The sequence below is a fragment of the Callorhinchus milii genome, unplaced genomic scaffold (genome assembly GCF_018977255.1).
Source record: "Callorhinchus milii isolate IMCB2004 unplaced genomic scaffold, IMCB_Cmil_1.0 Scaffold2, whole genome shotgun sequence".
Taxonomy (NCBI): domain Eukaryota; kingdom Metazoa; phylum Chordata; class Chondrichthyes; order Chimaeriformes; family Callorhinchidae; genus Callorhinchus; species Callorhinchus milii.
Window position 1 is genome coordinate 107,494,076 of NW_024704743.1, and position 67,425 is coordinate 107,561,500.

Below are 67,425 nucleotides of genomic sequence, written 5' to 3' on the forward strand. Positions count from 1 at the left end.
TGTGGGCGAAATGCGGGGGCCAATTACGCACAGCAGTGTCCCACAAACAGTCGTGGATTGAGTGACTAAATTATTATTGGTTTTTTTTCTGAATTTATCCCATCCATACATGGAAATTCCAGAGATGTTTATTGGAATGCAATGTGCACTCTCCCCCTGGATGGATGCATCCTGTTTACCTAATTCTGGAAAGTTTTAGGCACAGTTTGGCAAGAGACAAGGCTTGGGGACACTAGAGTGTTTGTTACAGTACTGCAGGAATCCAACCAGCCAAAACCGCATAGCTTGCCATTGAGAGAGTTACCTGGCAAGCTTTCCTGCTGCTTGTCCAGCTCGCACCACACTACCCATTAGGGCTTTCAGTGTTAACAGGAACTGAGTAGATGACTCCATGTCCCCATGACTGGTCTGCCCTTCCAAGTCCTGCTGATGAACCTCCCTGACTGTGCTGTCATCAGCTGTGTCCTGAAGTACTGTGGATCCACCTGGATCAGGACCTGGACTACTGAGACCACCACAAAGGGTGGGCTCAAATCTGACATTCCATTGCCAAACATGTCATGCTACTTCCCTCCCCCTCTCCACCCAAGGAGGATAATATTTCATGTTGTGATAGAAGAAGCACTGTGTTGATAGCTGTCACCAAAAGCCACTCAAGACAATCTGCCTCCCTAGGCAAAACTTCTGTGCTTCCCCCCACCCTCAGCCCACCCCCATAGACATTTGATAGCTTTAACTTAAAAGAAATTAATTTACAACAACAACAACTTGCATTGATATAGTGGCCTTCATGCGGGGTAGCATCCCTGAGCCCTTCACAGTGGTGGAGTCTGACAACGTCAGGTTGGATTTTATCCATAAAACACCTTACAAGCGCTTCGGGCCACTACCCCACATGATAGGAACTATATTGCGTGAAGGGTACATTCTTGTTGTACAAGCGTTTTATAAAATTCACTTAGGTGTTTGCTAAACAATCCAGTAAGTGCAGCTGTGACACTAACAGGCCGTCGCTGGCAATAGCACACTGCACTCGCTGCAGCCCCACCCAGCTTGCTTCTCTTGGCAGCAATTAATGACCTCAAGTGGGAGTTTACTATTTTGGTATTAGTGAGACTCTTTTACAATGGGTAATTGAATTGTAAAACTATCATTTTGTTCTCATCTCAATTTCGCCAGTCGGGCATTCACCATAAAAATAAAAATCACTTCTCCTAGAAATCTATCGCACTAGGCAGCTGCCTAGTTTGCCTATAGCTAGAATGGCCCCTGGCTGTCTCACAAAAGCTTTATGAGCTTAATCGCACATATTCAGCATGATGGCACTCACAGAGTTCAGTGTCATTTTTCAAAATATATGTTGGGAGTTAAATTGCGATGTGCTAATAATCGCTGATGATAATAATTACATCATTGATAAATGGGGGTCAAGCCATTTGATAACTAAAGATTGGCTATGAGTGATATAGCACCTTTCACGCCATGATGGTGCTTCTTGTTTTTAAGTGATTCCAGTATCTTGGGGTCAATCACCTTTCCTGTCAACCTGTTCCACTCATAGATTTCCTTCTTCCTTCTGCTATCCTGAAATTGTCCTTTACAACTCTAAATTTATGTCTTGTTCTAATCTCCTGATACATGCAAATGCATTGAGCTGGGTTTACATTTTTAATCCCATCTAAAATGTTATGGACCACTAAAAAGTCGCTCTGAAGCATCTTCTCTCAAGACTAAAGAGCCCTAGTTTGTCTAATCGTTGCTCAAAATTGTGCCAGCAAAGTTCTGCAGTGAATAATTAATAATACAGTGGACAGTTAATGCCAGGAGCAAACTCCCTTCCCTTTTCAAATAGTGTTGTGGGATTAAGCAGGTCACCTTGAAGCCAGGTCAGCCTCAGAGAGACCCTGTTTAACCTGTCCTCTGTCAACAAGACAAAGGTGTTCAAATGACTGGGATACTCAAGATGCTATGAGAGAAATGTGTGTTAAAACACATGATGGTCTGTTATTACAATCTAATCTGATTTTATATTAAGCATAGGATTTACATGAATTCGGAAATAATTTATAGCAATCTTATGTCTTACAATTGCTCCCAATGGACATTTCTGTAAAAGTTAAATGGTATTCCTTAAAAACAATACCAAGGGATGATTTTTTTTGTAATCTGAACAGTATTGTGTTGCGTAAATGTCATTGAATTGCACGCTGTGAAGAAACAATTGTTTTGTTCAGTAAAACTGACATTTTTATATGTGAAAAGTCAATGCTGGAGAAATTGCAATAAAGAAATGTTAGCTCATTACTTCAATGATCTCTGACAGAAAAATGGTAACATTCAATGTTCTTGCAGGCACTTTCTCTGCAAATGTCATTATAGAATTTCCCCACGCAAATTTCAAAAGAGCTTTACCACTGACTACTTAATCCTGTACTCCACCACTTCTAGTTCCATAAAGTTGATTGCCTTCAAAACATTAGTCAAAAGTTACAAAAGATGCTGTTGGTTTCTTCTCTTGCCTGTAACTGAACTAAATATAGTTGATCCAGCTCCCCATGCACCTCATTGAAGGAGGATTCAATGTTTAATCTGGAAGTGCCTGAAACAGAATTCTTCAAAGAAAAGCAGTGTGGACAATCTCTATTGATCAATATATGGATCTTACCTGGAATGAAAATGAAGACTATACAAATGTCTTCACACCCTTTGGAAACACTTAAATCATAAATTGAATAGGTGGACGAGTTCCTGAGATCACAATTCTAATCTTTGGGCTCCTTATTCTTTCTTGTGACGTCAGAGATGCATATAATAATAATAATCCTTGCATTTGATATAGCACCTTATCACACCATTGAGTTAAATCAAGGCACTTCACAGAATATATTGTAAAGTGGATCAATTGTGTATTTTGTGGAAAGCAAACCACCAATCAACTAACAACCAAGTTCCTACATACTGCCTCAGTAAATAGTGACGTGTGGAATAAGGAAGCTTACTTAAGGTTATAACCAGACTTTATCAGTTGTGAAAGCGTATGGAACACATTGACTCCTTCTGCTAGAGATAGAGATAGAGAAAATCACCATGGAGATAGGGTGTGGAGGAGGAAGCAAATGATTTTATTTCTGCTGTTTTTGTACCAGAGCCTCCAATTATTGGGTTTTACTCAATTTTGCTGGTGGAGCATTAACTTTCTGTTGCTACATGCTGAAGTGCTTTATTGCTAAATGTGACAGATTCAGGGACAAAGATCAAAAATAGGAAACAAAACAATTATGCCCCCATACATCTTCATGCCAGTTGAGCAATAAACTTTGTACCAGACGATTCTGGGTTTGATCCTAATGGGTCCACTCAGCCCTTCATCTTTGATAAAATGACTGGTATGTCCGAAAAGATCATTTGGGGAGAGGTAAGCAGAGCTCTCCTTCGGAATGAATTGGATCATTAAAACACAAACAAGACTCCATTTTTGGTACTCGACCAATTTCTCTACCACCCAAAGCCCTAACATGTAGGAATGTTCCAGGTAAGAAGGTATTATGAAACTTGCCACTTATGGTGCTAAATTCCACAGTTACTACTGTATTACCTAGTCTAAAACTTCCCTTCTCCTATTTTCAAAGGTGAAACTGATGCGGAGGACAAGAGTGCTTAACGCTCCAATACTTGTGAAGGACCCACTTGGTGCACCCACCAGCCTAACAAGCTTACGTATTTGGATGTAAAGGAGTTTAGGTGATAAAAGGAAAGCATAGAGGAGGCTGCAAAGGAACCTAGGAATACAGGTTGTAAACCTTTAGGGTTACTGCTCGCCGTAAGGGTTAAGCGGAGGCCAAACAGTCATCCTGCTTTGAAGACATGATACAGTGCATAAGCTGTGTGGCACAGCCATTTTCAATGTTCCGTGAAGTTATGGATGCTTGTCTGAAAGGTTGAAGGAGCCTGAAGCCCAATTTGGCATTCTAATAGGTCAATCAGTGAAATCTGTGGATACCTAGTTGACTGCATATGCAACATATTCAAGGACATTCCTACTCCTGTTGTGGACTCATCACTTGGAGACTCAGTAATAACAACAGTAACAACAAATTGCATTTATATAGCACCTTTCACATGGGGAGGATGTTCCAAGGCACTGTGAAGACCAACTTTGACTCCGTAGAGTAAGTGTTTGCAGTAATTCATTATGAAGGGTTTCAGACACTTTGGGCAGCGACAATATTCTGTACTTACACTGAAGACTAGACAGTTTGATGACATAATCTCCGCCAATACCATTAATGTAATGTTGGAGAGGCTTTGACTAGATGCCTTACTCTATAGGGCATCCGTAAGCTTCTGGATGAAGCATGATATCCCAAATTGGCTCCCTCCCTAGTGGGTGCCTCGAGTAAACCAGAGGCTAAGAAATTGATAGCTGCTGTCAGTTTCACAGCCAGCCACAGAACTGTATGAACATTGGCCTACAGCTGAGTCAGACTCCAAAGTTCAGTAACCGCCTCTCGCACCAGCCGAAGGCCATATTGCACATTGCTCCTGACTCAGGTCAGGTAAAGGATTCTGGAGCCGCCAGAAATAAGCCTCCCGTGGAGCTGTCTGTCCTCGTCTCTATGTCTGCCTGTCTCTCTGACTCTGCATCTGTGTCCTTCTCTGTATGTGTCTCTGTATATGCGTCTCTTTGTCCACCTGTCTTTCTGCCTCTGCATCTCTATCTGTGCCTTTGCATCTTTGCTTTGTGTTTGACTTTCTCTGTTTATCTCTGTCTCTACATCTGTCTCTGTCTCTACGTCTGTCTCTGTGTCTATCTTTCTGTCTCTGTGTATGTCTCTCTGTCTGTCTCTGTGTCTGTCTCTCTGTCTCTGGACAAAACACAAAATACTGCAGATGCTGGAAATCTGAAACCAAAACAGAGCGAGCTGGGAAAACTCAGCAGGTCAGGCAGCATCTATGGAGAAAGGAAAGTGAGTTAACGTTTCAGGTCCACAACCCTTGTTCTGACGAAGGATCATGGACCCGAAACGTTGACTCACTTTCCTTTCTCCACAGATGCTGCTTGACCTGCTGAGTTTTCCCAGCTCACTCTGTTTTTGTTTCTCTGTCTCTGTGTCTGTTTCTGTCTCTCTGTTTCTCTGTCTGTCTCTGTGTCTGTCTCTGTGTCTGTTTCTGTTCTCTATTTCTGTGTCTGTCTCTGTGGCTGTCTCTCTGTGTCTCTGTGTCTGTCTCCATCTGTCTCTGTCTGTGTCGCTGTCTGTCACTGTGACTCTGTCACCCCACCATGATTACAAACTCTGAAATTAACAGTATATCACCCCTACAATTTTTAGAGCTATGCATTTGATTTTATGACCAAAACCCTTCAAGACAATGTACCAAATGATTAGATTACTCATATCTGACATTAAGACAAAAACATGATGTCAAAAAATCATTAACAAATTACAGTCTCCCAAAGTGTTCATTTCTCCTGTCATACCACAGCATGTTCAACATTTATTAATAGCCGTAGCAAGAACCCAATAAAAGAATAGTTTGACAATGTAAAGCTAATGATAACTAAAATTGATTATACTTCAGCTGTTTCTCCAAAGTATCAAAAATTCATAATATTGCAATTCCAGTCATTGTATACTGGTAGGTGTTGCAATACAGCTAAGATTTTGTGCTTCAGTTGATTTTGATTCTGTGCTAAATACAGATCATACCAAACACTCAAACAAAATAACAATATTGATCAGCAGTGCTCTTTAGAAATACAGAATAATCTTACAACCAGTAGGATACAGGAACAACAAAAAATTACATTTGTATAGCACCTTTTATGTTGGGAGGATTTAATACAGTATTTAGTAAATATACTGATTTAAAAGATAGAAAGCTAAAATATTTCCAAGAACATTGAAATCTACAGGACATCTTAAAAGTACTTAACTTGCTTCTCCAGTGTATTATTGTACTCAAGTTCACTGTGCGTTAGTTCAGACATATATTTTGACATAGTTACATACATTCTAATGAAATATTTTATGCTTGCAAGCTTTTGCAGTTCTTTGACGGGAAAAATAGGCTTTGAAAGTATTGTGTCATCAAAGCAAGTATAACAGTACTTTGGAAAGAATTACAAGTAAAATAGTGTCAACAAAGCAAATAGCAAGTCAATTTCATTATTACTTAACAATTTCCAAGATTTTACACAGGTGTTAACTAACAATTTTGTGCCTTAATATACTTTGCCAGTGAGCAGAATAGGATTATTATTTCTTTTTTGGTAAATGTATTCCCTTTTGACAGTGAGCGCACATTATTCTACACTAAATTTACAGACAAGCTGAGAATAATGAGCATTTGCCGTCAAAGGTCAGCAAATTTATCAAAACAGGGAGAATAACTCCAAACATATCTGCAAAATGTGAAAGCGGAGAATAGCCTATAAGAGACCTCAAAACCATTTTAAATCTTTAAAACAAGTTCAGGTTTCAGTCAATGACCTTGCACTATAAAGCAAATGAATAGAACATTGTCCTCAGAGTGCAGAGTCTCAATAACTGGACATTTTCTGGATCTGTGAGTTTTTACAATGAAGTATCAAGACCAATCTGTGTGCATAATGCTCCAGTGAATGCCAGGAATGGATTTAAAATTGATGCCTTTCAATGTCGATCACATCATCAGTAGAATAACGTTCCATAAATGATAGTTAACAAGTTTTATAAAACAAATACTAATGTCAAATGACAAAGTGAATCACACAGGAACTTATTTATGTGCGTCATAAACACATTTCATAATCAACGAGTGTATATTGACTCATTTGGGACCTTATTGGATGTCAGGTTATTCAAGTAAACTGATGAAGCTCAAACTATTGGACTTCTTTTTCAATTCTGTTTCATTTTTATATTTCTGATGTATTCAAATATTAGCAATGCAGTACAGTGTGAGCGAAGAAATTTTAATTAACCAAAACAGGCACAACATACTGTATTTCTGGCCATGAAATGGACGCATATCAAAGATACACAGATAAAGGGCTTCCATTATCTGAATCACCAAATAGCTCAATTATATGAGTGATTTTTGTACTGAAGGGGAAGGGTTGCAAACTGTACCACATGAAATGTTGATGGATAGTGAGTTATTGAGCAAGAGTATTTGAAACTATTTATCTGGATTATGTTTTAATGTCAAAGAATTGAGAGATTCTTGTTAGAAACCTACACTTTCTTCTATTAGACCTGAGTTAAGGTTAAACAAATAGGTTAAACAATTCCTCTCTTTAAATGATGCTGAGAAGGACAGGTAAATTGGCTTACTTGAACAGTGTCTCGATATTGCTTGGCAGGATCAATCAAATCTCTAGTGGTCATATGTCCATAGAGCAATAAATTCCCATTCATTTAACACCAATTGGTGTTAATTTGTTTGTCTCACTCTCAGGAGTCATAGAAATAGACTCAGTGTAGAGGGCAAATGTCAAACAGCTGCTGGAAAGTGCTCTTCCAAGGTTCAAGTGCTCTATCAGAGCACCACAGATGAGTTTTTTACATCCATCCACCTGGGAGCCCTTGTAAAGTGGACATGTTCCATCCTTGAATCTGTCATAAATCATTTAAACCCAACATGCCTGTATACATGAAAAAAGTCAATTGATCAAGAATGGAACTAAACAGTTAAACTACATAGGGCAGCAACGAACTGGAATAATGATAGAGAAATGTGAAATGTCATTCCTTATGGACATTCTATCAGATTTCTATGTTTGGACAGTTTGTTAATAATACAAAATATATTAAAGGGGTGTGAAATTGAGAAAATGATTAATAGTGACATGCTACAGGAATAGGGACCAACATGCAAAAACGCAGCTGGACTGTGAATGATACAAACAGAACAAGCACCAGGAAAATCAAAAGACATAATGAGCAGAATCAAAGGGCTAAAATGTTAAAAGGAAACAAGATACTATCTAGGTCATTTTGTCCCATTCACAAAGATGTCGAGAGCTGACATTTCCTTCAACAAGAGGAAACAGGGCATATTGGAATTTTATTATTTTTACACACCATTCGGAATTTATTATTTTTAACCACGTCAATGACTTCAATAGCAGGTCTCAAATGAACTGATCTTGCTGTTTCTGGAGTAGTTAAATTGGTGACCCAGATGAAAATAGTAGCTCGCAGCCTTTCATGCTTTGTAGAATATCAAAATTGCATTTAGGTTGGAATCATTGTACTGTACCAAATTACATAACAAGTAGAATGAATATGATCATTTATTTGTATCAACAAGTTGATTTCAATACGTTTAATGGAATTATGAACATGATTGGATTCAGCTCTTGTCAGTTGTGAAACAGTTAAAAGCGTTTTGCTTCATTCTTTCACGCTTTGCATTTTGTTAAAGATAAGACTCCAGCTTAATATTTTTATGCGGATTCAAGATATTACGGTTTACAACAAAAAAATCACCCATGTTAACTGAAGTGTGGGTACCGCATCATAAATTGTTGAGCTTGTGATATGTTTGAATCGTTTCAGAGATAGTATTTGTTAGGTTCGGCTATGTGAAGAAAGACTAGAAAATATCTGTATATTTTCTGGGTGTGTGAGTTAGCTTTTTAAAATTCACAGCATGTCTTGTAAGCTTGTGCATTATGCAGTAGACTGCATACCTACCTGTATGTCTGTCTGCATATATTTTGATAGTCATTCTTTCCTTGCACGTGTAAGAGGAAGATGACAGGCTAGCTGCAGTCCAAGTGATCATATTCAATACATCGGGTGGTTTAGCAGGAGCACTACTGACTAATCATATATTTCCTACCTCTTCCTACCTCTGGGGTAAAGTGTAAATGTATTGAGGGAAATGCTTGTCTCCACACAGTAACGCACCATGCAGACAGCCTGAGATTCATCCATCTAGATAACAGATATTTTTCCATCAGTGCTAAGGGACAGAAGTGGAATATTTGAACAGTATGCAACTGAAATGTGTTTACCTATTTGGACACAAAATAATGCCCATTTTCAATGAAATGAAAAAAAACACCCTGTGCCTTGAGCAGTTGAGTGGTTTAAGGAAATATTTTATGTAGATTGTTGTATCATTTTCAACTCTAGGTTCCTGCTGTGATTCAAAACTTAAAACTATTGACTTAAAATTTATGATCTGCAGAATTGTTTTTTGAAAAATGGTTTCCAAATTGAGACTGAATTTAACAATCTTCCAAAATTCTGCACAATCTTAAATTTTAAAGCAATGGTCTTAAGACTGAGACTATGAGAAATTTTAAACCTCAGGATCCCAACATCACCAAAGCAATCATGTACGTTGCCATATTTGTTCAGCTTAGTCTGTATCAATCCCTTCAACAATGTGATGCAGTGGTTTGTAGACACTTTGTTTCAGGTACCATGAGAACAACATACTGATGTGAGAATGAACAACTACAGAAAAATAAACCTTATATGCAATGCTAGAAACAGACAAATGGCTACACAGAGAACTGACCAACTCTGCACTATTGCTGTTATTAAAAAAAGTGACAGAATTTTAATTCTACAATAATAAATTACATTTCTTTAGCGCCTTTCAAGTTAGCAGGAGGTCCCAAGCCGCTGGGACTATAAAAATTCTATAAACACATTTATGTGTATTTTATTACAGCCACCCAAAAAGTAACTTTTGGGAGTAGGCATGTGTATATGTTCATCTCTGGCTGTGTTTATGTACATATGTATGATATGCACTTGTACTTGTGTGTCTGTTGATGTGTGTAGGGTGGAGATTTTCATTGCCCCTGATAAAATTTGTATTTGCTTCAAATTTGGAGACAGTGAACATTGAGGACTCTGAGCTGGTCTGATTTATCAGGTGCCAAATCATCAGTGCAACAAATGCCTGTTCAAATACTGGCCACCAATGGGACTAAGACTGACAGCCCAGTAATGACTTTCAGTCTTTATCTACCACTTGTACAACTCAACCTCTGCACTGTGTTACAGTGTGAGCTTCTCACATTGAGCGCTCATCCTCAATTCAAAATAACCAAAAAAGCAGTTCTCTGTTCCTAGTGCGGTCAGTATTTTGGTTTTGCAATACAATTAAATGGTTTTCCTTTATAAAAATATTCATTTATTGTTTTGTTTTGCCCACAAAATACACAGTCAATCCACTTTACAGTATATTCTGTGAAGTGCTTTAATATAGCACCTTATCACATCTCAACGACATGATAAGGTGCTATACCAAAACCAGGGATTATTATTATTAGCACAATCCTCCTGCTAATGCTAATTTTGTTATTGCTTCTCCAAATCTTCCTTTTGTTCCCCCGAGGTTCAAAATACAACAACAAAATTACATTTGTAAAACGCCTTTCACATTGGGAGGACATCCCAAGGGGCTGGAGAGACAGAGTTTCAGACCCAAGCTGGGGGTCGGGGTCGGGGAGGGTGGAGGGCCAAGGGGCAGGCAGGGAGATCAAAAGCACTGTCTAAGAGGAGGGTCTTGAAATGGGCCTTGAAGGATGCAAGGGAGGGGGCGAGGTGGAAGAACTGCGGGATGGAGTTCCAGAAGGAGGGGCAGAGTGGCAGAAGGCCCGCCCCCCAATAGTGGGACGAGCAAGGCGGGGGACATGAAGCAGGCCAGAGCCCACTGAGCAGAGGGAGCAAGCAGGATGGTAGGGAGTTAGGAGGTCGCAGACGTAGCGGGGAGCAAGACCATGAAGGGCTTTGAAGGTGAGGACCAGGATCTTGAACTGTATCCTCTGTGTGATGGGAAGCCAGTGGAGTCGGGCAAGGATGGGGGTGATAGGGTCATGGAGCCTTTTGCGGAAGAGGATACGGGCTGCAGAGTTCTGGATGATCTGCAGCCTCTGGAGGGAGGAGTTGGGGAGGCAGACAAGCAATGTGTTTGCATAGTCGAGCTTCGATGTAATCAATGCGTGTATGAGGGTTTCGGCGGCCTGCAGTGTGAGACAGTGACAGAGCCGGGCGATGTTGCGGAGGTGGGAGAAGGCAGAGTGGGTAATGGCACAGATGTGGGGTAGAGAGGATAGTTGAGGGTCAAACAAAACACCAAAGTCACGGACTGGCTTAGCAGGGTGCAGTGTGCATCCATGGATGAAAATAGGTTACTCTTTCTCCTTTCTGCACTGTGTTACATAGAATTATATTACGTAGAAATGACAGCACTGAAACAGGTCATTTAGCTCAAGTAGTCCCTGCTCATGTTTATATTCCACATGAGCCTCCACCCATCCTCAGTTATCCCTGCCTCGCCTCCCACCATACCTCTCCATTCCCTTCTCCCTCTTGTATGTATGTTGAAATCAGAATTTGGCAGGCCTTTTATCAATATAATTCTTTACCGGCCTGTGTTTTCCCTTCCTCAAAGAATCTACAGCATTGCAAATCCCAAGAATAGCATCAGTCAATCACTCATGTTTTACGTTGTTTCTCTGTCACTCTTTTCAAGCTCAGGTCCTGCACTGCACACCTCACTCCCTTCACCTGGGCACTTAAGTTAAAAAGGGACAAATGATCAGCTCCTAGAATTATAGTAACTTGTTATATGCCATATGGTTGGCTTGTAAAATTGTTTGATCTTTAAGATCCAAATTCTCCCAGGCAAAATGATTAACTTCGAAACAACTCTGTACATGTAGGGAGACACGAACCATATGTTTGGCGCACCTGACTTGCTTGAACATGCGTGAGTGGAACAATGCCATCCAAAAAAATATATAAAGCTTCGGTAATTTTGCCCAAAACATAACTCCCTGAACTGTAGCAAGAAGTACAGACATGTTTAAATGACCAGCATATGGCATCTTGCTAAATTAAAGTAATTGGGAGTTTCAAATAATGCATGCTTTAGCTTCTGCTCTTTCCTGCTTTGGAAATGATTGCAAACCCCTTCAGTGTTGTTGAAACTTGAAACAAACAGAATGAATGAAATGCACATGAATAGCTGTTAAACCAATGTGTGTTCTTTGAATATCCCCCTTTACAAAATGCAATCTGTTTTACTTTGTCATAGAAATAGCAATAGACATTCTTCACAAGGCTATTGCTGTGTGTGGTGCAGTTTGGCATCAATATGGAAATCTGCGAATAAGAGCAGCTTTTGAATGTGTGTTGATTAACGTACTAATGGTCTCCTTGTTTGGATAACAGTTTCCACTGGATCAAGACCAGTTTTTAACTGCAGAAGAACTACTGATCAAGTGCTGAGCTAATCCTCCAATGTAATGTACGCTGTGCACGTATCACCACAAACCTAACAACTACTGTTCCAACAGTAAACATTCGGTGGGTTGCACAAGAGTTCAACCTAGATTGGTGTCACAATTAATTAGCGTTTCTATGTTGTGGCCGAAATATTCCCCACCTCTGCGCTGCCATTTAGCATACATCTGATGATAACGATAGCTTCACATTTGTATATGACTTACTTTTTTTAAAAAAAGCAAAGCGAACCCTCTCTCAATTTGCTTCCAACTAGTTCCCACCGGGCAGATAATACAATAGTTTGATCATCATGCCCTTTGTCCAAACAGCATTGGCAGGTGCTCTCGTCTCCCAGGCTGTCAACATAAAGCCAAGAGTACTTTGGAAAGCAACCTTCTGCAATATTTCTTGGCACAACGCTGTGCAATCTGTTTTGTTCAGTCAAAAACGTTGGTTAAAAAAATAAATCGTGCAAAGAAAGAATCTTTCAATGTGAAGTGGAAAAAAAGTGGAACGAGAGAAGTGAAAATGGAATCTCTTGAATGAAAATCGAAACATATGTCAATAATAGTACTGTTCTGTATCACAACCAATGCATCGATTCTCGTGGGATTCTCACCAGTAGCCCAAATAGCAACCAAGCAACAGTGATAATGCACCCACAGGAAATGAGCAGAATGAAGCAGTCTTAAACAAAAACAGCATACTAGTTAATTCAACAAACCGTTTTACAAGGCATTTTACTATGTTTAATATAAAAGACCATAACTATTTCATAAAATCTTACCCCCATTTTATTTTGGTGTAACAGGGCAGAAGGAGGAGGGTAAAATATTGCTAAAATCATGTGTTCCTTTGCAGCACAACTTTTCCGTGTCCCAACCCTGTGTTCCTACCAGATCTTCCCTGGACATTTTAGAATCTTTCCTGTAATTTAATCGTGATGAGAGAATTGGCAGCTTTCTTTTTAAACCACAGTATTCGAAATACTGTCATTCTGAAATCACCATAACATCAAAGCTTTTATTTCAAGCACCAGGTCAAACACGCTTGTAAATACTTAAGAGCAAAATAAAATTAATTATATTGATTTTATGAAAGACAACATCCTCAATACGGACACTCAATACAAATGGGGAAGAAGGAAGATTCTGACACAAGATCCCCCTCCAAAAACAAGTCTTTGTAGAAGTTTTTCTTGAATGTTAAGTATTTCTTCCTCTATACTTTGATGTTTATTTGTGATTTTCTTTTATATGGGGAAAAATATACATTCCTCAAGAATAAATGTTGGGCATCATTAAAAGACTACTTTCGCAGATCCCTGTTTTTTTAAATTGCCCAATTCAGTGGATCCTATCTACCATTAAATTAGGTTCAACTGATCAAAGAGAATGAGCTTCTTCATCCATAATGATATAATCATCTCAGCTCCTGCTCAACCACATACAACGCTGTACTAACCTAACATTCTGCTTCTCTTTTGCCTAAAAATAATTCAGTATTGTTCTCTCTCTGGTTTCAGGAATATGCATTGAGACTGATACTGAAATGCTTGTATGTTGTATGTGTTTTTTTTTATGCACACACACAGTGTACTCCCTCCATGTTTTCTTTTCATCAGACTATGATTTAACAATGTTCAGCTAAATGTTGAAGACAAGTAAACGTGGAGCGAATATGCAAATAAAGTTTCTGATGGAAAAAGGACACATGACTGGGCCTGCCTGCATTCTCTTTTCTCTTCCTGCAGGTCTCCAAGAATCGAGCAAAATTATATCTGATAGCTTACTAACTTCAAATAAAAACACTTACTGTGTTTAAAAACAAAACCTAGTGCCCAAAGTGACCAGTAGTCCATCAGAATGTGGACAGGGTTTAGTTAAAACAAAAATACCCCCAGTTGTTTCTCTAAGGGATAATAATGTGATTGATTGTGAAGTTTTGTTGCACATTGATATGATGGAAATGGTGTCCTATTGGCCAAAGTGAGACCATTTCGAACAGTCCATGTTACTGGTCTCTCCTTTGGCCTAGGAAGTGGTGTTAAACCTGTAGCAACATTGTTCAAACAACACTCAGATTGAAGTGTTCTTTGTGGGAAGGGGTTGGGGGGGGAGTGGGGGGGCAATCTTGTATTAAAGTAGCTCCTTCACCCACAAACGTACAGTATTAGTGAGTACAGTGAGCTAGCTTGGTGGGTTTGTGCCAGGGCCAAGTAAGAATTCTCATTGTAACCATCATTTAAAACGCTGAATTTGTTGCATAATTGATTGTAAACATCAGTGCAGAAAAACAAGTTGACTGCTGCAAGCCCTTCTGCACCAGCTTGGGAATGTCCGTGACTGTCTTTGGTCACTCTCAAAAGGAGAGATTTGAAACGTTATAAACATTCTCTGTGGCTTAAATATATGTTGGGAGCTATTGCATTTTAAATTTCTGTAGACTTTGTATTACAAGTCATATTTCTGCTACAGTGAGTTGCTTAAAAATACATCTGGAATGCAATGATAACAGAAATATCAGACCTTTTCACAAATATTGTGGAATATGAATGAAATCCCTAGAGTAATCAACTTTTTAAAAAATCAGGAACATAACATCAGAGCCTGCAAGAGAAATGTATGGTAAAATAAAGGTTTTCAATGCATCATTTGTAAAATGTGCTTATTTTGCCCTCTACAGGAACAATGTGCTACTGCATTTTATTCAACTTTAAACCCCTGGCCTCTTTGCTCCCCCCACCCACACACATACACAATGTTTGCCAAAACAATTGCCTTAATTTTCTCGATCCATTGTATACATCAAAACAGTCAGGAAATAAAACTTAGGAATGCATATTAAATGATTAATAGTGATGAACTCCAGAAACAAATACAAAATCAATGTTTAAATGTTTGTTGAAAAATTAAAGCAATAAAATGCTGGATATCAGAAATGCTGTAAAACTAGAAAATGCTGGAAATTCACCTCAGGTCAATCAGCATTTGAAAAAGAGAAAAATTAATATTTTGGTTAGGATCCTTCATCATATCGGATAAAGGAAGACATCTGAAATGCAAACATATCTTTCTCTTGCAGATTCTGCTGACCATCTATGCAATTCCAGCATTTTTTTAATTTTAATTTAACTATTTGTATTATAGTTATTTTTGCACAGTTCAAACTCCACGCACTCTGAGATGCTACCCTGCATGAGGGGCACTATATATCTAAATGCAAGTTGTTGTTCCATATTGTTTTTGTCTGGTGTTTTATTTATAATGATGTTGCTTCTAAATTCTGAAACTGCAGAAAATGAATGTTTCTGGCTGAAGTCTGTTGGCTGAGCTATGTATGTAGTTGTTTTCAATCATTTCCATGATTCCTTAGTTTCTAATTTTGGTCAAGTGTAGTGACTCTTTCGTTCGGCAATCTCTGCAGGGTCCCACATACTTTGCTTATCAATCAATCTGGAAGACTATTGGTCAGCAATTTAATGGGTTCTTTACCACGCAGCTCACTCAAATAATGCAGTGTTCTTCTGGTACTCCGATGGAGTGTCAACATTGACCATCAGTCCCTGATGCAGACACTTGAACCCTCCATCTTGGGGTGGAGTCCTGTAGCTCAGTGGTTAGAGCACTCGCCTTGCAAGTGAGACACCTGGGTTCAATTCCAGGCAGGGTGAAACCTTGGGCAAGTTTCCTTACTCCACATACCTAATAATAATCCCTCCAAAACAAAAAACAATAATAAATTGGTCATTTTCAATCCACAACTGTTTGTGGGACATTGCTGTGCACAATTGGCTGCCGCATTTCGCCCACAAATATATGGTCAATTCACTTTACAGTTTATTCTGTGAAGAGCTTTGAGACGTCGAGAAGACGTGAAAAGCGCTATATCAAATGCAAGGATTATTATTATCTTTGAACTGAGAAGTGATAGTGCTACCAACTGAGCCAAGCATTGCACAATCAATGTATCACATTATTTTTCTGTAGGTGTCATTTTCAATTAGGCTTGCTAAAGCATAAAATTAGTTTTGGTTGCTTTAGTTTTTGATTACTGTTTTAATGGACAATATCCCCAAATCACAGCGTCTCCATGATGAAAGAAATATTAATTTTACTATTACTTCTCATCCATAAAAATCCATATTTTCAAATGGTGTTAATTGTATTCAAATGAAAATGACTCCAGTGTCAGTGTCCTTTGTTAATTTCTTTTGCTCCTACATCTTTAGTCATCACAGTTTAACCTTCTCCTCCCAAATTCTGCACAGCTTTGTGGATCATTGCCATGCTCAGACAGTAGGGGGCAGCCTTTACAAGGGGCAATATGTGCCCAGGAGCCATTTTCTCACCTACTGTTCCAGTTAGCGACGTCTTGTCACAATCACAGCGGGAGAACCACAAGGCAGCCATGACTGGGGCTTGAACCCATGACCTGAGCATTCCAGAGAGTACTTCAACTATTCCAGACACAATCGGCTCGTTCTTTTAAAATGGCAATCATGCACATGTTTGGATCTTCCAACACCCTGTTGAACAAATGGTGATTGCGTTAATTTTCTTTTGATCAGCCAGATGTCTGATACATGTGGAAACCCATCACCGTGCTTAACAGTATCCAAACCAAGCTGAGATTTCCATGCATCCCACCTACGCATGGAAATCCCAGAGATAGATTGTTGGAATGGAATGCACACTCTCTCCCTGGAGGGACACATCCTGCTTCCCTAATTCCGGAAAGTATTAGGCGCAGGTTGGCAAGATCAAGGCCTGAGGATCCCAGAGTGTGTGTTGGGGTACTGCTGGAGTCTAACTAGCTGAAACCGCATAGCTTACCGTTGATATTATTGTCCGTCAAGCTTTCCTGCTGCTTGTCCAGCTAGGACCACCCTACCCGTTAGGGCTTTGGCTTGCAGGGTTTAACAGGAGCTGATTAAGATAAGAACATATAAGAACAAAAGAAATACTAGATGAAACAAGACAAAGGTTCATCTAGTTCTCCTTCCACCTTCCTGGTGGTCGCATGCACACATGTCCTGAACTACCTATGTACTATATCCCATGATGTTATTTCCTAAAAGAAAACTATCCAATCTGTGTTTGAAAGAATCAACTCATCCTGGCTCTTGTCAGCCTTGTAGAGTACATCTTACTCTTGGTGTCATCATGATCTAGCGAATGCACTGGAAAGTCTTTGGTTGAGGGAGAAATACAAGAGTAAATACTAGAATCAGCAATATCTGTGCCTCCCTTTCATTTGCAGGAGCTGGGTAAAGCTTCTTACAACTTATTTCTGTGAGAGAAATGTTAAACAGGATGCCAAGCTCCTAGATCAAATGGTCTCTTGGTCAGATTTGAGCTTTCATGTAAGTTTGGGTTACATACCTGAATTTTTAAGCTAACTCTGGATAACTACAGAGGGTGTGTGGGGTGAATGATAAAGATGTTATTTGCCTAATAATACAAATGAACATCATTGTTATGTGCTGTCTAACTCAAAGCCAAGGCTGGTGTAGATTATTATGAAAACTTTACTACAGGGGGGAAAATATAAATACCTGTTGAAAAAAAAGTATATATTTAATGTTTAGACAATTACATACAAAACATTCTTGTTAAACTCTAGCTGGTGCAGATTATTACGGGACCTGTCTACTACAGCTGGAAAATATAAATAACTGTTCAAAATAAAGGATACATTTATTGTATAGATATTTATGTACAAAATATTCTTGTTAAAGTCTAGAAGGTGCAGACCACAGGATGTAAACCTGCACGAATGTCACATTGCATTTCGTCAATTTGCGTGTCACATTGCTTTATATTCAATCACACTTTAATTCAATTCAATTGTCAATTCTGGCTTGAATACAATTTTCCATGTATACAATGTATTACAGGGCATTTGCTAATGCATTCTGGTATTCAGTGTTGCCAGTGTCTTACTTGTAGCAAACAAAATGTCATTAGCTAGTGCCAGTAATGATGGCTGCACATGCCAAATTGGAGAACTCGTATCTGAGGCTAATATTGTTCAGTTGGCAATGTTACTGAAAATAAATGGAGCTCCTACATTTATGTAGGTAGAAAAATGGCTCAAACTGGATCTTTCTTTATTTGTATAACTGTTTCAATTCCCTCCCCTTTTTACACCCACCAGACCTTTGGCTCCCATACAACCTATTGTTGCCTTGGAGGTGATTGCCTCTGGCTGATGGACATTTCCACAATTGATGTTAATAATTCTCTATCACTCTGACAGTAAGGCCTATAAGGTAGTCAATGTTAACTCTTACCTGCAACAAGGCAGAATTCTATATTTAAAGTGGATCCACTTGGTAAATGGAAGAGTACACCCTAACTGTTAATAATAGCTCTAAGTGTAGGGTCACATTCAATCTCTAACCTGTAGGCATTTCAAAAGTGATATCACAACTGTTTGCTGTACATTTTTCATTGAAATAAACCATTTAATTATTTCATAGAATTTGTCTGTGGTACTTTTATTGACTAAATCCATCTATCATTACATGTCTGCACAGCATTACAGGATGAGGTAGAGGTTTTTCTGAAATTGTGAAAATCATTCAAACATCTGTAATAACAGACTGCAGTGGTTTTATCTGCAGGGGTTGCCATTTATTTTACTAGCACTATAGTTATCTTAGTATTTGGCTTTCCATTCATGGAATGGATTCTGCTACCAGTGACATTCCAATGACATAAAATGTTTCTAAATGATGCAAACTATGTGACAAAATCACAATTCTATTTTAATTGGATAGGTATTTGAAAATGAAAACTTTACAGGGCGATGGGGTAAGAGTGGGGGAGAGGGACTAGTTGGATAGCTGGTACAGGCATGATAGCCTCCGTCTGTGCTGTAAGATTCTATGGAAACATTTGCCTGACGTAAGGCAATAAGATGATGTCAAGCTTTTATTGTGTATGTACCGTGAAGCAAACAGATGGTGGCGCTAGCACATTATTTGTCTCACTTTTCACAAGAGTCTTTTTAAAGTACCCGAAACCCGGAGAGAAGTTAACGCCGGTTACCGGCGATCACTTCTCTGTGGTCTGATCCATTTTTGAAACATAAAGACAAGCTGAAGGTATGCGAGTAAAACATAAAACATGTCGCCGTCTAAAATTGTTCTCTCATTTGTCTGGTCTTCACTATACTTTCAGAGGACAAGATGGTTGGTTGAAAGTATCAGTATAAATGCATCAGAACATAATTTTTGCATCAGATATTGTCAGGGCTCAAAGCACCTAACATTGATGAGGTTTTTTTCAATTTACTCTTTCTAAAATATAAGCAGCAGATCATTTTTTTCATGTTAAAAATGTTTGCACACATTCATGTTCTCACATAGCCAAATAACTGTGGCGTGAATAAATACTGTCTCTTCATCTATTTTCACTAACTCACTTCCAAATGGCATGAACTGTTCTCTTTACTGAAAGCCTGATTAGTACCCTGAGCAGTCTTTATTAAGACTAATAGTAAAGGCGTGTGTTTTTTTACTGCAGATGCTTTGCAGTAGTAAAATGTTATGGCTTCGCTCCAACCATTCCTGACTTTTAGGTTAAATATATGGAGTGAAATAGATTAAGAGTTAATTAATTCAAATCCAATTGATCCATATACTGATTGAATTTGCTGTGTAAATGAGATTTAAGACTCCAGGCTAATTTTAGAATGATTTTATAATGATGTTTGACATACATCTCACTTAATTACCACCATTTAACACTTGTTTCAGAGAGAGATTTCTCACAGGACTCGCTCTAATCAGTCACTTCACTGCTGGTAACTAATTATACTGGTTCTAATTGTCAGTAGTAAGATTGACTAGTGATAAGGGAAGAACGCACTTCGTCCACCTCATACTTTGCTTCTATTAGCGAAGTAGTTGTCTTGTCTTAGTTGATTGGTGGATCATTTTCCAGGGGCAATTATCCCTCAAAAGAGATTGGTCACTCAATCCATGACTGTGTGACATTTCTGTACACAATTACCTGCCACATTTCACCCACAAATACACAGTCAATCCACTTTATAATATAATCTGTGAAGCGCTTTGAGATGGCTCAATGACGTAATAAGGCACTATGTCAAATGGAAGGATTATTATTATTGTGTGAAAGTATGTTACGCCTAGACAAAATGTTTCAGACTTGATGTTTGGTCCGCGCTGCATTTAACTGATTGAGCAAGAGTATCATCAATGCCTCGGGCTGGAGAGGGTTTCCTGCTCGAGAATATATGCCTGTGAATATTGGGTAAGGACAAAATTGTTTTACATTACACATATTAAGGAGAGATTTCTTCCACAAAATAATGAAGTGAATGAATACTCATACAAAATGGTGTGTGAAAAGTCACAAAAGGCTTAGCAAATATTTACAAATACTTAAGAAACATGTACATGAGCAGTGTCCATTTGATCACAATCTATCCCAGTTGGTGCAATGAATCGGGTATTCAATGAGTGTTCAATGTCTTCCAGGCAGGCTTGTCCTTTTCAAACTTCTGGTAACAATGCCATGGGTGTCACAGTTAATAGAGGGCAATAGCTTGATTGAGTGAGTTCTTTACTGCCCAGTTACAAATAACACTTCAATGGGAGATATGATTGACTTCATCCTTAATTACGATTATCACGTCAAAACTAAAATGGCCTCTCTCTTTTGATGTTGCCAAAACTTTGACAAGGTTTTGCACAGGGGTCTGTCCCACAGTCTCTTGATTTGGAATTTGCCCAATTTTATTTTATTCATTGATCTTCTCATGCATATCATTTCAACTGGTTACTCCAGTAATCCCAGCCACTTTACCTTTGATATTAATATGTTATTTAAAAGAATAAAATAATATTTAATTTAAAAGTTGAAAAGAACTACATATCTTGTCACCGTTTCGAGACATCTTAACAACATCATGAGGCGCTATATCAACTGCAAGGTTCATTATTATTACTATAGTATTAGACACTGGTGTCTGATGAATGATGAGATGTGATGGTGTAACATGTTTGTGCTGCAGCACTGTAGCAGATGTGGACAAACACAAATGTTCGCACACAATGAGTACTTATTTCTTAGCTGGGCCTCTGGAGGAGTAAGTCGTAGCTTATGCCTCAGCACAGGAATGAAAGATGACAACAAGCTCATCAGAAAGGATTCTCTCTTGAGATGTCAGTCAGCTCTTGGTGTCTTCGTTGCAACGCCACCTGGGAGCAATCTGCCTTCTTCTCTTCTCAGGTGGGAAATGGAGTGTATTAAGTGGGAGTTAAAGGACAGGATGATTATTGGCTAAAACAGTTCTGCTGTTAGACCTCTACCAATGCTTTAATAATTAGGTAATTTGAAAGAAAGAAACTTAGCAATTTTCCCTCTCTATGAGGAATACCTTGCTGCAGACTAATCATATCTTCTGGCAGCATAGCTGATATAGATAACTTCCTATGTGGAGAATTGTGGATGTCTTATCTCTACCTGGCTCAATGGTAGCAGTCTCTCCTCTGAGACAAATGGTTGTGGATTCAAGCTCCAAATCGGGCCTTGGAATCACCTGACACTGCAGTGCAGTACTGGGGGTTGTTGCATTATTGGAAATGTCATCCTTCAGATGATAAGTTAAGCCAACGTCTGTCTGCAAGTGGACGTTAAAGATCCCATGGCACTATTTAAAAAGAGAAGGGAGTTTCTCCCAGTGTCCAGGCCAACAATCCCCCAAATAAATTTGGTCACTCTCTCCTTGGCTGTTTTAGGACATTGCTGCATACACAAACCAGCTGCTGCTGAAACTCTGGTCCATGCTTGTATCACCTCAAGGCTGGACTATGGGAACTCTCTCCTCGCCGGCCTTCCCGGCACCTCCCTCCACAAGCTGCAGGTCACTCAGAACTCTGCAGCTCGTGTACTGTCCCACACCAGGCTTCGGGACCACATCACTCCCACCCTCGCTCGCCTCCACTGGCTCCCCATCCCCCAGAGGATTGATTTCAAGATCCTCATCCTCACCTACAAGGCCATTCACGGCCTTGCTCCCTCCTACCTCTCTGACCTACTATCTCCCGACCTACCTGCCCGTACCCTCCGTGCCTTCAGCTCCCCTCTCGACTCTCTACCCCCTCCTCGCTCTCTCCCTTCCCTCCAATCACCCTGACCATTTCCCCCCTGCTCGGGTCCTGACCCAACTGTACAGCGCCTTGGGATGTTCTCCCGACGTGAAAGGCGCTCTATAAATGGAATCTTGTTGTTGTTGTTGTTGCATTTCACCCACAAAAAACACACTCAATCAACTTTACAGTATATCCTGTGAAGCTCTTTGAAGCTCTTGATGGCACATAAGGAACTATAGGAGTCCTGTAGCTCAGTGGTTAGAGCACTCGCTTTGCAAGCGAGAGACCTGAGTTCAATTCCAGGCAGGGCAAAACCTTGGGCAAGTTTCCTTACTCCACACGCCTAATAATAATCCCTCCAAAAACAATAATAAATTGGTCATTTTCAATCTACGACTGTTTGTGGGACATTGCTGTGCGCAATTGGCTGCTGCGTTCGCCCACAAATATACAGTCAATTCACTTTACAGTGTGTTCTGTGAAGCGCTTTGGGACGTCCTCCCGACGTGAAAAGCGCAATATCAAATGCAAGGATTATTATTATTACTATTATATCAAATGCAATGATTATTAATATCTTGACTCTCTGTGGCACACTATAACCAGAACATACATGTCACTCTATCGGAGAACCTAAATCCACATTGTGCTTGCTTTTCAAATAACTACAGTAATAAAGCTTCCTTGGCCTTATATTCTACTCCTACACTAAATTGGAATTCTGGGGCCTTGCATTTTTTAAGCTAATAACAATTTGCATTTATATAGCGCCCTTCACGGTGTCTCGGAGTGCTTAAGAGTGGCGGAACTCGCTGCCGAGTCAGGGGGTAAAGACAGTTGCCGCAGAATTTTGAAAAATACTTAAATTGAGTCATAATTTGGAGAACAATGTTCTGCAGTCCTTTTCAGACACAGCATAAAATGCTCTTCCGAATTATAACAACACCAACTTCAACAAGAACTTGCATTTATATAGTGCCCCCCACACAGGGTAGCGTCCCAGAGTGCTTGGCTGGTTTCAATAGTATTCCAAAATTCTGCACAATCTTACAATTTAAGACAATGGATGAATGCAAGGAATTATGAGCTCCAGCTTTTTAAATATTTTTCTAAGAAAGAACATTTGATTAAATAAAAGTAACAATTCCAAAACTCGTAATCTCTGGCTCATCACCCAACAATTCCAAAAACAAACTATCCAGAGGGCTGGAAGTATGCAGAGCATCTGCTGATATTCAGAAGCAGACACTCACTATCCAAAGATATTCAATCATACAGTGAAGTAGATGCTATAAAACGTTAAAAGGCAGGAATTTCCTGTTGAAATCCAAGAAAATGTAGATTTGCTTATGCCATCTTAACAGAGTGAATAAGGAGATTGAAATATCTCAGTGAGTGATGGGGAAACTCTCAAGTGGTAACACTTAAGTCTCAATACATAAAGAATCGGAAGCAAGATGGATGAACTTACATTATGGTAAGTATTAATCTGATTTAAATCCCAATTAAACTCAATTGTAAAATGAACTTACAATTTGTAACCTGACATTTTTTCATATATACGAAATAACTAACTGGAGCAAAATTACAGGACAGTACAAAAAAAGGAGTATACACTTCAATTTAAGAAGTATACACTCCTGGATATTTAATAATAATCCTTGCATTGATATAATGCTTTTCACATCTTCGAGATGTCTCAAAGCACTTCACAGAATATACCGTAAAGTGAATTGATTGTATATTGGTGGGCGAAACGAGGCAGCCAATTGCGCACAGTAGCGTCCCACAAATAGACGTGGATTGAAGTGATCAATTTATTATTTTTTTTCTTGAGGGATTATTATCAGGCGTGTGGAGTAAGGAAACTTGCCCATGGTTTTGCCCTGCCAGGAATTGAACCCAGGTCTCTCGCTAAAACAAATTCCTAGCAAATGTGGTTGCTGCAGATACATATATATATATGTCATATATAATTGAAAGTGATTCCAAAGTGCACAAATGGAAAGATCTGATAAACCTTAAAAGTGTTGGATTGATTTTTGCGTAATTGAGTCATTTTATTTTACGCAATGTGATGAGGTGAAAGTAAACACTGGGACAGGTTTCTAGTCACTGATATAGCAGCAAGGTAACCATACCATAAAGATAACAGCAGACCCAACAAAACTGCTTAACATTTTGCAATTAATAATAATCCTTGCATTTCATGTTGTGTCTATGTCATGGAAACATCTCAAACCACAGGTAATTGCTGTCAAGTGTAGTGACTGAATCTACTTTTGTTCCTCCAGCTGCGAAATCCAGTCCGCTGATGTCCTGTCAGTTTGTTTTGGGACGTCCTCCTGACGTGAAAGGCGCTCTATAAATGTAATTTTGCTGTTGTTGTTTGACGGCCATCAAGGCCTGGATGAGCACAAATTTCTTGCAGCTGAATGTCAGCAAGACAGAAATCATGCTCTTTGGCTCCCATCTTCTCTCCTGTGGGTCTGAACTCTTCAACCTCCCTGGGCTTTCCCTCAGACTCACACAACTTAAGTGTTAGGTTCGATCCCCAGTTTTCCTTTCTATCCCACAGGTGTTACCTGACCAGGACCACTTTTTTCCACCTCTGCCACATTGCCTGCCTCCGTCCATACCTCACAACCAATGCAGCCGAAATCCTCATTCATGCGTTTGTCACTTCCCAGCTGGACTATTCCAATGCCCCCCTCGCTGGTCTCCCCAGCTCCACCATACACAAAATTCAATTAATCCAAAACTCTGCCACCCGGTAACTCACCCTCCGTACACAGGGATCTCAGTTTAACATCTCATCTGGAGAACAGCAATTCTGACAACCCCAATGCTAAAATTTCAGCCTCTGGGGTCAGACATGGAGCTTGAACCCACAATCTTCTGACCCAAGTGAAAATACTACTATGTGAGCCAGGCTGACATACATATCAATCGGGGCAACTTGCATTAGTTTACCAGTCTTCACTATGAATAAAACATTTTCATACAAGCATCCTGGACCTGTGCGGAGAAACATTTAAAGCCATCTGGCTCTTCAGTCTCCACTGCCAGAACAGCACCACCGTTCTGCATTTGAAGAAACCTTTAACTAGCCACTTGAGATTTTGATTCCAAAACGATTAACCTAGCAATCTTAGGAAGAGAACTTTACTGAAAGAACTGGCGCAAATTTAAAGTGAATCTGTATGTCACAATTAATTATAGGGTGAAAATTGCAACCTGTAATGTGTTAGATAACTGGTGATAATTAACATATTCTAGCATACGTCAATTAACATAGATGTTGGCAACAAAGTCAATTGATAACTGAAGACCGGTGATAACTAAGGGCTGGTAATGGGTGTGCCAAGTTTCTTCCCTACTATACATGAGGACATGTAACATTGTACAGGTGTATTTTTGTGTATTAGATATATAATGCATAACTCATACTTCACATAACTGGTATTAAGATTCCCTATAATAAACATATATCATGAGTTCATCATGGTAAAAATGTATAGACAGCGGGCTTTTGAATCAGTACAAATGAGGATGGGAGGATGGCAAAACATGCTGACCATATTGTGTCGTTGCTGGGTTTACAAACTTCTTTATTTTCCATTTTGCAATCGATTAGGACAACAGAGGGCCTTGGGGAGATGAAGTTGTTCTGGCAGATACAGAAAGCAGTCACTTAATGATGCTATGCCAAGAAGACTGAAATAGGTCAGATTTAATGAGATCAAGGAACAGTGGCGAGAATAATTCAAAATTGTTCGGCATTTCTCCAGAGAACTGCTACTGTACATCAATCCGGCAACCCACTTTTCTAACATTTGTGCTGGAACTAAACTTTTATTTTGTTCTCCTAACTGGCACAAGTTGTGACACATCATGATTGCATGCGTTGGCCAATTTTCAAATTGTCAAAAGAGTTACGAGAATGACCTCCAAATTAAATGCAGCTACACGATCCGAGTGGGTTTTAAGATCAAACCCTAATTTTATATTAATAAAATAAAACTTGCTGATTTGTAGCTGATTCCACAAGGAGTATGGGCGAGGTGAAAAGTCAAGGCACTGCTTAAATAAGTGCTCCAGAACACAACCCTGCATGACGGGTGCTACATAAATGCAAGTTGTTGTTATATTAACTTCAGCATCACAGGTTAGAGAAGGGAAAAGAAAATCAGCCAGAGTTCCTGCTTCTGAATGTTTTTCATCAATTGTCAGAAAATGCACGTGTGGGATTCAAGCGGCTGAAATTCACATCACAAATAATAGTGACATTGATAACATTGATATTAATGGAAATTGAAATGGAATTGAAAAAGTAAACCTAGAACAATACATTAGGCAGTAGAACAAGAGGACACAGGATTACAATTGCAAAAGACAATTTCAGGACAGACACTAGGAAGTATTACTTTAACCAGAGGGTAATTAATGACTAGAATAGATTTCCAGAAATGATGGTTGAGGCCAGCATGCTGTATTCATTGAAAAAAAATAGCTTGATGCTAAAACGGTAGGGTGGGTATTCTGGAAGGATTCGTCCAGAGCAATCTTGTGACTTCTCAAGGGAATTAACACACTAATCTCATATCATCAATATCGCTACAATAACACCAACTGGATGAGTTCGGAGGGAGACAGCACCCTCTATTGGTTGCGCATGTATGTGACAGCTGTGTGGGGAGAGGTTAGGCTCAGGCTGCATTGATCTCTACAGTCAAGTGGCCTGCCGACATTCGCTACGAAAACTTGCATACGAACGATGATATCGGAGGGCAATCAATGCATGTTAACTGCCTCCCAGGAAGAGGAGGCCAGAACGGGAACAGAGAGTTATATGCCAATGGAGGGAAAAACTGAAAATAAACACTACAATTTATATAAAAATCATAATTAAAATAGAGCAGATTATCTGAATTCCCAGATGGGATTTCCTTCTCGATTATTCATATATGGAATACAGAACCTTTTAATTACCAACAAATGTATCAGTAGTTGTAAGGGCCTGAATCCTGCCATAGTGACATTAGCAAGTAGATTTCACAACCACTTGGAACAAAAGTGTACATTAATCATGTGACTACTAATTTATTTCCTGATTTATACATGTAATTGAATAAACTTTGTTAAAAGCCACAACATTGCATAGCCAGAGACACTGTGTTGTAAAGCATACCACCAAAGAAAGTTAGTACGAGACTAGCTGTAGTACTGTCAGAGCTTTATTTGAAGATGTAAATTATATACCCACAAATTATATGCCCACAAATATATAGTCAATTCACTTAAAGTATATTCTGTAAAGCACCTTGAGACGTCTAGAAGACGTGAAAAGTCCTATATCAAATGCAAAGATTATTAATCTATTAATAGTATTGCACTTTTTTGATTTTGATATAACTAAGTTAGGAAAGATGTCCAATTTGTATTCTATAGACAGGAAATAAAGTTATTGCTTTCACACCAACAACAATAATTTAGTATTTTAGTTGTGGAAATGTTCTCAAAGGTTAGCTTCGACTGCTATCCTCACTACCTTTATTGCAGTTCAAACCAAAACCAAAATTACATACAGCGAATTGAATCAGCCATTTTATCTCAACCTTATTTAGACACAACAATGCAGACATAATCCAACTCCCAAATCTACTAATCCCAGGTTTCTGTAGTCAAAGGTATCATCTTTGAGTTCACTACAAGTTAGTGACATTTTGCAGTTAGTCTTCAAATGTGGTCACCGTGACAGAAGGTGGCAGCCCAGACTCTAGAAACAATACAGAGAAGAGCAACGAGGATGATCCCCAGTGTTAGAGGAATGAGCTATGACTCTGAACAATGATTAAATAAGCTAATGCTCTTCAGTCTTGAGAGAAGTATAAGCTCAATGAGGTGCATAAAATTTTAAATGAGATTGAAAAGGGAAACCCATATCAATACTTTAGAATGCATGCAGTAGAACAAGAGGGCATAGGTTTAGAGTTATATAGGGCAATTTCAGGACATATAATAGGAATGGTGGGTGTTCTGGAGGGATAAAATTGGAATGGCTGATGGGCTTTCTTCATCCCCTCCGCTCAAATATATTATATATACATTTATATACATATATATACACACACACATATATATATAGCACTGGTTTCCTGTGAACCCATGCGAACTGGAAGTAGTAGTCAGGTAATCTCTGATGTCGCTTTACACAGGAAGCAACATTAGCAGCACTTTATGCACTCAGCATATATACACAGGAGGTGATGTCAGCAGTGCTTCCTGCACACAGCATGCATGCTAGAACAACAACAAAATTACATTTGTTTAGCACTTTTCACGTCAGGAGGACGTCCCCAGTTGCTGGACAATCAGTGTTTCGGACCCAAGCTGGGGAGTGTTTCGGACCCAAGGTGGAGGGGGAAAAGGAGGGTGATCGAAGGCATGGTCAAAGAGGAGGGTCTTGAGATGGGTCTTGAAGGAGGCAAGGGAGGGGACGAGGTGGAGGGACTACAGGATGGTGTTCCAGAGGGTGGGGGCAAAGTGTGATTGGAAGCTGGTGGAGTCAGGTGAGGATGGTGCTGATAGGATCATGGAGCCAGGTGGGGAAGAGGACACAGGCTGCAGAGTTCTGGATGAAAAAGTTCTGGATAGAAGTATTATTAGTGACAAACCATAAGTCACTTTTTTTTTCATGTTTCGCTTAAACTGATATTAAGCCCTGTACTTTCAGATATGCCATGGCAACAAAACAAGACAGATGGTAATTAACAACTGGAATGGGTTACCAGGAAGGTAGGTTAATGCCAGGTCATTCATAGAACAGCTCAATATTGTAATGAAGATGGTCAGGTGGGTATTCAGGAAGGATGAAATGAGGCAAATGGACTTCCTCTACTGAACCTCTCTTTTAAAGTTATTAAGAAGAATTACTTCTATAATTGGAGTGTTTTTGGATCACTGAATTCCTGGAATACTATTTTCACAAAACATTGATAAAGCCCTGCCATATTGGCAACTGGATGACTGCTACAAATAAAATTACCCATTTTTTGGTACACTTGCCAATGTTTGCCATCAAAAACATATGTTACACTTGTCTAAATATTGGCTGTGTGCAATGCTAATGGCTTTGCCATGAGTATAATGCACACTCACCCTCCCTTTATTACTCAGGGGACAATAATGCCTGATACAAGTATACTATAATTTGAGCTCAAATGAAAAAAGTGTACTACGCAATTTATTTTTAGCATTTTTACCAGCATATGCAATTAGATCGACATGAAGGACGCACAAATCCTCTTTTAAACACCTGGTAGAAAAGCACCTTGCAAGATACTTCACTGGATGACAAAATCCCATTAAATAGCCGACCTGTCATTCAAAACTGAACTCTGGAAATTTTAAATCAGTCTGTTAAAAAAAATTTGGAAAATGAACAATAATATCAGTTTGGAATTGTAACGGACATAGAGAAAAACATTACACAAGCGTACTCACTCATTGTAACAGAAAGTAAATGAGACTTGAGATCAGATAACTAACAGGTATAAAGTGCCCACAGGATTTCAAGTAGCTGTTTATTGGGTTTGTAGTAGTAAGTCGTTTACACTCGCATTACACACAGCAAGCACCCTATTACAGGGCAACTTACCACTTTACAGCAGAATAGAAACAGAGTCAAACACAAAAATATTTACATTGTAAAACTAAGCAACATCTGGATAGGGAGAGAGAAATAGCAATAAAATTATATTTTTAATAATATAATAATCCTTGCATTTGATACAGCGCTTTTCACGTCTTCGAGATGTTCCTAACTGTCTTGGTGAGGTGGAGTGTGCAAGCATGGAGGCAGATGCTGCCAGTGCCTGAAAGGACATGGACATGAAAAATAGAACAAGAAACCTATTGTAGTGTGCATTTTGTAAAGCGCCTTTCACTTCAGGAGGACGTCCCAAGTTGCTGAACAGTCAGGGATCAGGACCCGAGCATGGGGGACAGGGTTAGGATGAGGGAGGGCAGAGGGGGTAGGGGGGGAGGTTGAAGGCACAGTCAAGGAGAATCTTGAGTCATCCCTTGAAGGAGGCAAGAGAAGGAGCAAGGTGAAGGGATTGTGAGATGGAGTTCCAAAGAGGCGGAAAGCCTGGCCTTCGATGGTAGGGTGGGGCAGGCGGGAGACCTGGAGCAGGCCAGAGCCCACTTAGCAGAGAGGTTGTTAGGGGGTTAGCATGTCAGAGAAGTAGACAAGGCCGTAGAAGGCCTTGAAAGTGAGGATGAGGATTTTGAACTCTATCCTCTGGGGGATGGGGCGCCAGTGGAGCCGGGCATGGGGTCACGGAGCCTGGTGCAGGAAATGACACGAGATGCAGAGTTCTGGATGATCTGCAGTTTGTGGAGGGAAGAGTTGGGGAGGCCGACCAGAAGGGAGTTTCCGTAGTCGAGCCTTAAGGTGACGAATGCTTGTATGAGGGTTTCGGCGGCCTGAGGGGTGAGGCAGTGACAGAGTCGGACAATGTTGCAGAGGTGGGGGAAGGCAGAGCGGGTCAAGACACAGCTATGGACAAGAAATGACAGTTGAGGGTTGAACAAGACACCCAGGTTCCTATTGGCTTGGTGAGGTGAAGCAAGCGTGGATGCTTTTGCTGCCAGTGCCTGAGGGCACATGGACATGAAAAAAAAAACTATTCTGGTGTGTATTTTGTATTTGCATTACATTTTTAAACAAACGAGTTCAACACTTGGCAGGAAACATTAAACGTGTTGTATAAAAGCCTAGCTGCATCACCTAAATATCAATGACGTGAAGACTTCTGTCAACTTTAGATTCATTGATGCTGAATTTTTAAAAAGCAATTTACTCAACTCTTCCACGTGTATTATGTTTTGTTTAATATCTGCAGCAATTAGTACGTTAAAAATATCCATGCTGAAATATCCATCCTGTTTAAGATAAGCAGTGTCCTACTCCCAGTTAAATAATGTATGAAAAGTATTGAAGCTTATAACTATGCTCTATTGAGAACAGTAACCCCTCCTGCTAGGTACCAGCACTTGTACTAGAAATAGACAATTTCACAGGGATTTTTTTTTCTTACTATGACTATAATACCAGTTTGCTTTAAGCAATTTAAACAGGAGTTGCCATACTATTTCTATGAGAAGTTGATTTTACATATTCATAGCTAAAGCTAAAATAATCTTACTGCAACCTTGTTTATTTCCCTTTGCAAAGAACAAATACAGAATGTATCTATTTTTTTCCCATGTTTCAGTAAACATCTACCTTACAGTAAATAACTGTGTGTATCTCAGGCTGACTCGGTTAAAATGTAATAGTCTTCAAACTAAACCGGTTATATTTATAAACATGGTAACCAATTGCCTGCTGAACCCTTTGGAAGGACAATTATGCTTTGTTTGTCACGTGCACTTAATGCAATTCCATTCAGTCATGCAGATTACCATCGAATCACATTTGTTTTATCCAAGCAGTCAAAAGTATTTTTCTTTAATGCTCTTGCATTGCAGTAAAGCAAAACTTTTCCTCCATTCACAAACAGCAAAGAGCTAACTTCAAACAAGTGAGAAATTTCAGAAATACACATTAGTGTTAAATTATATTAAATATACCACTGAATTTTGCTGCAATTAAATGCATAAGTAATAACCATTAACAAATAACAAGTGCATAAACAGTTCACAAGAACAACCATGTGAAGGATGGGGGAGAGGCACCTAAAATGAACTCTTGTTCTTGTGCATCAGCTTTTTTTCCTTGGAATATTTAACAGGACGATGAGAACAAGCCAAATGCCACAGCTGCTTTTCAGAACTGCATTCATTATAGAAAGCAACACAAAACAGGCTTTGTATTTTGAAGGAGCAGCAGCTTCAGAAAGATCCATTTCTCATACAGTGGGATACTGTGGGTTCATTGTCTTCATCCTGTTAAAAGAGAATGGCACATTCATGCCTGAGAAATTCCATGGTGGAGGGCTTACTCAGTTCATTGGATTGATCAGGAACATGGAAAAACAAGAAAACTGTTCTAGTATATCAGTGAAGTCTCTCACTGTACAATGCTTGTCTTAAAAGTTGCTCAAGAGAATATATTATAAACATGCTATTTATCTGGGTTTGAAATAATCACTGCACTAGATACATATTTCTTATAGCTTTGTAGGGACTGCACAGCATGGGTCTGCGTTTAAAGAAAATCCGATTTGTCTGATATACTGAACTCGGAGTTGATGCATCACTATATTTTGCTTTACTTCAGTACAATTAAAATGACACCAAAATCCAGTTTTGCGATTCAGTTGGAAAGCTTTTTAGTTACTTTGAAACAGACTAAAGCAAATCACTCAAATACCACATTAGTTGCATGACATCAAATTGATATTAACTTTCAGATGAATCACTCCTGGTATCAGTTTACATATTCAGAATGAATCTATTCAAACACTATTTTAGTGAGCAAATAGTGAACCTGTGGAACAGGCTGCCTTGGGAAACAGTTGAAACAGGAAGTGTTGATTCTTCCAAACACAGATTAGATAGTTTTCTTTTACGAAATAACATTATGGAATATAGCACATAGGTAGTTCGGGACATATGTGCATGCGACTGCCAGGAAGGTGGAAGACGAATTAGATGAACTTGGTCTTTTTTCGTTTAATATTTCTTATGTTATGTTCTAATGTGCAGGTAAACTGCATAAGTCTCACCAGTCAAGACCATAACATTCAATATAACTTTTGCAAAGTATGAGTTATGCATCAGTTGGATTTTATAGTCTAATGCACAACAAATACATTTATAGAATATACATCTCCTTATGTGCAGACAACATGAGGAATAATAACAATAATAATCCTTGCATTTGATATAGCGCTTTTCACGTCTTCTAAACATCTCAAAAGCGCTTCACAGAATATGCTGTAAAGTGAACTGACTGTATATTTGTGGGCAAAACAGGGCAGCCAATTGCACACAGCAGTGTCCCACAAACAGTCGTGGATTGAAAATGATCAATTTATTATTATTTTTTGCTTTAGAGGGATTATTATTAGGTGTGTGGAGTAAGGAAACTTGCCCAAGTGAATGAATGGCGCTAGCAAACAGATTTCCAAACAGAAGTTTTTGTAGAACATGAACTCTTACAGAAATCTATCAACACTGTAGCTGAGTTATTTCAGTTACTGAGCTGTTATATTTCAAACGTAGCCCTATACATGCAGTATTTTGTCAATGCAGCTGGTAGAGGCAGTTGTGGTGATATGTATTAGAAGATGATTTCCATTAGGATTTCCATTATTTGAGACCAAGAAATCATTGCAATTTATCCATTTATTTGACTTGTAAAATACAATTAGGGCAAAGAAACTGAAGTGTTTTTAAGTAGGAAAATTAATTGGAATTGGGTGCATGTACGATTTAGATGAGAGAGAATTAAATAGAGAGGAGTGAGGGAAGGCTAGGTAGGGGAGAGGCTCACAAGGGTCATATGGAGTATAAACACTGGCACAAACTGGTTAGGGTGAATGGCACATTTCGGGGATGCAGATTTTACGCACTTAATTCTATATTTATAAACTCAAACCTACATCACCATTTCATCCAGGACCTGGATCAATTCAAAAGCAAGCAAAGTAAGCAGCTATTGTGAAGAAACTTTTTTTTAAAAAAAACAAAAAGGCTGTCAATTCCCTGTAACTGATTCTCTATGCCAGCAGCAGTAGAGAGAAAAACTCTTTCTTCAGTTTATTTGGAATTTAATAATAATAATCCTTGCATTTGATATAGCGTTTTTCACGTCAGGAGGACGTCCAAAGCGCTTCACAGAACACACTGTAAAGTGAATTGACTGTATATTTGTGGGCGAACGCGGCAGCCAATTGCACACAGCAATGTCCCACAAACAGTTGTAGATTGAAAATGACCAATTTATTATTGTTTTTGGAGGGATTATTATTAGGCGTGTGGAGTAAGGAAACTTGCCCAAGGTTTCGCCCTGCCTGGAATTGAACTCAGGTCTCTCGCTTGCAAAGCGAGTGCTCTAACCACTGAGCTACAGGACTCCTGTATCCATGCAGTAGAGAATGTAAAAGGAAGTAGATCAGAGATTTGGGATGTAGAAGAGTCAGAATAAGTAGATAATATATTTTCCCCTAAATCTGTTTTATACTATTATTGTAATAATTTTATGAATGAGAAGAGGAATGGATGTTGAATTCATACAGACTTCAACACAGATCCCATTCTTTCAATGAATTACTGTCATTATAGTCTCACCACTTGTCTAAAATAGTTTTTTTTATTTATGGATGATCCTTCAGAGACTATTTCCAGATCTGCAAACATTTAATTCTGATGTTTGAAAGGGTACTAATAAAAGGGAATGCCAGTCATTCTCACATAGTGCGTTGTAGCCACTAGCTGACATATAGTGTATCTTCTCATTACTAGAATTTTTTTAATGAACAATTTAGCAGCTCATCTACACTTGCACATCTAAAATTATATTTCATTAAAGATAGTCATTAAACTACCACATGTTGTGGAACTCCATTCCCCAGTGCCTTCGCCTTGCTTCCTCCCTTTTCTCCTTCAAGGCCGGTCTCAAGACCTTTCTCTTCAAACGTGCCTTCAGCTTCCCTCTCGACTCTCTACCCACTCCTCTCTCCCTCCCTTCCCTCCCCTCACCCTGACCACTTCCCCTCTGCTCGGGTCCCGACCCAACTGTCCAGCGCCTTGGGACGTCCTCCCGACGTGAAAGGCGCTTTATAAATGAAATCTTGTTGCTGTTAGAATTGAATCTTTGGAAAGTAACAACAAAGTTTATAATAATACTTGCATTTGATATAGCGCTTTTCATGTCTTCGAGACGTCTCAAAGCACTTCACAGAATATAGTGTAAAGTGAATTGACTGTATATTTGTGGGTACAATAGTTTATTTTTATCCATCAACCAAATCCAACCTAGATCCAATTGGCTGACTTTATTGGTTCCCTCTTAAGGGCTCAGGATTGTCATGTAAATTAGGGGAGGGGGGGTGGGGGAAGAACACTTAAACCAACAACAAAATTACATTTGTATAGCGCCTTTCACATCAGGAGGACGTCTCAAGGCTGGGATGTCCTTCCGACGTGAAGTATAAATCATGTTATGTGCTATGTAAAGCATGTTTTATGCTTTATAAAAGCAGAAAACATCCACGCATTTGAAAACTTTGTTCGATTAAAGGATTTGTATGAATACATCTTTCAGTTTAATATTTCTTAAGATACCTGCTACTTAAATGAGTGTAAAAATCATTCAAGGTTTATTGCATATGAGACAATTCAGCCCTCTCGTGTCTGTGCTAGTGTTTCCTTTCCCAGTAGTTATTCACTCTTATCCCAATCCATTGCTCCATCCCCAAACCCTTTAATATTTCCTGGAAGTATTCATTCAATTTTCTTTTTAACTTTGTTGATATGCAACCTACTTCCCAATGAACCAACTTTGCAGTACAGCTCTTCGGGGGTGATCCAGTGTTGTTTACTTTGGCAAGTTAAAGGAAGTGCACATCAACTGCTGTAAATCAAACACAGCAGATGTACAAGATTCTAGTGATAACTACATAAAGTAAAAAAAAGCACAACAATAGGACTTGACTCATTCAATCTGCCATAACTGAAAACTAAAGGTAAGATCAATTTTGTTACCATCTTTATTCACCTGCATGGACAATATTGATCGATTTTACTATAATGAATGAATTTAACATGAAAGAACCAATGAAAGGACCAATTGTTTTATACATGAAAGGAGCAATCTGGAATTCAAAATGAACAAAAAGGATCTCTAACAATAGCAGAGCCTTAAAGTGCAAGAAGGTCTCAGCTTCAACCTTGGTCTGTGGTGATTTAGCTTATTTAGTTGGGGTAGCAGTTAGGGTCCTACAATTGGCCTCAGCAGCATTTTGCTTTAGGAAGCAGAAAAATCAATCAACCCAAGGACGAGCAGTAAAGTGAGGTTTTCAAAACTTGAGTTTTATTACTCATAATACGTCTGTAGAAATCCCAGTTTATTCTATTCCCAACTTCATCAGTTTGTGTAAAATTGGGTCAGTGCCATGGTGCCTGAATTATTAATAATAAGGTCTGAATTAGCGTCATTGAGCTTCCATTTCTTTTAAGAAATGAAAACAGGTTCATAGGTCTCAAGTGCAACTGCTTCACTTTTGCATCTATGGGATGTTAATAAAAGTTCCATTGTAATAAAACATATTAACTTTTACCTGGTAGGAGAGCAAGATGCTGTGAACACATCACTTATCTTGTCACAACCAAAGCTTCATAACTGTGTGCAAAGTGGCTGCTGCATTCGCCCACGAGTACTAACACACACACAGCTACATTATGGTAATATTCTGTGAAGTCCTTTGAGGTGTCTAGACGATGTAAAGGCACTATGTCAAATGCCAGGTTATTATTCCATTTGTCTTTAAAATCTTGCTTTTTAAAAAATTATCTACTCTACATCCCTCCACCAAAATAGTAAGCTCAAGACTTCTGCCAAGGCCCCTTTATAATAATAATCCTTGCATTTGATATCGCGCTTTTCACGTCAGGAGGACGTCCCAAAGCGCTTCACAGAACACACTGTAAAGTGAATTGACTGTATATTTGTGGGCGAACGCAGCAGCCAATTGCGCACAGTAATGTCCCACAAAGAGTCGTAGATTGAAAATGACCAATTTAATTATTGTTTTTGGTTTTTGGAGAGATTATTATTAGGCTCTGTGTGGAGTAAGGAAACTTGCCCAAGGTTTCGCCCTCTGCCTGGAATTGAACTCAGGTCTCTCACTTGCAAAGCGAGTGCTCTAACCACTGAGCTACAGGACTCCACAATGAGGCTGATACAACAATCATTTCCTCCTCCTATTGAACAAGAGCTTGGCCTGCACTCAACACCCTATTAACTAAACTTTTCAGACCTTGAAAGTAATCATCATAATAATCCTTATTTAGTATTGCATCTTTCACATTGGAAGGATGTCTCAAAGTGCTTCACAGATTATACCTTAAACTATTTAAAATGCACTTAATAGGCAAGCACCATGAATGAGAAAACGTTCCATGGTATAGCACGTTGAAACAGCATGTTCAGCAGCATTTTAAGTAACAAAATAATGTCTAATAAAACTTGTTGCCCTCCTAAGACAAAGACTTTACACATGAACATAAATGAAAATCACTACTAAATGTTCAAACCTTCTGCTTTGCATGGTAGGATATCATTATATTGAAAGACAAAATTTTACAATGTTTCTAAATCTGCCACATTATTTGCTTGCAATGCACAGCAACACAAAATATATGCATGTAAGCAGGCTATTTAAATTCAAATCCCACCTAAAGACCTTCCTTCTTGATAGTGCTTACAGTCACCTTCCCCCACCTCTCTCTGGCTCACGGTCAGACTCTTCCACTATCAACTGGGATGTTACCCCACGTGAAGGGCGCTATATAAATGCAAGTTGTTGTTATTTATATTTACTTTAACTACTTGATGGATTTTCTGCTAAACTGGCACCAAATTAACTGTGTGTAGGTTCTTTGTTGGAGGAAGAGAAGCCAAATTGGTATACCATTCACCTGCTCATTAATGAGATTTTCTATATCTAATTTGATCACTAAAGCCATAAATTCTGCACAAAAATCTTGTTCCAAAAAAAATCAATTTGCACTTACAGTAGGATAACATCTCAAAGAGTTTCACAGTGACAATAAGGGCATTAACATCACTTATGAGGTACATTTGTTTAAAAATTCATCGACAAAATTGAGCAACTTCTTAATTTTAAATTTAGGTATATTAATTTTGTAAACTAAGCATAGATTGCAACAAAAGACAAAATATACTGCCCTCTGTTGCAAGCAGTATTGTGTATATATATATTTATACACACATACTATTGACCAGAAATGCTATACATTCTTGGTCACTTCATCTAATAAATCTGTACAATCGTAGATATTGTGAGTAAAATTTTATTTTAGGCCAGATAGAAGCTTTTTGTTTAGGGGATACCTGAAATCAATCCTGTTCCTTACTGGAATGCAGCTCTGATGACGCGGTCACTGAGTGGTTGAGTTGGCCTAAAATTGTCTCCTAAAATCCCATCACAGCCATCAGGCAGTTCTGCTCCTTTTACATGTGACCGTACCCTTCTGAACTCTTCTATCTAGAAAGCAATGAAGAGAAAATTGAAACAGTTATACATTTTTGTTTGTTTTGCCCACAAAACAGGTAGTCAACTCACTTCACAGTATATCCTGTGTTGCACTTTGAAACATCTCAACGGCATGATATCAAATGCAAGGATTATTATTAGCATTATTTTTATCAATCAATATATTTCCAAATATGGTATACTATATTGTGGTCGCTCGTTATTTGCAATCAGTGACGGAAAACAAAACAATTGCTCCAAACCTCACTTGCATAAGGCAAAGTCTGTAAATCAAGAATATTTATTAGAGGTCAGTGTAATATAGGAAAAATGATTTACTGCACAAAATAGATTTGTTTGGAGATACCAATTCAATCATTGTCCTTTTTAATCACAAAAGTATTGAAATGCTGCAAAATTGCCTTCGATACAATGTACTCAAATATTCACTGTGCAATTAGTTTTAATGCATCATGCTATACTTCAGTCTTATCTAAAATCACCACCCATCGATTACACTAATGAAAGGTAGAACAATATCATATCACTGCATTGCAAGCTGCTGCTGCGTAGTTAAAGTTAATGATCACCCTTGAATTGTTTGTTCATAACAAGGAAATAAAATATGTTAAAAAATGGACGATCAACTTACGAGTATGAACATGCTTGCAAGATTTTGCTTCTAAAATTGAAACAGCTTCAACAGACAAGTTAAAATTGTATTGGAAAGTGCACCATAGAGTATTGGTTAGATACTCTGCGCGTATTTTGCTCCTTTCACTGTCAAACAACAATTTTACGTATTTATTCAATCTTATATGATCAACTTGCTTTCTTTAAAAAACTAGCTCCAAGACTGACTAATACAATCAGGACACAGGTAGGTTTTCACTTTCGAACAGTAACTAAGAAGGACAACTTGCCATGCCAGAAACATGCATCATCAACAAGTTATATTTATAATGCACCCTTCACGTAGGATAATATCTTGGAGGGCCTCACAGTGGCCGAGCCAGGGGAAAGGAAAGGTGCCCATAGGAGCAGTCAAAGAGGTAGGGTTTTAAAGTGGGATCCTTAAACAGAGCAATGAGTATTCTAACGTTCCATAATGTACTGTATTAAGTGCAAACAATGTCAAATTCAATCCTAATTTTGAGGCCGGTGTTCCACAAATCTCTAAGATTGAATTTAAGTTTCTAAAATTCAGTCTGATCTTACATTTTAAGGCTGAAGGTTAACCTTGTGTGCTTTGGCTTTCTGATAGCAAAAAGGATATTTAATTGTTGAAGTGAGTGCAGTTCCAGAATTTAGGAAACAACAACAAAATTGCATTTGTATAGCGCTTTTCACGTCAGGAGGTCGTACCAGGGCGCTGGACAGACAATGTTTCGGAAACGAGCTGGGGGCCAAGTGGCCTGATGTCAACCACCCTTCCTGATGACCAGTTCCAGTTGTTAATTACCTTCTGCGTCAAGATATACTTTATGGTCTTTGTCCTGAAATTGCTCTTTGCAATCCTAAACCCACGTTCTCTTGTTCTGCTGCCTCAGTGCATGTGAAAGTGTTGTTCTGGGTTTACTTTCCAAATCCCATTTAAAATCTTGTATACCTCTCTCCAAGGTCCCCTCTGAGGCCTTTCCTTTCAAGACTAAAGAACTCTTACTTGGCTAATCATTGCTTAGAGTTCATTCCTGTAACACTGAGGATCACCTCATTGCATTCCTCTGCACTGTCTCTAGGGTCCAGGCATCCTCTTATGTCAAGGTGACCAAAATTGTATTCGAGGTGTGGCCTGAGAAAAGCACTATCCATTTAAATAATAATAGCATTTGATATAGCACTTTCACATCTTCAAAAAGTCTCAAAGCGCTTCACAGAATATATTGTAAAGTGAATTGTCTGTATGTTTTTGTGGGCCAATTGCACTCAGCACTGTCGCACAAATGGTCGTGGATTGAGTGACCAAATTATTATTATTTGTTTACTCAATCTCACTGTTAGCCCCAGGCAACTGCTGTGACAATACAGTGTCAATCAGTCATTCACTCATTCTCAGGACTCAAGACAACAGCATTCCAGCCGGATGTATAATGTGTTGGCTGTATATAAAGAATTTCTGGTCTAGTGGATTGTTTTGGGTCTATACCAATTGGTATGGGGAAGGAGTTCATGCAAAATTTTGCCCCTTAATCCAAATTGTGCCATACAATACACCCCATACAAAATATGACATCTAAAGATCTAAACTCAACTGATTTGGCAATATAGTCCAAAATCCTGTTAGCCTTATTAATTGCTGACTCAGAATGTTTCGACATGGCGAGCTTTGAATCAATTAATGCCCCAAGATCTTTCAGCTTCCCCTTGGGAATTTAATGCCTCAGTCTTTACTTCCAGTATGCAGTACCTTAAATTCAGCGGCTTGGGAGATCCTCCCTACGTGAAAGGTGCTTTAAGAATATAATTTTGTTGCTGTTGCATTTATTTGTAATCAATTTCTTGTCAACCAAAAGGACTCGTGGTTGTTAGGTTCAGAGATAGATAGTTAAAGGAATTGTAAAGGAAACGGATGGGTAGGTTAAATGGACCAATAGTCTACTTCTGCTTGAATTGTACTGTGACAATAAAATGCTAGAATACTCAGGTAGCCAAAAAGGGACCATAGGCAATAGTTTGTATATTTGAGATGGAGAAGGGATTTCTACACATTCAGAACTTTGAGAGATTCAACAAAACTAAAGCAGCGACAAGTTAGTTCTACAATGTACAGATTTATTCTAAATCTGCAGCGGGCACAATAGCTGGATGTTATGACAGGAATAAAGGAACTGGAAATGGCCACACGGGGGCACCATTCCACACTGCAGGAAAGGGGTGAGCCTCCAGTTAACAATCCAAAATCTTGTAAAGGTAGCAAGTCATCTCTCACTTTCCTAGTTAACTATTTGACTTGGACGTTATGGGAAAATAACATTGGCAATATTATTTCATTAGTAACTTAAAAACAGCATGAGCTTGTTAAACAGAATACCAGTGAGATGGGTAAATAATTATAAATGTCAAAATAATGTAAATATTATTAAATATACATTTTAAATAATTTCACTTTTGTGACACCTTAATGGATATTAACTACATATCCCCAAACATCTTCTCAATTCCTTTTAGAGTTGGAGATGATGAATTAGTTATCCACCTTCTTATTAATGAACTAACAGTAAACATCCAAATGACAGAATCATCATTTTTTAAACTCTTTTATATTCGATTTACACAGCTTATAGTGCTAGAAGAGTTGTGAGTTTCACTTAAACTGTACATCCTACGGTAACTTTGTTTCCGATCTGTTTCTCTCAGTCATTCAATCCGGCAATCAAGCTCTATTTTTAATACAGGACATCGTTTTCCATTCAACATGACACGAAATTTCCTTTATAAACAGGAAACATAACAGGAAAAAGCAGCTCAAAGCACCACAAGCATTTGTGAGCATCAATTTATAGCCTTAGAATTTGGTTTTGTTAAGAATTCATGAATTTTAAAAAAATTAGCTTTAACATTAAAATTATAAATTGAGATTGAAGGCCAGAGAGTAATTAATGATTGGAACAGGTTGTCAGGAAGGGTGGTTGAAGCCAGGACATTGTCCTTTTTTAAAAAAACAGCTTGATTCAGTAATGGGCAGATGGGTATTCTGGAAGAATGAGATCAAATAGTCAGAAAAGCTTTCTTCATCCAAACTAATCATGTCATTTATTCAAGCAGCATTTAATGTTTAAAAAAAACTGAACTAAATATTAAGGACAGCAACTTTATAATTACATGACTTTGTACACTGCAAAAAAGTAATGAACATTTGAAGAAAACTGATTTACTTTTTTTTACACTTATTGCTTTGAGGAATATGAACTTGGTTATAACTAAAATTGAAAGGATAAAACCATCACCTTACAACATAATCCAGTTTAATAAAAGAATGAATAACTTTGCATTACCCTTCAGCATTTTTATATTCACTAATTCAATGGTGTTCACTCATTTGATCCTGTTTCTCAATTATTGCATTTTCTATTAATTTTAACGAGTTTGGTTTATTCATGCCAAGAAATGTAATTTTAGTATTCTCTCTATTTTCACATACAACATCGACAAAGGCAAAGCCCCTCACCATAGATATTGACGGCTTCCATTCCCACAGGTATGAGAGTCCCGAGCTCTCACTCTATATTTCTTTAAAAATCATGTTTAAAATAGTGGCAAAACAGCGTGTTTATATTGTCAAACACAGTTTTAAATACAACAGAACAACGGTAAACGAGAGGGAGGGGGTGAGAAAAGTGACAAATCCTGATTCTTTAAAAAAGTGCCCGTCTTTTTGCTCATCAGTTTCTCTACATGCCTTAGAAGGACTATTGAACTGAACATTACCAGTGATACAATGGTAATCGGTGGCCTCATAATCTCATACAATGAGTAAATACAGCCGTATGAACCATTTATATTTACACATATTAAATTATTCATATTATTTCATTAATGTTAAATTTTCAAATTAACCTAAGAAGAATAGCAATACTATTGCTCTACCGCCTATTTTGAGCCCCTCCCGCCTCCCCATTAATTTTGTTTATAAAAGAGTTTAGGCATAACCTTTTTATCATCAAATACCACCAGACAACTTCAAACAATGATGACATTTAGAAGCTAAAGTAATCCCTTAAACCAAAATTTAGTACATTTATTCCTCTATTGATTTATCTCAGTGGTTATTCTTCCACCTGGCATTGATCTGCTTTAAAATGAAGTGTGATAAAAAGTCAACCATCATTTCATCTTTGACCTTTCCTTGGGGTTCTCTTGTTTGTAAGAATTCAAAGTCTGTAACCTTTGCTTAAAAGAGATGCATGACAAAGAAATGTTTTTTTATATTTAAAAAAATTCTTAAAAGTAGCTTTCTAAATGTCATTTGATCTTATACAAGTCTACAGTGTCAGGGATCATTATGTACCTGGAGCTGCGAGATTGTTAAAGGGTATCGGAATAATATCCAAGTCACATTTTCACAGCATGGAGGAATGGTGAGAGAGCCTTCATACACCCAATAATCTCGAAGGAGTGGATCTAAATCATTGACAGATGGGACAAAAATGCAAAACAAGGCTTTATGTAATAATAATAAATAATAATAAAACAAGGCTTTAGAACATGAACAAAAAATGCCAGAGATAATTCATCGCCTTTAATGAGATCTAATATCCATACCGAACAACTAGTGCATTTTGTAATTTTAAGACAAAAAATGAATGACTGAGTACTAATACAGGAGTAAATACATCCTTACCAGGTAGTAGGGTGTTAGGATTGAAGCAGGGTAAGGTTTTTGATTTGCCCTAAATTAAGAAAAAAATTAAAAAGATTGATTTTCATGTAGAACAGTTACAAAGTGCTGTGAAAGTTAGTTCTGTTTATACCATATCGGTCTATCCTTCTCAAAGAACAAGGCATTTGACAGCCTTGAAATTCTGGCAGGGCTATTAATCATCTGTAACTTAGTTGGTCTGAGTGAATTCACAATACAATTTCAAGTTCATTTTGCTTCATTTTAGTGTGAAAATATATTGATGTACAGATTGCAAATTTATACAACTCTACGACAAACCTTTACACTTTTGTTTCTAAGTTTAATAATATGCAAAGGCAGATAAGTTAAGTATTAACTCCCTATCATCAGGATTCTGAATCAGCACAAAGGAAGCAGGTATTTTTATTTATGTGCAATGGGAAAAATGTTTTTGTATCTTACCTTGTACTGAATTTCCTGAAGGATTTCAGTGACTGCCTTCAGGCCCCAGTGTTCCTTTCCTATCTGTAATATGGAAAAAAGAATATTTCTTCACAAAGAGGGTTATGAGAATATTTGTAAATGCAGAATCAATTGAATGTTCAGCCCTGTTAACCCTGCAAGACAAAGCCCTAATGGGTAGGGTGGTCCTAGCTGGACAAGCAGCAGGAAAGCTTGCCAGACAGCGATATCAATGGTAAGCTATGCAGTTTTAGCTGGTCAGACTCCAGCAGTACCCAAACACACACTCTGGTGTCCCCAAGCCTTGGCTCTTGCCAACCTGCGCCTAATACTTTCTGGAATTGGGTAAGCAGGATGCGACTCTCCAGGGAGAGAGTTTGCATTCCATTCCAACAATCTGTCTCCAGGATTTCCATGTGTAGGTGGGATGCATGGAAATCTCAGTTTGGTTTGGACCCACGTGAGCATGGTGATGGGTTTCCACATGTGTCAAACATACAACTAATAATAATAATAATCCTTGCATTTGATATAGCGCTTTTCACGTCGGGAAGACGTCCCAAAGCGCTTCACAGAACACACTGTGAAGTGAATTGACTGTATATTTGTGGGCGAACGCGGCAGCCAATTGCACACAGCAATGTCCCACAAACAGTCGTAGATTGAAAATGACCAATTTATTATTGTTTTGGGTTTTGGAGGGATTATTATTAGGTGTGTGGCGTAAGGAAACTTGCCCAAGGTTTCGCCCTCTGCCTGGAATTGAACTCAGGTCTCTCACTTGCAAAGCGAGTGCTCTAACCACTGAGCTGCAGGACTCCACAACTGTCCAAAAATAAATTGGAATGTTTAAAAAAGAAATGGTTAAAAAAAGCATTCAGGGAAATGGAACAGATTGGATCAAAAGATTAGTCACCATGTAACAAAATGACAGAATAAGCTTCACAGTGAATGATTTCCACAGTTCCTGTGCTCACAAGGCCACAGTCCTGTAAGTCATGTGGCAAACAAAGTTTTTTTTAAAGAAAAGATTTAAAAAAAGATTATTTTGCAACCATCTCAATCCTTACCCAAAATCTAATTATCTGATCAAAGTGAAATATATCAACTTTGCAAGCGCTACTGATTATTTGCTGATTGGTAATTTTGCTGACATTGATATTACTCCACATTGATATACACCCCAAAACTATGGAACACTTTTCCTCTGTCCCGCCTCTTCCTATCTCATTTTCATGTTGAACCTCCAACTCCTTGGGACGTCCTTCCGTTGTGAAAGGCGCTATACAAACGTAATTTGTTGTTGACCTTTCTCTTCGACCTTGCCTATGGTCACCTACCACCCCCAGCTCAGCGCTCCAACACTGTCAAGCACTCTGGGATGCTACCAGCGCTGAACCAACCATTTACATTAAGCATGAAAACTTTAGCAATAAAGTTGTGGAGTCCTGTAGCTCGATGGTTAGAGCCCTCACTTCGCAAGCGAGAAACCTGGATTCGATTCCTGGCAGGGCAACGTGTTGGGCAAGTCTCTTTACTCCACATGCCTCTGTTTACCTAACAATAAGTAGGAACCCAGCTGTTAGTTGATTGGCGGATCATTTTTCTGGGGGTAATATTTCTTTCAAAAAAATGAATTGGTCAGTTGAATCCAGGACTGTTTGCAGGACACTGCTGTGCACAATTGGCTGCCGCTTATTGCCCAGAATATATACAGTCAATTCACTTTACAGTATATTCTGTGAAGCGCTTTGAGATGTCTCGAAGACATGATAAAGCGCTATATCAAATACAAGGATTATTATAAGCTTAATTTTAATGATATAGGTTATATTGTAAACTAATGTGTGGGACTGGAACCAGTGTGAATGGAGAGAAAATATACTGACCATGTAAATAATCCAATTTATAAATAATAATAATAATAATAATCCTTGCATTTGATATAGCGCTTTTCACGTCGGGAGGACGTCCCAAAGCGCTTCACAGAACACACTGTGAAGTGAATTGACTGTATATTTGTGGGCGAACGCGGCAGCCAATTGCGCACAGCAATGTCCCACAGACAGTCGTGGATTAAAAATGACCAATTTATTATTGTTTGGTTTTGGAGGGATTATTATTATTGTGGAGTAAGGAAACTTGCCCAAGGTTTCGCCCTGACCTGCCTGGGATTGAACTCAGGTCTCTCACTTGCAAAGCGAGTGCTCTCACTCAACGAATACCCGTCAACGATGTAGTACCCATGTTCTTAGGCAGAAAACACCTCTGTACTCTATTCAATTGCTGCACAATTACAGATCCATAACCTTTCCCCACCCCCAATCGCCAAACTCATTAACATCAACCCTACTAACATCAATATGCCTGTTCTCAAATGCACAATGCTGCACAAGTTCCTCCTAAAATACCTTTATCTAGGTCCTAACAAGCCAAATTGGCCCATTTACCCAAGTTTTATATTGCTTTTGGAGGGATAAGAATGCTGGAGGAACTCTACACTGTTGAATCATTCATTTTTACTGCATCTCCCGAGATCGAAGCTAAAATTAGTGACAGGAGGGATGTCATCCCATTGTGACCAGGACTCACTGCATCTGAGTTTGGTCAAAATTCAGAGCTATGTCTGAATTGGTTATGGGCTAAATCAGTCTTTAAGGCATTCAGAATATTTAAGTATAAAAGAAGCCAAAATACACCCATTTTATCAGAACATTATTGTTGAAAAGAAAAAAATACACAATAACAACAACAAGATTCCATTTATTGAGCGCCTTTCACGTCGGGAGGACGTCCCAAAGCGCTGTACAGTTGGGTCAGGACCCAAGCAGGGGGGAAATGGTCAGGGTGAGGGAAGGGAGGGAGCGAGGAGGGGGTAGAGAGTCGAGAGGGGAGCTGAAGGCACGGTCAAAGAGAAAGGTCTTGAGACCGGCCTTGAAGGAGGAAAGGGAGGAAGCAAGGCGAAGGCACTGGGGATAGAGTTCCAGAGCCTAAGGGATGAGAGGCTGAAGGCCCGGCCACCGATAGTAGGGCGGTTGGGGCGGGGGATGTGGAGCAGACCGGAGCCAGAGGAACGGAGGGTACGGGCGGGTAGGTCGGGGGATAGTAGGTCAGAGAGGTAGGAGGGAGCAAGGCTGTGAATGGCCTTGTAGGTGAGGATCTTGAATTCGAGTATACAGATTAAAGCATTGTTCTAATGTTTAAACTCATGTTAACAGTTAATGGATAACAAAAAGCAGTAAGTTTAAATGGGGCTTTGTTTACATGGCAAAGTACTTGCTTCAGTTTATGTACTTTATCTCTGAAAGAAAAAAAGCTCTTTTTAAAATGACCACATACTTCATGTAGCTAATTTGTAATGATCCAGGAATGATTATTATTAAACAATAGTAACAACAACAAGATTACATTTGTATAGCGCCTTTCATGTTGGGAGCACATCCCAAGGCGCAAGTACAGGGCAACACACAACGCAGTGGTCTGGGTCCATAAACACAGACGCTGCATTAAAATGAAACACAAAAATTGGCCACCTTGTTACTGTAAAGCGCTCTGAGACGCCGTCCGGTGTGGAGAGCGCTGTATAAATCCAAGTTGTTGTTATCAGGTCCCTGCCAACATGACTTACTGCACATATGCACACTATATTCAGGAAGCGCGACTTCCTGCCCTATGGACAACAGATGGTGCCACTTACTAAACAAATTGACATCAGCAGTGCATCCTGCATTCTGTGTGCATGCACAGGAGATGATGTTTGTGGACTTCATTACATATACTATATGATGACACAGGTGACTGCTGACAATGGTGGCTCATCAGCACTGGAAAACAAGGTGCACCACAATTCCGGTATAGCCATGGTCCATTGTATCACAACAACAAGTTACATTTGTATAAGGCCTTTCATGTCAGGAGGACATCCTAAGGTGCTGGACAGTCAGGGATCTGCATTCGAGCTGGTGGTTGGGACCAGGAGGGCTAGAGGGCAGGAAGGGTAGGGGTAGGAGTGTGATCGAAAGCACGGTCAAAGAGGAGGGTCTTGGGAAGGAGGTAAGAATTATGAATGGACCCACACTATAAGAGACCCAGCACTAAACCAAGGTGCATCATAACTGAGTCGCCCTGTATACTGCAGAAGCTAACAGCCAACAACAGATATGTTTGGCAAATTAGGAATTTCACATTAAGACTGTGGAGTCCTGTAGCTCAGTGGTTAGAGCACTCGCTTTGCAAGTGAGAGACCTGAGTTCAATCCCAGGCAGAGGGCGAAACCTTGGGCAAGTTTCCTTACTCCACACGCCTAATAATAATCCCTCCAAAAAAACCAAAAACAATAATTAAATTGGTCATTTTCAATCTACGACTGTTTGTGGGACATTGCTGTGCGCAATTGGCTGCCGCGTTCGCCCACAAATATACAGTCAATTCACTTTACAGTGTGTTCTGTGAAGCGCTTTGGGACGTCCTCCCGACGTGAAAAGCGCTATATCAAATGCAAGGATTATTATTATTATTATTATTATCTATCAAAGTGCATTTCTTATTATTTACGTACTTTCCCATATTTCACAGTTATATTTCCAGTGACCCTCAGCTGCATGTAGCACTGGGCTTTCTCTCTGGAACTCCAAGAGAAACCAGTGTAATAAATAGAGGCCTATTTATATTAAAAATTACCCTCTATGAATTTAGATTGAACAATTTTACACAGGGAATATTGCATTTATGAAATGGGCTACTCAGGGAAGTGATGCTAGGACTGTGTCAATAAATCCAAGTGGGAATTTGATAGCTATTTGACAAAAAAAAACTGAGTATTATTAGAGACAAAGCAATATTTCCAATTTTGTTTTACTTTTAACGGATCCCAAATCTTTGCTGTCCCCTGTATATATTAAATTAGTAAACTTGTTTCACGTAGGAACTGCACTTCCCCAGGTTTGAAATCCAAGAGATTCTCTCCACCCCAGTACATTTGTTCTAAACTATTAATGCCAGTTATTTAGAATCTCCAGTTCCTTGTTTGAAATAAAGTAAATCTTTAAATGTATTTTTCTCTGTTTGTTCTGCTGGGTCTCTCGAAACAAATTACACACCCCGTCAAGAGGGCAAATGGGTAAACCGCCAGCTGGCTTCTGCCAATCTCAATCTTGAACCAGCCACTATTATACTGTGCACATTTTGGCAGCATTTTTGGCAACAATTTGCTACCTAATGTGTAGCAGTAACAAGGACATGCACAGAAACCATCTGAGGAGGAGATTTAAGCAGCGATGAAATTTATGCCTGGCTAGCTCCCCAAGCTCCATTCAAAGCTTTGACAGCCAATGAACATTTTATAATAATACTTACATTTGATATTGCTACTTCCACTTCAGGATATCTCAAAGCACTTCACAGGATATACCGTAAAATTGTAATGGACTATGTATGTCGTACTTGAATGCAGCAACCAATTTGCGCATAGCAATGCCCCACAGAGCCACAAAGTGAATGATTAATTTTACTTGGGGAATTGTTGGCCAGGACACTGGGAGAAACGCCAATCTCTTTTCGAATAGTTCTGATCTTGTTCGGCGCATTTAGCAAAGCATACGCTCCAAATACCACACTTAGATGCTTAAGAGTTTGTTTCAGTCTGATTGAAAGTAATCTGGCGCAGCCAATAGAAGCCTGGCTTCCCACTTGCTCCACAATACTGTACCTGCTGAGCACTGGATGGTGCACAACAGATGCCTGATTAATTTAACCACTTACTTCCTGTTTTGATGAGGGAAGACTGGTTGGCCTCCAATAATAATACTTGCATTTTGTATAACCACCTTTCACGTCGGAAGGCTCTCCTAAAGTGCTTCACAGGATTTACTGTGAAGTGGAGTGACTGTATATTTGTGGGCAAATTCAGCAGCAAATTTGTTCACAGCAACATCCCACAAAAAGCCATGAAGTGAATGACCAATATTATCAGGGGGATTGGTGGCCAGGACACCAGGTGAAACTCCTCTCCCTTTTTGAATAGTGTCATGAGAGCTTTGCAATCCACCTGAACAGGCAAACAGGGCCTTGGTTTTCACATCTCACTTGAAAGATGACACCTCCAACAATGCAACACCGTCCCATGTTAGCTTAGACTATGTGAGGTCACATCCTGGCATGGGGCTTGAACCCACAACCAGGTAGCAGACTCAAATTTTATCTAAATTTATTCATTTATTATTTATTCATTTTACATCAGTTCTATGCTGTCTCAGTTCCATGACTATTAACAGGGGACAGGAAGCACTTTGAGGTAAGAATATTTTTTATAATATTTTTAAAGAAAGAATATTGAGACGTGTGAAGACTTTATAACTGCAAGTTGTTGTTGAGTTTGTGCTTGTAATTTGTGGGAGAATGTGGCAATAGTAATTTTTCCATTTGGAAGATCTCCAAAAGTATGGACCAATTTTATTTAAATTTCCATATAAATAAAATACTGTATCCCTTTTACTTACAGAGATTGGGTTAAGTAACAGCTTTAACACATTATTTTCCTTTGTATACGTCAGTAAAAATGCAGTCTTATTTCTAAAAGGATTATTCAACAATTGATGCATGTTAAGCAATAACTTGGAATGTTTTCTAGTAAAACTGTTATATTAAGAGGCTAAGCAAGAAACTTTTTTCTTATTGTTGTCAATGTCGGTACCAATTGTAACTGCTGCTGCCTCAAGAATTCAGAAGAGATTACTGAAGTTCACCAACTTAATGCACTTTCAATTCCCCATTCTCTCAATGTTTCTGTCAGTTTCTGATACCCGCCAGACTACCTCGAGATTTATTGCCACTAACCATACTTGCAGTAGCAATGCACAATTGTTTATCGGTCACAGATCATTTTACACTGTGGCCCTATTTCATCAGGTAACTTGAGTTCACACTGTCCAATGAGGCCAGGAGCTCTGAGGGAGGCAACACCATATTTAGCTCAGGATATCAAGTAGAGTTGCATTCTTTTTATCAGTCAAATTCAGAACGATGAGATTTTCTGCCTATTTTCTCACCTTGTGCTCTACCAAGGCACTGTGTAAATAGATGGTACATGGAGGCAGCCAAGCCGATTGACTCTGATACCACATTCTATTCTCTGGAAAAGAGAATTATCATGTTAAACAATAGAATGATTACCTGAACAAACAAAGCAATGATAGCTATTCCATTTTTCTTCCCCAGAGCTTCATCAATGCTGTTGAACAGAGTTGAATTCCAGTGGATAAGATGGAGCTGGAAATATAAGATTGCAGATATTGAAAATGTACAATTTTAAAAAAAAATTCATACATTTGGTACAGTACGTTCCATACCAGGAGAACATCCAAAAGTGCTTCACAGGATATACTGTAATGTGTAGTGCATTTGTAGGCAAACAGAGGCCAATTTGTACACAGAAATGTCCCACAATGAAGGAGCAAATTGCCAACTTTATTTGGAGGTTTGTTGTCCAGGACACTGGGATAAACTTCATTCTCTCTTCTAATAAATGCAATGGGATCTTCAATGTCCACCTGAATAAGCAGCTAGGACATTGTTTATTAACATTTCATCCAAAGGACAGAGTGGATTCACAAGGTGTTTTTGCCCCTGAAGTTTATGTAATAATAATGATGATATTGCAATACAGTTTACACTTATATCGCACGTTCACATTGGGAGGATGTCCCAAAAGCTTTGACAATTCTTCTGGGCAACGGAGCAGGGGAAGGGGGTCTTAGAGGTGAAAGATGACCACAGTTAAAGTGGGATGTTTTGAAGTGTACATTGAAAGAGGGGAGGGAACAAGTCAGATGGGCCTGAGAGTGGCGTTTCAGAGAGATTATATTGAAAATAAATGCAAACAAGAAGCAGTTGGAACAATTGTGAAAAGAGTACATGTCTTCCAAGGATACCTCTGAGGTATTCTGGAAGCCCAGAGAACTTGGGATGAATTGTACATGGCACCAATAGGAAAGTGACATATTTTCTTAGATATGCTGGTACCTTGGAACAGCAAGCAATGTTTAATAGCATTCCAGTCAATGGCAAGCAAATAGTGTGTAAAACCTCACTATTGTAACCTTACCATTGAGTTGGTAATGATTCTTGCATTTGAAATAGTGCTTTATCACTCTGTTAAGAATCTCAAAGACTTATTGTAGTGAGTATTGTGCATTTGTAAGTAGAAAAAGCAGTCAATTTGCATATAGCTATGAAACTCATTATATTTGAATAATGCCATTGGATATTTAATGTTCACCTGAACAGGGAGACAGGACTTCAGTTTAATGTTTCATTTGAAGGATGTACCTCGTGTAGCTCTGAGATGGTGTATCAGCCTAGATTGTGGGGTGAGCTCATTGTCTCAACATGGTGTTTGAACCCACAACCGTCTGACTCAGAGGCAAGAGTGCTATTAACTAAAACCAGGCTGACATCCTTACATAGTTATAATAATAATAATAATCCTTGCATTTGATATAGCGCTTTTCACGTCGGGAGGACGTCCCAAAGCGCTTCACAGAACACACTGTAAAGTGAATTGACTGTATATTTGTGGGCGAACGCGGCAGCCAATTGCGCACAGCAATGTCCCACAAACAGTCGTGGATTGAAAATGACCAATTTATTATTGTTTTTTGGTTTTGGAGGGATTATTATTAGGCATGTGGAGTTAGGAAACTTGCCCAAGGTTTCGCCCTGCCTGGAATTGAACTCAGGTCTCTAGCTTGCAAAGCGAGTGCTCAACCACTGAGCTACAGGACTCCAAATTAACAGGATTAACATATCGTGTTTCATCCAAGTTTTAGTTAATCTTAAAAACATAAGAAAAGGAATGAGGAACAGTCATTCAAGCTACAGAACCTAGAAATGTACAGAAGGTGGCCATTTGGACTAATGAGTGTATGCTGACCATCTGAACGAGCAATCTACTCAGTCCCATTTACCTGCCTTTATAAGAACCATAGAAACTAATCCACTGGCCAAGTATTATTTGTCTCATGAAATCTATCCAAAGCTATTCCCAAGCAAGGGAATCAATCAACTGCAGGTAAAACCTGAGCAAAGATACTGTTTGTGAAATTTAATTCACAGGTAATCAAGGGAAACTTCAGAACATGACTCTAAATTTACAAGAAATGCTATTCAACTCCCACCAGCTGCATTCTATAAATGACTCGCTTAAATCCTGGCAGCACCACCCGGAAAGTATCAAGTATCATTCTTATATAATCTTATTGTCTTCAATTCTTTTCTTGAAAAATATACTTATTTTGTTTGGTTTTCAATAAAGAAGTTAATTGGCTGCTGTTGCTGACGGTCTTTTGCAGATTTGTGAGGTCTTGGAGTCACTTTTCAGCTTTAAAATCCCACAATCATGTTGGCCATTGTTTTTCTCTGAACTTTCCAATGCATCCATTTGCTAAGTGCTTCACAAATGACTGGATATTTCAACAAATCGTAATAATAGCAATCTGATTGCTTTCCTTTCGTGCTTTCCTAAACAACATCATAGACTTGTTTCAACATCTCATGATTTTTTTTCCCCCTCAACTTAACTACTTTCATATGAAATCGCATTTACCATTCTTTTGCCTGTTCATTTAAATTAGATTTCTTTGAATTATATCAATCTCTCTCCCAATAGATAACTGGTCACATTGATTGTTGGTTAAAAAAATAGATTAACACAAGTGATCGTCATCAACGTGATCATTTCTTGCCCTCAACTCACTTATGTTAGAAAGGGAGGGCAAGGTGCTTAAAACAGTATAGGGGAAAGAAAAATAAGAGCCAATAGATGTGGCTGAAACTACAGTTCAGGCTTAGCATACAGGTTAGAGAAGTACATAAGAGTCTTAAAATTGTTGCCAACAACCACAAATTGAATTGTGATCATCATAGATTGGTCTAACCACAAGTCATGCAAAGCTATCCTTGATTCAGCTGCTGACTCGCCTTCAAATCATTTCATGCCCTTACACCTCCCAACCTCTCCAACCTGCTTAAACCCCACCCATCTGCCCCCCCCCCCCCACCACCCCACAACACACACAGTTTGAAACATTATTCAAGGCAAGATTATTTATATTCACGAGTGGTGACAAACACTTATATTTTCTGATCAAAACTGCAGAACTAAACCTTTGTTAGTGGTAGTCAACAACAAAATTATATTGTATAGGGCCTTTCACATCAGGAGGATGTCCCAAGGAATGAAAGAGTAATCCCAGTTTTATGATAATTGTTACATATCATATGGGGATTTTTTTTAAAAAAGAAGAAAATTACATTATGCTTTTCTTAAGATGAAAAAAATTACAACGTTCTAAACAGATATTCCTTCAGTTCATGATTCACAATCCTTAAATGTCTACTTTAATCTGGTCCTTACCTCCATGGGAAAGGCTTTAAAATTCACAGTATGTTCAGAGCCACGCTGGTTCTCTTTACCCCAGTGAAATCGAACTTCATGCAATTCATATTCATGATTTCTAAGCAAAGGGCCACCACTTAAAACTGCAACAGAGAAATGCAAAAGTATTGATAATAAATAATAAAGTAACACTAAATAATAAAGTAACATTAAATTCATCTACAACAGATTGTAAAACTTCAGCTGTCACAATTTTAAAATTTAAAAATTTAAGAAAAATATAAGGATATGCAAAACTATAGGAGAAGTTTTATGAAGTGATATTCTGGAACCAAATGCTCAGAATCTGAGTGCAAGTAAAAAGCTAAAAGTAAACAACAATTTACACTTGCATAGAGCCCTTCACGTTGGAAAGGCATCCCAGGGCCTGGACAATAATAATAATAATAATATAATTATTACAATCAGGGTTTTTGGACCCGAGCTGGGGTCAGAAGGGGAGGAGGGTAGGGGGGAATGGGGGTGGGAGGCTGGCCGAAGGCACAGTCAAAGAGGAAGGTCTTCAGAAGGGACTTAAAGGAAGCAAGCGAGGGGGTGAGGCGGAGGGATTGCAGGATAGAGTTGAGTGTGGGGGCAGAGATGCTGAATGGTGGGGCGGGAAGTGCGGGGGATCTGAAGTAGGCCGGTGTCTACCAAGCGGAGGGACCAGACAGGCTGGTATGAGGTTATGAGAATGGAGAGGCAGATTTTGGAGGCATCAAATAACCATTGACATAATTTTCTGGTCATTGCTCGCTCTCTGACATCACTTGCTCGTTCTGCGCACGTATGGTACACAGAATGCGCTGCTACTGTCATTTTACAAAGGAAGTTACATCACCAACGTTTCCTGTGTATAGCATATAGGCACATCATGCAGGAAGTGACGTTAGTTGCACTTCGCACAAAAGTGGCGTCAGCGGCATTCCGATGGCTGAGAAAGAATAATAATGTTCCAGTGCAGGATGCTGACTAGTCAGCACCAGAAGCCAGATGTATTGCATTTCTAGTTAATATTGTGTTCATAGCAGACCCACACTTAAAGATAGGCAGCGCTATTAATGGGGAAGACGCCATAATGGGATTCTCTTGCAGCGTGAATTATTTCCTTTACAAGGTAGCTGGTCTCAGGGAACCCAGGAATTTGTAAACTACAACTCCAATCAACGGAATCAAAAAGCAAAAGTAATGCGAGCAAGTGAACAAACTTTCTAAAGTTTGTGCCTTTTTCCAGGTCAAATTATGTCCTAGAAAGATAGCTGTTCTGGTTCTCAGAAATAAAAGGAAATGGAAGCCGTTACACTCACCTATATTAAATAGGAAAGTTAAAAATAGTACATTAATTAAGTTCCAATGAAGCAAAATCTGACTAAAATTAGAGTAGCTAATAAATCACAATAGGATTTTAAATCTATATTAAAGGACTCACCAAGTATCTAATTGAAATTTGAGTTTAAGTTTCAAAAGGCCAGGAAAAAAAATTCTAAGAGGGTTTTCCACACCGTACTAGAATAGATATGTTATTTCCTTTAACAAACCATGTGAAATTAACTAACACTGTTGAATAACTCAACCAGGAACAGGAAATTGATTTTTTTGTTTCATTTGAACACCCCAAGCAACATTTTTCTATCTAGCAGCCAAGTCTCTTCTGATTTAGCCTAGGAGAGTGGGACAGAATGGTACGGAATCCAGGTATCTTCTGTCTCAGGTCTGTGTATTCTTGTTTCTGTTTACCCACAGAACAGTTACCACGCTATCTCCTGTGAAGCACTTTGGGACATTCTCCAAATGTGAAAGGCTCTGTGCCAAACTGTTATTGTTATTAATTATTGTTACAAATACACAATCAGTACATTTGACAGTGGTTCCTTGTGATGCACTTTGGTCTAATAATTGCTATATCAAATGCAAGAACTATCATCATTATTTATGGGACGTAACCAAGGCAATCTCAGATGCTTGTTGTTTCGGGATGCTTCATTTAGCAGGTAAACTGAGAATGATACAAATTGATCCAGATAAATTTGAGTTCCTGCTGTGTGCAATTGGCCTACTGTGTGCAATTGGCTGCCACATTTTGCCCATAAATTATACAGTCAATCCATTTACAATATTGTGGAGTCCTGTAGCTCAGTGGTTAGAGCACTCGCTTTGCAAGCGAGAGACCTGAGTTCAATTCCAGGCAGGGCGAAACCTTGGGCAAGCTTCCTTACTCCACACGTCTAATAATAATCCCTCCAAAACCAAAAACAATAATAAATTGGTCATTTTCAATCTACGACTGTTTGTGGGACATTGCTGTGCGCAATTGGCTGCCGTGTTCGCCCCAATTCACTTTACAGTATGTTCTGTGAAGCGCTTTGGGACGTCCTCCCGACGTGAAAAGCTCTATATCAAATGCAAGGATTATTAAGGATTATTTAGTATTAATATATCCTGTGAAGCACTTCGCGACACCTCAATAAGGAGATAAGGTGCTATATCAAATAGAAGGATTATTATTATTACTGAGTGATAAGGAGCCCAAGGATCTTTTGATCATTTGCTTGAAAATCAACTACCTAATTGTTCTGAGCTGCAATCTTTTTCTTTGGCTTCCCCCAATTGTATAATAAGTACTGTAATAGTATTTACAGTACTCTATGCTCAGGTGAAGCAACACCATTGAGATGCCCATCTCATGGAAAAGAAAGAATTGCTGCAGCTGTCATCAGGAACCCAAGAAATGGGTCTACAAAGGACTCAACACTAAATAGCTAAGAATGACCCTTTAAATCTCTGACATCCCATTTTCAATAATAGCTGTAATACCAAACTGCTGATTGAAATCTTTACTGTTTGGTCCTAATCCATCTACACAAGGGGTGCTGGTTTTCCAATCTAATGAGCAATAACATTTGTTGCTTGTTAGATTGATACCCTTGTTTTGGTACTCTTGTCAAGTTAAACCAATGAGATTTTTTTTCCCCTGAAGAATGTAGCCAAAGGAAATATGGAGGACTAGAAGGTGAATATGTAACCTTCACCTCAAGTCACTAGTACAGCTCAACCATTGGCACCTTCTATAAAGTAGAATTTGATTTATTACATCGTCCACTCAAAGACTGAAAAACATTTTAGATGTGGGTCAGAGTCTTTACTTTACAGGGTCAAAAAACTGGACAATTCCATACATAGTCTGCAACTATGAGAGATTAACACTCTCCTGGAGACAGTCAGGTTCAAAAGCAGAACATCTTCACTCAATTGCAATTATAAGTCCCTTGGTGGTTGAGCAACTTTATCCAGTGAGGAGCTGAGCGTTACAGACTACAAGTGTCCTAGATTCAACGCCTAAGAATTTGCGAATCTCAGGCGATTTGGGTTGAGGTATTACAGTTGTCCATGATTCCTCAAGTTAGAAGGGGAACAAAGTCACTCAAGTTTCCTGATCACTCTACAGTGGCCCCAGTATTACGCTCGGCTATGATTCCCTTCCCACAGCCTGTGGAAAATCACTGTCAATGTCATTCCTTAGAACGATCACTTCCTAGACGGCAGCGAGCACTCAGAATAGTAGCCACAAGGAGGAAAAAGGATGAGAGGACGTAAGAAAAAAAAAACCAGGATGTATAAAATTACAACACTCATAACAATTCTTGGCTTTGGAGAGAAGATATTTACTTATAATGGAAACCATCACAAGCAAGTATTTAGGCAATCAGCGTTGGGGGAAAAAACAATTAGAAATGTGATGGGGAGATAGTTAACTCACTAAAAACAAACGAATTTGTCTCCACATTCCCCCTGGGAAAGATCAAAGCTATTCCATGTGGGCTGCATACCTGATTTGGACTTGAGCAGCAGCTGAATAGTGTGGCCGTCGTTTATTACTTCGGAATCCCGACAAACCACATAGTTTGGTGACAAACGTATCTCCAGCAGTGAAGAGTCGTACTTTGCCTCTCTGGAGTTGAGGTTTATAGGAGACTGGTACTCGCCGTTAGCCTCAGGGAACAGGAGCCCCCATTCCACTCCTGAACACCACAGACAGGGACAGAGCGTAACAGAGGAGTGAGTTACACCGGGACGGCCCCGGCACTGCTCTGTGCTGATCAGGTACTGCATTAGCACTCACCAAACACACCAACACATCAACTTTCAAACCACTGGTTTTCTGGACAGTTTGAGCGAAGCAGCTTTGATTTACTGTGACAATTTGGGGCTGCTGTGGTGTGCATTCCTTATAGCTATTTTAATCACACACAACACATATATATATATATAAAATCTTTATGGTACTTTGATATTCTATGTGCATCCAAAGACACTTTCTGAGCCGATGTGACAAATAGTTCTTTCTCACTGCGCACCCCCCAAACTTGGCTTCTCCATCTAACGCAGTTTTTTTTCGGGCGAATTAGCATTTTAATGCGAAAGAAGAGAGTAAAAGAGCAAAAGAGAGAGTAAAAGAGCAAAAGAGAGAGTAAAAGAGCAAAAGAGGGAGCAAAAGAGAGAGCAAAAGAGGGAGCAAAAGAGAGAGTAAAAGAGCAAAAGAAAGAGCAAAAGAGCAAAAGAAGAGAGTAAAAGAGCAAGAGAGAGAGCAAAAGAGAGAGCAAAAGAGCAAAAGAGAGAGCAAAAGAGCAAAAGAGAGAGCAAAAGAGCAAAAGAAGAGAGCAAAAGAGCAAGAGAGAGAGCAAAAAAGAGAGAGAGCAAAAGAGCAAAAGAGAGAGTAAAAGAGCAAAAGAGAGAGCAAAAGAGCAAAAGAAGAGAGTAAAAGAGCAAGAGAGAGAGCAAAAGAGAGAGCAAAAGAGCAAAAGAGAGAGCAAAAGAGCAAAAGAGAGAGCAAAAGAGCAAAAGAGAGAGCAAAAGAGCAAAAGAGAGAGCAAAAGAGCAAGAGAGAGAGCAAAAGAGCAAGAGAGAGAGCAAAAGAGCAAGAGAGAGAGCAAAAGAGCAAAAGAAGAGAGTAAAAGAGCATTCTTTTTTGCACAGAGAAACAAACTCACCTTCTTCGTACCCCCATTGCAGCTCTTCCTTCTCCGCGTAAGGATCGCTGTCCTCGATCAAAGTGTTGTCAGCCATGGAGTTGGGGTTTGGGGTTTGAGTTGGAGCCTCTGTGTGTGTGTGTGTGTGTGTGGCCGCCGCTGCAGCTCAATCCTCCCCCTGTGAGCACTCACTGATCGTCTCCTCTCTGATTGACAGACCAGTGAGTGCAGGGAACCCGGGACCAGTACAACACACTGCACCTTGTACACCACCACCACTCCTGCACAGGGTGGCCAAGTGGCACGGGTTCACTCCCAATTGGGCGTCACTCAGTTGCACCGTGTGTGTTGGGGGGGGGTGGGAGAGATGCCTGTGGCAGGTGCCTCATTTATTAAAAATTTAACTTAAAATTAAATAAATTAAATAAATCCCCCACCCCATCCCCCCCTTTTAAAGACTTTCTTACACAGTTTCAAAAGCACTGATCGTAAATTGGCCACTCTGCTACCCAAAGGGGGGCGACGCATAATTCGGGGCCGAGTTTGGGGCAAAAAAGAATTCAAAAAAACATTTTATTTTGTTTAGACCTGCTAAACTTTTTTTTTACTGTCACCTTCCTTGGACTCCACCATTGTTAAGCGCTCTGAGACACTGCCCGGCGTGGAGGGTGCTATATTAAGTGCAAGTTGTTGTTGTTTATTTGAAGATTTTTTTTCCCACAGTTTCAAAAGCCCGAACCTAAATTGCTACCAGTAGGAAGCGACCCATAATATTGGGCAAGTATTGGGGCGGTGGACTTCGGGCTACAAACATACTTTAATTACTGGCAACCCTCTTCCTGTGTTTACCACATAGACACCCTCCCTAAATACCCTAAAAAGTGTGGCTCTCCACAATAAGGAGGAAAGTGCAATCTTCAGAAAACCGCAGCATGCAAATAAGTCAGAGCAGCAACTGGCTGCTTCTCAGTGGACTCTGGTAAGGCAGGAGGGGAAGCAAATCACCCACAGTTTCAGTTAAACTGAGACCCAGCACTTGCTGTGCAGATGCTACTTTTCCAGCTTTTGTGTGTGTGCAGTACCAATGAGCACGAAGAGACTGAAAAATATCTGAGTGCATTTCAGGACCTTTTTGTCTCGCCAACAAAATCAATTCACTTTACAGTGTATTCTTTGAAGCACTTTGAGACGTCTCGAAGATGTGATAAGGCGCTATATCAAATGCAAGGATTATTTTGCATTAAGTTGAACCCTTGAGGTTGTTGCATTTTATTGAAAAGTTGCAATAAAAGTTGCACACCTAAACTGGGCTGAGTGGCTCGATAGTGAAATGTCAAGGTGGCGCCCTACTTATTAGGTTCCTGCTCCTCTTCCCACACGTTTTATTGTGATCCAAGGATTCTGTGCTAGAAGCTTGGACTGAATTTAAGACTGCTGAGATTCAGACATCAACTATCATCAGTCCCAATCCGAGCATTGGAGCTACAGTACTGTACTTGCGTGTTTGTTTTTAATAATAAAAATCCTGCATTTGATATGGAGCCTTATCACATTGTCAAGATGTCTCAAAGCTCTCCACAGAGTATATTGCTTCACAGAGTATTATTGGCTGTGTATTTTGTGGGCAAATTGTTATAGGATATGACTTTTGCAAGTTTCACATAACTCACACTTTGCATAAATCATATTAAATGTATGGTCCCAACTGATATGAATTATGTGAGGTTCACTGTATAGACTTATTTGGATGAAGTTAGAGGTGCAGGCAGGAGAGAATAACTTTTGTTCATTATTATTAATCAGAGAAAGTAAATGAAATGACGAAGCTCTTCAGGATGCTAGTGACAGATGAAAGAGTGGCGCTACAATTGGAGGCATGCTCAGCCATGCAGTTGAATTGTGGACTGACCACAGGTGCTAATCTTTCACTATTAGTCTACGATATTTGCATAGCATTTAGGTTTACTGCATCATTAATTTTTTTTTGTACACCTTTCCAATTTGGGAGCTCTTGTCTGCCAAAACCTTTAGGAGGTGATTGCTGAGTTGTGCTTTCTTGGAAGCAGGATACCTACATACAGTAATGCTGCCTGTAAGAACTTCTAGGAACAAAATGCATAACATAGTGATGCATTGAAACTACCCTTACTTATTAACAGATAAAAACTAGCTGCCCACGCCACAAATTGCTTTCAAGAAATGGTTTAGACTGTGTTTATACAGCCTATTTAGCACAAAAACACGTTGAACTAAGCAGCAATATTTTGCAAAGTGTGCAGTTTAAATAGGTGGGTCAGACAGCACAAATCATTTTCCTGACAGAATCTGGAGGTAGGGATGTCAGCATTAGTGTGAATTGCCCCACAACAGTATAATCACAATGGGTGACAAACACACTGACTCACCCAGGATCTTTGAATGGACTTTGAATGAATCTTTGTATCACTGAAGAAACAACTGCTCAGCTTTATCCTGACATTAAAACGCTAACCTCTGATTTCAGTGTTGTATACATGTACAGCTTGCCACTTGAGTAAATTTAAATATATGACCATCATTGCCGCCATTGGAAGTGACGCGGCTAAGAATATATCAATCGAATTTGTTGCTTCATGTGATAATAATAATAATAATCCTTGCATTTGATATTAGCGCTTTTCACATCTTCTAGACGTCTCAAAGCGCTTCACAGAATAGACTCCAAAGTGAATTGACTGTATATTTAATGTAAGTATACTGCAGGGAAAGAATGCACTTGGATCCCAATAATATTGAAATACAGCAAGGTTGTATAATAATTATAATCCTTACTTTGATATAGTACCTTATCATGTCATCAAGACATCTCAACGTGTTTCACAGGACATACTGTAAAATGGATTGACTGTGCATTTTCTGAGCCATAATTGTTAAATATTCTCATTTCCCCCCAAAACACAGAAGTGTAATCCATGCATGTGTGAGAATGTGTGCAGGATCCATTTCCTGGGCCATTCCAAAGTACCCTCCAACTATCTAAATGGAGCCACTCTGTGATACATCGCCATAACACAACACTAGAGTCTCCTATCAGCTAAGGGGGTAGGTGTGGAGGCTACAATAGACACAATAATATTTCACAGATGTTTATAAATATAATTAGGAACAGTATTTTGGAAAGAAAATGCCCCTCTAGACTTCCTTCCTGCTTACTGCAATTAAATCCTATGGAACTCCATTCCACATTCCGTTCGCTTCACTCCCTCCCTTGTCTCCTTGAAGTGCATTTGACCATGCCTTCAGCCACCTTCCTACCCTTTCTGTCCTCCACCCTCCCCGATACCGATCCCCAGCTCGCATCCAAATCCCTGCCTGTCCAGCGCCTTGGGACGTCCTCCCGATGTGAAAGGCACTGTACAAATGTAATTTGTATTGTATTGTATCATCAAATCAGCTGCACAGAGGCCACTGCCTTCAACAACAACAACTTGCATTTATATAGAGCCCCTCACGCAGGGTACGCTTGATTATCCACAACTCAACGCTGCCTATTCTGCAAATAACAGATACAATAGGGGACATTTCAATTCTGCAATCGCATCTTGATGTTCAGATGAGTGTATTGCACTTCTACAGAACTTTAGTTCTGAATCTAAAGCTCTAGTCAACAAATAACATAGGTACAAAAGGTTGTTTGGTTGATAGTGCACCTCTCCCCACTGTATGGTGGTCTAATATGGAATAAAAGTAAATCAGGAGAAAACTAATGGTCAATGACTGATTGATAAATAATACAGACACAACCTATTCATAAACATATCATTTTGCCTTTGAACAGAACGGACGATGCAGACCTGCAAGGATGTAAAATATTTTTTGAGAATGGCTTATACTTTTCAAATAAAGTTAGCTTTTTATTATGACTAAATCACTGTTCAAGCTTTCTTTTTATCATGTCTACTTTTTTTCCATAATGCTGGTCTACATTAAAATCAGTCTTTTTGATTTTTTACTGTTGTTAAAAATATTGCATGATTGAATCAGATGACAACATGTTCTGAAGGCTGTGAACACATTTGTTTCACTTTTTTACAAGCTAAAGCTTTCACAGAGTTAAATGAGTTTTACAATCTAATGAGTTACTTGAAAATGAAAAGGTTGGTAACCTGCCAAACCATAAAATGAAATTGATACTTAATATAAAAACTACTTGCAAAGAAAGTGCCTATAGTAATGCATCAAAACCATGTTAACCTAAACAATGCACACCAATGGCAGTCGGGTCTTCAGCTTCTCTGTCCCCTCCCTCTGGAACTGCATCCTACATTCCCTTCATCTTGCTCCCTCCCTTGCCTCCTTCAAGGGAGCCTCAACACCCTCCTCTTCGACCGTGCCTTCGGCCACCCTCTTTGCCCTCCATCCTCCCTGATCCCAACATCCCGCTCAGGTCCTAATCCCTAATCCCTGACTGTTAAATGCCTTGGGACATCCTCCTGACGTGAAAGGCACTTTACAAATGTAATTTTGTATTGTATTATAAAACTTTTCGGTATATCCTGTGAAATGTTTTGAGGTGTCCTCCTGCTGTGAAAGACGTTATTTGTTAGTCGATTGGTGGATCGCTTTTCTGGGGGTAATCTCTTTTAAAAAAAATTAATAATGATAATTTGGTCACTCAATCCATGACTCTCTGTGGGACACTGCTGTGTGTAATTGGCTGCTGTGTTTCACTCACAAAACATACTGTCAATTCACGTTACAGTACAAAATACAGTCACTGCACTTTGTAATAAAATTTGTGAAGCGCTTTGAGATGTCTCGACAATGTGATAAGGCACTATATCAAATGCAAGGATTATTATATATTCTTTGAAGCGCTTTGAGACATCTTAAAGACATGAATAGGCACTATATCAAATGCAAGGATTATCATATCAGATGTACAATTATTTATTATTGTTATGTTCAATAATTTTTTGCATTGATAATGATGTTGAGTGATTCTCAACTTTTCTTCCCAGTGGCAAACTAATGCCACAACTACAATTACAGTATTATAAACCACAATTTGCTTATAGCAACTGGATCTAATTTGCGAGAGTCAAAGACGATATGTGATAAGTAAATCCCAGTGGTGTCATGGCCGAATTTCTGGACCTTTGCTTGAAATAACAATGGTGAGGATTAGACGATTTAACTGGCTTTCAATCAAACCATGTGTCAAAATCAGGAGGATGTCCACATGCAAAACAGTCAATCATTAAATTTTATTGCAATGTTTGGCAATGTGATAATCACGTACATTTTTCCTTCCTATGTCATCTATTTTAAGAATCTAGCATCAATGATAATGAATGCAAGTTGAAGAGATATACAAGGAACATGCAAAAGCATGCAGCATAAGATGGATATAATCCAAATCCAAAAAGAAACAAATATCCATGTTTGTTGGTTTAAAAATAAGAGACTAAAAAGTGATTCTGTGACCATTTTAAACAATATTTTCTAATAACAAGAAATTTATTAATAATAAGCCTTGCATTTGATATAGCACCTTATCGTGTCTTCGAGACATCTCAAAGGACTTCGCAGAATATACGGTGAAGGCAATTGACTGTATATTTTGTGGGTGAAATGCAGCGACCAATTGCACACAGCAGAGTCCCACAAACAGCTGTGGATTGAGTGACCAATTTATTTTTATTGTTTTTAATTTTTACTTTTTGAAGAGATTATTACATCTGGAAAAGCGATCTGCCAATAGACTAACAATTAGGCTCCTACTTACTGCTAGGTAAACAGAGGCATATTGAGTAAGGAAACTTGCCCAATGTTTTACCTTGCCCAGGAATCAAACCCAGGTCCTCTCGCTTGTGAGGCGAATGCTCTAATCACTAAGTAACAGGACTCCATTTTAACTACTTTTGCAATCAAATAATTAAAGTGTTACTTCGAGGATTTCACCATATTTCTATAGGTCACGGCTGCAGAAAGTACAGTACAACTGTCCCTCATTGTGAGAACCAGTTACTCAGGCTGATTTGTGGCTTTTGGCTTACAACTAGTTACAAATACAGATATTTGAAATGTTAAATGTTATGTGGATCTATGTGAAGCACTTTGAGACATCATCTGGACATAAAATAATAACAAGATTACAGTTGTACACTATTCCAGATGCAATTTTTTTTAAATTTAAATTTAAAATTCCATGGCACACAGATCGGATGGACACAAACCCGTAACCTTGTATGTGTGTAAGATGTGCCTGACAACAAAGAAAAATGGTTGCAAAAAAAAAAGAACCACTACAACTTCTTTTGCGTAAAAATAACTGCTTTGCATGTCATTAGTTGATCTTGTGTGAAGAGGAAATTCTGGCCCTGTGTGTGGTTTATATACAACTGGAGTATGTACCCATGTAAATGGGATACAACATAATGGGACTTGTACATAATGCCAATATACCATATCAGGTGTAATTACTGTACTTAATTCCTACTTCTTTTATTTGAGATCTTAAAAATTCCAGCCCGATGTAAATGGTGTGCCTACAATGTACCCATGGAAACTGGATACAACATATGTAATTGTGTTTGTGCACAGCACCAATATACTGTATCAGGTCACACAAAACTTGACAACTGTGTTTGCAACTATTTTGCTTCTACTTGCTTTATTCAAGCGCTTTTAGTTTTGTTTTTATTTTTATTTCTAATACACAGTCAATCCACTTTACAAGATAGTCTGTGAAGCGCTTTGAAACGTCTCAACAATGGAATATCAAATGCAAGAATTATTATTATTGTTATTCTTAAAAGTATACATATTTTCAGAAATGTACTTACAGAATGATACATAAATTAACATCTTCTCAGTATATTAATAGTACATGGATAGCTTTTTTCAAAGAGCTGGCACAGACACGATGGGCTGAATGGCTTCCTTCAGGTGCTGTATAATTCTATGATGATTCTATGATGAGTACATGGTATTTTAATCCTGGATTTAGGCTATGTCCTCCACTGCCCAGACAGATGATCAAATGCTATTGCTTTTTGGGCAGCATCATATGTATTTGGGACTTCGTCATCTATGTCACGCGATGATTACACATATTTGGCGTACGTTACAGAAGCTTCAAATCATACTAAAGTAAGTTTATTTAGAAAATACAACAATTAAGAAGACAGTCAGAAGCAAAGCAAAAACTGCACACCAGGAAAATGAAAACTGTTAGCTAAACTTTACAAATGAAAGTCCAATTTGAGTGTACAATTCTTCAAGAATTTGATTTCACAACTAGCTCAGTTACAGTAATACCCCAATTTACCGGGCTCATAAACCCCAAGAAATACTTGCTTTACCCCGAAAAAGACCAAAAGACTGATGAATATTATTCAACCTCTGGTATTTTAAAAGTGCTCCTTTAATATTGGTCACATTTATGCTTCAAAGTTCTCTTATATTTTGTAATCATTCTTGATCAGCAAGCTCGTTTCAAAGTCCTATTGTATGTAAAACCATCCTTTGATGACTTTCTGGTGACCAGTGTTTAAACAATGTTCATGTACAGTTGGTTGCTTCCTGGAGTATGTTGAAGATCACATCTAAGCAGATTGCTTACAGTGCAAGACTTCTCAT

At 38.9% G+C, this 67,425-nt stretch overlaps 1 protein-coding gene across 1 annotated transcript; it reads right to left on the bottom strand.

Moving 5' to 3' along the window:
- Positions 1 to 32,280: 32,280 nt before the first annotated feature.
- On the bottom strand, positions 32,281 to 60,067 carry ca8 (carbonic anhydrase VIII). Its single transcript, XM_007896718.2, has 9 exons — positions 59,824 to 60,067; positions 58,663 to 58,854; positions 54,815 to 54,939; positions 51,574 to 51,669; positions 44,404 to 44,466; positions 43,942 to 43,990; positions 43,609 to 43,721; positions 38,459 to 38,612; positions 32,281 to 32,322 (listed from the first exon to the last, which is right to left on the bottom strand). The coding sequence occupies exons 1-8, from the start codon at positions 59,897 to 59,899 to the stop codon at positions 38,478 to 38,480; spliced, it is 849 nt and encodes a 282-aa protein (XP_007894909.1). The 5' UTR covers positions 59,900 to 60,067; the 3' UTR covers positions 32,281 to 32,322; positions 38,459 to 38,477.
- Positions 60,068 to 67,425: the final 7,358 nt, after the last annotated feature.

Coding starts and splice junctions, on each gene's coding strand:
- ca8 (XM_007896718.2), bottom strand. CDS start 59,899: ATGGCTGACAACACTTTGATCGAGGACAGCGATCCTTACGCGGAGAAG. Junction 58,855..59,823: donor GCAATGGGGGTACGAAGAAG/GTGAGTTTGTTT, acceptor TGTGGTGTTCAG/GAGTGGAATGGGGGCTCCTG. Junction 51,670..54,814: donor TTAAAGCCTTTCCCATGGAG/GTAAGGACCAGA, acceptor TTATATTTCCAG/CTCCATCTTATCCACTGGAA.